The 72,089-nt window shown below is 34.8% G+C and overlaps 1 pseudogene; it reads right to left on the reverse strand.

The window, feature by feature from the left end:
* Positions 1-6,163: 6,163 nt before the first annotated feature.
* LOC113176918 (dihydrolipoyllysine-residue acetyltransferase component of pyruvate dehydrogenase complex, mitochondrial pseudogene) lies at positions 6,164-52,936 on the reverse strand (annotated as a pseudogene).
* Positions 52,937-72,089: the final 19,153 nt, after the last annotated feature.

The raw sequence follows: 72,089 nt of genomic DNA on the forward strand, positions 1-72,089 counted from the left end.
CTGGGCAGTGGTGCTTTTGAAAGGAAAAGGGAAGAGGCAAGTCTGAGCAGGATGCAGACTTGACAGCCTCTGCGAGTCTAGCAGGAGTTGGAGAAAAACTGACTCAGCCTTTATATGCTGCTTAGCTCATTTCACAGCCAGGGCCCCTGTGGAAAGAGCATGACCTCTGCTCACAAGCTGAAACAGACCCTGAAGGAACAAATGGCTGGTAGCTGTAACCCAACCCTATGCTTGCATCTTAAAGGGAGTTTTGAGTGGCATGTTGCTCTCTCAGCTTCACTCCATCCACCTCTACCCCAAAACATACACACTCACCTCAGTGGTTCCTTATAGGTTTCTTCTGCCTGAAAACCCAAGTCTTGTTTTCCTACAGCATAATTGCATAATTAAACTACAGAGTTTGGTTTCTAATTTCGATCATTTCTTAGCTCTTTAAGCTCAATCAGATTATTAAAATTCTCTGTATAGTTACGGATGATTAAGTATTCTTGACTATAAAATAGAGTAACAAATAGAATCTAACTCAGAGAGTCATCATGGGAAACATGGGAACCCGAGTCTCATGGGAAAGTTTAATTGTTGATACATTAAAAATGGCTTAAATAGAGCCTGCATATCGTAGGCACTCCGAAAATATCTGTTGCTATGAAATTTCACCACTTACTCAATGAACTGTATCATTAGAAACTTCTCAAAGTTCTTTTTTGCATATTAGGCAAAATTACTACTGTAACGCCTAAAAAGGCTATGTTCAAATTTTTGATTGGTATGTTAATATTCCACAATGTACTACAAACTGCTTGAGGAAATAATTTTTGTTTATATATAGTTTGTATCTCTAGTGGCTTTGACAATGCCTGATGTACAAGAAGAAAGGAAAGGATGAAGGAATGAATGGGCAGAGGAAGGGAGGAAAGAAGGAAAGGATAATGATTAGTTAGCTCTGGGGTCATGTCAGTCAGTTATTGCTGCAGGACCAGACTCCAAGGACTTAACTCCAATGACAATTGACACCTATTTTGTTGAAATCTGCAATATGGGGGAATATCACAAGGCTAACACTCTTCTCTGTATATGGCAGAGAACGGTTGGCTGCAACAACACAAGACAGAATATCATTGCAAGGAAGTAAGTGAATAAATGATGAAATAATTAAAGTAAAAAAAATCTGTTTTGAATATAAAAGCCCTGGGGATGTTTATAACATGTAAAAAATTCCTTCATATTCCTCTTTGATCATGTCCTACTTTGAAGTTGTGGACAGAGTCCATACCAGATGGCTGTAGAAGGAGTTTTGCTATATAATAAAACACAAAAAGAAATATGACAAAGGCCCCAGATAAGGATAATGATAATACCCATACTACTTTACAGATTCCTAGGTCTATATACATTCTTACCTAAATGTCACCTAAAATAAATGATCCTATGGAACCAAACAAAAATGAATAAATGTGGAGAAAGAGCTCTATGTATTCAGGTAAAAGACAAAGCAACTGAAATTCAAACACTAGTTAGTGAAAGAAGTGCTCAAAAATAAAATATCTTTTGATTTCTAATTTGTGTGTCTCTACCACACCACCCAAATATTTATGATCTGTTTTTGACTTTAAGCCTCACTCCAAATTCTGGAATTTTAGCTTAACTAAGTATCTGAGATAAATAAAATTTTTATGTTGTCAAATATTTCTTTTCTAATTTTTTTTCAATTTCTTTATATATGACAGTGGAATGCATTACAATTCTTATTACACATATAGAGCACAATTTTTATATCTCTGGTTGTATAAATTATATTCACACCAATTCGTGTCTTCATACATGTACTTTGGATAATAATGATCATCCCATTCCACCATTATTTATAACCCCATGCCCCCGCCTGTCCCCCCCAACCCCTCTGCCCTATCTAGTTTGTCTATTCCTCCCATGCTCCCTCTCCCTATTTCACTATGAATCAGCCTCCTTATATAAAAGAAAACATTTGGCATTTGGTTTTGGGGGATTGGCTAACTTCACTTAACATTACCTTCTCTAACTCCATCCATTTACCTACAGCGGATGCCATGATTTTATTCTCTTTTATTGCTGAGTAATATTCCATTGTGTATACATGCCACATTTTTTTATCCATTCATCTACTGAAGGGCATCTAGGTTGGCTCCACAGTCTATCTATTGTGAATTGTGGTACTATGAACATTGATGTGGCTGTGTCCCTGTAGTATGCTGTTTTTAAGTCCTTTGGGTATAGAAAGAGGAAAGGCGTAGCTAGGTCAAATGGTGGTTCCATTCTCAATTTTCCAAGAAATATCCATACTGCTTTCCATATTGGCTACACCAATTTTCAGTCCCATCAGCAGTGTATGAGTGTACCTTTTCCCCCACATCCTAGCCAACATTTATTGTTGTTTGTATGCATAATAGCTGCCATTCTGACTGGAGTGAGATGAAATCTTAGAGTGGTTTTGATTTGCATTTCTCTAATTGCTAGTGATGATGAACATTTTTTTTTCACGTATTTGTTGACTGATTGTATATCATCTTCTGCAAATATTTCTAAAAGTGACCATTACAGAATGCCTCTCTGTACATTAAATTTCATCTGATTCCTATTACACAGGAGTTATGCACTAGTATATCTTCCTCTTAGATTTTGTTGTAATTTCTTTCTTATTTTCTATCATTGTGTAATTCTCACAGTGCTAAACACAGTTATTGACACATATTTTACCAAACTGATTGTCTAGGAGCACAAGTCAAAGAAATATTATCAAATAATTTAGCTCAGAATTTTCAGAGGTTTAATTTTTTAAAACATAAGTATCTATCAGATTTATTTCTTATACAGAATAGAAGTAAAGAACACAGAACATAAAACCAAAACACCTGGGTTTTTAGACTGCTACTTTCTAGCTGTGAGAACCTTGGACAAGTTACTAAATATTTTGTTTCAGTTTTACCCCTGGTAAAGAGAAGGTGGCAATAATAGCACCTCCTCATATGTTGTGAAGATTGAATGACTTAACATTTACAAGGCTTTTAAAAAATTACGTGGCAAATGGTTCAACACTATGCCTCGCTGCTTCCAGGAGCATATCTCCACAAAAGGTCACTAATTGATGGGAAAGTATTTATGTCAGTATTTGTTCTAAAATCACCTTTTCGGCTAGAGGGTATGTTGCTCTCTCTATGGTAGAGAATTGTGACCTACATGAAACAAATAGTTACCTACATTTTCTATCTTTTGCTATTTTTGATTGCTTTCACTTTTGCTCTTTTGCAGGAGGGGTAATTTTGCAAACTATCTGGCAATGACAAAGTTTTTTTTCCCCTTGTTTAATAAAGTGTGAGTTAGAGGCTTTGGAAAAAGATAAAATCCCCACACAAACTGAAAAAAAATGGAAGGCAGGCTCTCTTTTTGCTAAGGGATATGATTAACCCATTTATGTAATTAATCTCTCAATCAAAGTGTTAATGAATATCTGCTCTTGATTTCTCTTGGATATGAATAAATTTGAATGAGGATGGCTGGATAAATAAGAATTATGAGGGCTAAGGATGCAGCTCCATAAAGTGTGTGTGTGTGCATGTGTGTGTGTGCTCATGTGTATTTTATTTACCCCTTTAAACCGAGTGTTGGCTTATCAGTGAATGAATGTGGAAATTAAAAAAAAAATAGCTTAGGCAATATTTTCCAAAGGTAAGTAAATCTAATATACATCAATATATTTTAATGGGATTAATTTTATTTTCATTAAGTATTTTTTTTTATTTTTACAAGGAAGCATTAGTCAAGTTTATTTTAAATAGTCATAAGTTATTCCAAATAATTTAAAAAATATGTCAATTCAATAGAAAGTCTAGAACTAGGATAATGTTCCCAATTCATTTTTTTTTTATCCCGGATATGTTTTCTTTCCCTCCAAAACAAAAGATAAAACATAAAAATATGGAAAAAATATATTTAAGCTGATAAGGTAGCCATAATTAACTTTTTCTTGCAAACAGGATTTTAGGTCTATCTTATTTTACATAAAACAATGCTGGGTTAGAAAGAACACTTTTAAATATACATATACATTTAACACAAACCAAAATTCCCATTTCCTATTGGGCATCACTTGTTTTGTGTTTGTTTTTTGAGATAGAGTATCAATACAGTGCCCAGGCTGGCCCCAAACTCCAGGGCTCAAAAGATCCTCTAGCCTCAGTGTCCTGAGTAGTTGAGACTACAGGGGCAGCACAGGGGCCCACATGGGCATCAATTGTTAGCTTTTTCCACACACTTCACCAGTGTATCCCTTCCCCTCTTTTTAGATAGGACTTGATGATACATAGACTTTGGCACATATTCAACTTTAATAACCATAGTTTACAAATGTATATTTATTCCATATATATTCCATATAGTTTTCTTATTTGAGTAAAAATTTCTGATACCTAAGTTAACTTGCAATTAACTATCAGTTGATCTTGGAGGGAAAATTCTACCTACTCAACTTCTTAATTTCTATTAAATTCTATAAGCATGCTCTTTTATCCAGATGTAGCTGCAGAATTCTGCTTCAAAAGTACACATTTAGTTGTTTAAATAAATACCACAATTTTTTTTCACTTATACCAAGATGCTGGTATATATATCTATATATATATCTATATATATCTATATATATCTATATATATATATATATATATATATATATATATATATATAGATATATCTTTTTTTTAAGAGGGGAAAATTATTTCTTTAGAGATTCATAGAATAGTAAAAAAAAACCATTTAGGTGAAAAGGTATAAAAAAATGTTGAATCTTAAAGTTTCAGTTATTTTCCCTGAAGTTCTCAATTCCTTCCATATATTATAAACCAAAACAGGGTCTTATAATAGCAAAATTCAAACTAGGGCTAAATTCCAAAATAAAGCTTGATTTAATTCAAACATTTCTCCTAAAAGAAGCAATTTTCCTGAGTTCTCATGTGTAAGCAATTTTAGACAAATTTCAAACTATATGATTTTATCCAGGTTACCTATCTCTAGGAAACCACATTTAGACATATTCTATACCTACCAGTGAAAATATTTATCCTCAGGTCAGGTCGCATGCCCCATATCTAGGTATATATGGGGTAAAATCTGGTGTTTAATTATTCAGTGTGCACAGTATTTGAGTATAATTGGAATTTAAAAAAATTCAGTAATGCTCATTATAAATAACTTATCTAGACAGACTCAAAAATAACTGGTTAACTTTAAAACAACCACCTGTTTAATAACATAAATATCTTGATAAGAATGAACTGATCTGCCCTGGAAGACTAGAGAAATTCTTGTGGGTAATTATAACAACATGATGATAGGTTTTTCAAGGTCCTTTCTAAAGTCAGTAAGCTCTTGGGCTCCAACTGCTCCATCCATGATTCAGTGATCACAGCTGAGTGTAACAGACATCATGCTAAGCACATAACATCCTTGTTCATTATTTGCCAGAACCAGCTTATCCGCTGAAGCACCAATTTCCAAAATGCATGCTTGAGGTGAGTTAATAACAGCAGAGAAATTCTTACTTCTACACATTCCTAAATTGTTGGTTGTAAAAGGGCTCCCCTAGAACTCTTGTGGCTGTAGCTTACTCCCTCTTCCTTTGGCTGCCAAAGAAACAATATCATTAACAATGGTTTCCAGTCATTTTATATGTGTTTACAACAGGTGAAAGAAAAGTGAGAAAGCGAGAGACAGGCGAGTGAGAAATGAAGGTCAGAGACCAGGCAGAGATCTGCACAAAGGTTAATTTGTCAAATCTGACAAATAAAGGCCACCTCTCTATAGAGAGGAGAGAGATGCCTGAGATGTTCAGGTGTTGAGCTTTTGTGGGGTAGGAGTTTGGAGTTGTAGACTTGCTCTATGGGATAGGCTCATGGATGCTTGCCTCAGAGCTAGGCGAGTGGGGAATAATGTGTGATTGGCTTAGGTTGATGGCATCATGGGGCTTTCCAGAGTCAAGTGGTTCTGTCTTTCTGGGATTGGCTTAGGATTATGGTACCATGGGGCAGGTCACTAATGGAGATGGGGGAGTTCATTAAGAGAAAGTACAGGAAAGCGAAACTTATAAGATGGCGGTTAACATTTAAGATGGCTGCTTGAATGTTGAATCAATCCCCTATAACAGGTGTGATGAATCCAGCAATGCTGACATCACAACATGACTTTGTCTTTTATAGTCATGTCCATCCAAGGAGAATTTTTCTTCAGTAGCTTTTAAACTTGCCAGAGCTGAAGTTTTTATGATGAAGTCATTGACAGAAATTTTTCATCTCCCTTCTAACATTTTATTAAGTTCTTTTAATACCAACAAAACTTCTTTTATATTTTTATCAATAGAAAGGTAATAATGAGATATGGTTTTCTTCAATTGCATTAACCACTGTGCAATAACTTGACCCATGTTGCTGACTGGAGTGTCTGTGAAGACACCTACCTGTAGGAATGGATGCCACTCCTGGACTCCAGGAGGCATATCAGGTACTAGGGCAGGAGCCACTTTAGTAGGTACCAAAGAGTCAATGACCTTCTGGATTATTCCACCATCTGATTCTGTCCCATTTTAGTGGTGTAGGGTCAATGTCTTTCTCTGCTGCCAACAATTTTTGATAAGGGGCTAACAAACACCCGTTCCTTTCGTCCAGCTGGAGCAGCTGGAAAGGCAATGGAGGATGTAGGAGCTAAAGATTGGGGAGTTGGAGGAATAGTGACCCCCAGGGCTGGGTAGATGGTGGTACTTGTGGGTTTAAATCAATTACTTCAGTTGGCCTATAGTCAGCAAAGGCTGCTCTATCTGCTTCCTTTCCTACAGTGAGACAAAATGAGAGATAAATATTATGCCTCCAGGAATCAGGATTTTGGCCTTATAACCTTCTTCCTGTGCTTCAAACTCTATAGTGGCCTTGTCACTTTCTTTTTTCTGCTTTTAAGTCTCCTTCATTTAGCTTCTCACCCACTTTTCCCCTCATCTCTGAACTGTGCCCATGGACATGGTGGGAAAGCAGGCAGGAAGAAGTACCTGCCTGGGAGTGGGATATGAGCTACCAGAGGCCTGAGCAGAAGGGACAGGTAATGGTGCTGGGGCTGCTTTTTGGGTAGGTGTTGCTGAGGAATCTAATGTATAATTTTTAAAGGCCTTAATATCCTCAGTCTTTCCAACTGTGTTAAAGATGATGGATCCAACAGGAACATTTCTAACAACAATGATCTTTGCCATTTTACATTCCTCCAGGCTCTTAAATCCAAAAGTTGCTTTATCAGTTTCAACTTCTACAATTAGATCATCCTCATTGATTTTGTCTCCTAATGGGCTATACTGCCTGTTTGCATTGTGGGGAAAAGAGAAAGTAATGGAACCTTCTGATTCCACTTCAGGGCTGAAAGGGCAGGCAGCGGTTGCCTGGAGATCCCAAGTTGCAGTGGTAAACAGTTCCATCAAATGGTGCCAGAGCTGGGGCTTCAGCAGCACAGTGCTTGGACCCTGCCATAGTCTGTGGTGGTGATTTTGCAAGGAGAGAAGTAGGTCCAGACCACGAACTCACACATGGATCACCAGCTCCCTCCCAGGAGTCCATCCACCTAGACCCAGGGCTGCATTCCAGGCAGTCACAGACAGATGCACCACCTAGTGCCACTAATGCCCCACACCCCAAACCTTCACCATCTCTGGAGTGACCTCTTCAAGCTGGATTAACTTTAAGAGCATCAACAACCTGTTTTAATTATAGTGTCTACTTTAAATTGAGAATATAAAGAGCTTTGGTGGGAAAATAGGTCAAAATAACACACTATTAACATCTCTACAAGGAAGCTATAAACTCTTAATTAGCAGTTGTTGATTACCACATGCATTCTAATAAAGATTACCAGAAGAAGGCACAGCATGTTAGATGCTCCCTGACTTTTAAAACTAGAAGGAACTGAAGCCACTGAGTGTGAATGGACTTCTACACCAAAAGTTCTTATGATCTACTTAAATAGGTTTATGTTTTTTTGATGTTTATACTGAAGAATTTCATCTGTAAAATTATCTTTGGATATTTAGAAAGAAATAGGCTAACTACTCCCAATCTTTTCAAAAGACTGACATTTTCCAAGTTAAAAATGAGTTAAAACTGTTATAGTTATGTAAATCATCTTAAAAATAGGACTTTATGAAGAGCAAATATCTTGCTTTTAATCAAGCAGTTTGTTTCCTTTGAACTATATCAGTTTAAGTCACTATTCTTTTCTATTCCAAATGCCTCTGTCATGGCTAGTGACATAACTATATGACCCAGTATATAGGGTTTCCATATTTCCCACTGTCATTTATCTAAGAGACTATTCTTATGCCATTTTGTCTTCTCAGTGCCCTTGTTATTATAAACTAATATGTGTTTGGGTTTATTTTGGGGCTCTGTTCTGTTCCATTGGTCTGTCAGTGCTCTGGTTGCTCCAACTTTGTGAGATAATTTAAAATCCGGAATTACGATGTTTTTAGCTTTGTGCTTCTTGCTTAAAATTGCATTGACTGTTCACAACCTTTTATGATTGCATACAAAATTTATGAATGTTCTATTTTGGTGAAAAATGTCATAGAAATTTTGATAGATATTTTGTCTAATTTGTATATTACTTAGGGTAGAATGAATGTTTCAAAAATTGTAATTCTTTCAGTCTGTGAACATGAGATACCATTTCAGTTTTTCTATCTTATTAATTTTATTTCATTAATGTTATGTAGTTTTTAGTGTATAATTTTTTACCTCCTTGATTAAATTTATTCCTCAGTACTATATTCTCTTTGATAAGCAAGATTGTTCTCTTGAATTATTTTTCACATAGAGTATATTATTGGTGCAAAGAAATGCAACTAACTTTTGAATGTTGATATAATATGCTGAAGCATTACTAAATTCATTTATTCTAATATGTATTATTATTATTTTTTTTTTACACAAATAACTGGAAAGGTTTTATTTAGAACTAATACATGTTGGGCTATGGAAAGAAATATTTTTAAAAATTTTGTTTGGTCTAACCCTAATAAGTTAGTTTGGATTATTATTATTTTTACTATTATTATTAGTGGTGCCAGGGATTGAACTCAGGGGCGCTTGACCACTGAGTCACATCCCCAACCCATTTTATTTTTATTTTGAGACAGGGTCTTGCTAAATTGCTTAGGACCTTGCTAAATTGCCAATGCTGGCTTTGAACTTGCTATCTTTCTGCCTCAGCCTCCCCATGCCTGGCATGACAGGCATGAACCACCATGCCTGACTCTAACAGATTTTACTTTCTGGTTTTTAGGCTTTTCTGCATATAGAACTATGTCAGCTGCAAACAGGGATAATTTCTTTTTTTCGTTCTTACTTGAATGCCTTTTCTTTCTTTTCCCTATCTGATTGCTCTTGCTAATAAGTCCTGCGTTGAATAAAAGTGATGAGAATGAACATCCTTTCCTTGTACTGGATCTCAGAGGAAAAGCTTTTATCTTCTTCTCATACTGATTATAATATTATCTGTGGAATTTTTATAAATGGATTTTATTGTCTTGAAATTTCCTTACATATCTAAATTGTTGAAATATTTTTATCAGGAAGAAATATTAAACCTTGGGCTGGGGATGTGGCTCAAGCGGTAGCGCGCTCGCCTGGCATGCGTGCGGCCCGGGTTCGATCCTCAGCACCACATACCAACAAAGATGTTGTGTCCGCCGAGAACTAAAAAAATAAATATTAAAAATTCTCTCTATCTCTCTATCTCTCTCCTCTCTCACTCTCTCTTTAAAAAAAAAAAAGAAATATTAAACCTTATCAAATGCTTTTTCTAAAGTTTTTTTGGAAGAGTTTAAGAAGAATTGGGATTAAATCTTCTTTGAAAGTTTGTTGGAAATCAGCTGTGAAGCCATTTAGTGATGAACTTTTCATTGTTGGGAGGTTTTCAATTACTACTTTAACCTCTTTAATGATTAATATCTGTTCTGACTTTCTGTTTTTTCATGATTCTGACATCACCAGTTACTGGAAGTCTTGCTTTTTCACATGTTGAAGTATAACATTAGAGAAGCATGTCAAGGCAAGCATATAAAACAGGGTTTATTTAAAAACAGGTAACACCCCCTTCTCCCAGGAGAAAGACGAGGGCTATAGCTAGTATCCTGGTATCCCCAGAAGTGAGAGTGTTCTGCCTTTTTATATGTCTTAGGCTTCTTTTGTTCTCCTGCCTCATTCCCCCTTATCTCTCTTCTTCCAGCCTATGTGCCTAGGTCCAGGAAATGCTTGTTAGGATGGCCAAAAGGTGAGAAGCAGGTGGACTGAGGAAGGGCCGGACACATTAACAACTTTTATAACTCCCTGTAGGGAGGAACAATCCATGGGAGGGACAGGTTACCCTAGCAAGAGGTTGAAGCAGGGGCAGGATATCTTGATTAGGGTGGAGGAAGGACTCTGAAGACATTAGCATTTCAACTTCTCCAACTTCCCAGACCCAAATTGTCCTCCTTGATCCTATCTGACCTGATTTACCGTATATCTATACTTATTCCCTCTTTTAATTCTGCCTTCATTTCCATTGTAGTAGACTGTGTATTTTCAGAATTTAGCTATTTCCATATTATTCAACTTTTGGCATCTTGTTATTCATAATAGTTTTTAAAGATTCTTTTCTCTTTTAAGCATCCATTACAATGCCTTTACTTTTTTGTTTTCTATTTTAGTCTTCTTTCTTCTTAGTCTAGCTAAAAGTTTGTTGAATTTTTTAAGCACCAACTCTTGGTTTGGTTGATATTTCTATAGACTTTTAAAATTTTCTGTTTGATTTATTTCTGCTCTGATCTTCATTATTTATTTCCTTCTGCTAACTTTAATTTCTTCTTCTTTTTCTAGGTCACGTAGATTCCCTGAGGTTGTGTATTTGAGATATTTCTTCTTTTTAATGTAGGCATTTGTTTCTAGAAGTATTCTTAGAACTGCTTTTGATGTGTCACATAGGATTTGGTTTATTGTTTCCATTTTTATTAGTGTCGAGATATTTTATGTCTTCTATTAAATTTCCCCTTTGAACCACTGCTTGTCCACTAGTATGTTGTTGAATTTCCACAAAATACTGTGAATTTTCTGGTATTCCTCTGGCTTTTGATTTCTCATTTCACATCACTGTGTTCATAAAAAATAAACTTGACATAATTTAAGCCATTCTAAACTTGTTATGTGCTAACCTGTCTGTCCTGGAGTGTTCTATGTGCACTGGAGAAGAATGCTATTGAACGGAATGGTTATAGAGTCTGGTAGGTCCATTTGGTTTAAATTGTAGATCATGTCCAATGTTTTCTTATTGATTTTGTGGATGATCTATTCATTGTTAAAAGTGGAGTATTGAAGTTTCTTGCTACTATTTTATTGATGTCTATTTCTATCTTCTGTTAATATTTGCTTTCTATGTTTAGGTGCTCAATATTGGGTGTATATACATTTATAGTCATTATGCCCTCTTGAATAACTGACCCCTTTATCATAATGATCTTTTTAAAAAAATTTTTAACCTAATCTCCATTTTATATAGTATAAGCATAGTTGTTCCTACTTTCTTTTGGTTTCTACTTTCATGTATTATCTTTTCCATCCCTTCACTTTCAGCACATTAGTATATATTATATATATATACTAATATGAGCTTGTAGAAGGGAAAATTTCACAGTGAATTAGTAACAATCAGGAAAACATCAATGCTAGTCCAACTTGCTGTTTCTGGGACTTCAGGGTACTAATATATCCCTAAATGTAAACTGAGTCTCTTGTAGGCAGTACATAGTCAGATCTTATCTTTCATTTATTTTTGTCTATTCAACTCCTCTGTGTCTTCTGATTAGAGAATTTAATCCCTTTATGTTGAAGGAGCCTAATTGTTCCTATAAGGTGTGTTTTAGAAAACCAAAGGAATCCTTTCTACATGCTTTGACAAATAAGCTTTTACAAACTTACCTTATGAACTCATAAAAATCTTATAACATTCACACTATAAGTGGTGAAGAGTATTAGTATCATAATCATTAATTATTGTTATTCACATATGGGAGAACTGAGCTTCTAGAAGGGAAAATTTCACAGTGAATTAGTAAGAATCAGGAAAACATCAATGCTAGTCCAACTTGTTGTTTCTGGGACTTCAGGACACTAATGGATTTGAAGGCGTCTCTGGAAAGTTGTGTCAAAGAGTTGATCATTAGCACATATTTACAAGCAAATGCTTTGGGCTTTGGGCTTTGGGCTTTGGGGTAAACTGCTTCTGGGAAAAAAAAAACATCTAGATACTAAAGATAATTTCTTAAATAAAATCTCTTCAAGATAAAATTACTGTGATATTGCAGTCTTTGCCTAAACTGTGAACAGAGGAAATAGTCACAGTAGGGTATAAAGATATTGTTAGGTGGGCTATGTGAATCATAATGCAGACACACTATGTAAGAAGTACCTAAGAAAAATCTGCAAAATAGTGGCAAGTAATTCTACAAAATAGTATTTAGCAATGATTCCAAAAGGTGTTCATCAAGAGTATCACTTTTAACTAAAATATTTTTTTTCAAATCCTAAAAAGAATAAGTTAAACTGTTCATCTTTTTTTTTTAATATACACTGGCACACTCTGCTAGGTACCATGTATGTGTTTATATGTGGATCAACCAGTGAGTGAATTCTATTTTAATATGAAAGTCTTTACTTTGGAAATTGACCAAGTGTCTGAATTATACTGGGTAACTACAAAACCAGCACAGGAAACATGGTATTAAAGGAAGCTATCAATTACACTGACACTTAATGGAGAAAGTTTTGTCATGCTTCCATTTCCTATGACTCTAACCCATTATTACTCTTGGTCTCACTTTTTTTTTTTTAATTATCATGGAACAGAGGCTTCTACAATGACAAATGCCCTACTCACAAAAAATTTAAAGACAAGAGAAACAATGTAGTTATTGAGCTTCAACTAATTCAGCTTCTATTGAATGAGGACAGGATGTCTCCCAGGCTAAATCAGTGTCATTGAGTGTTATTAAAACTCTGAAGAAATAATATAATAGCTTATGATCCAGGGAAAACACAACAGAGCAGTTTATAGAGAAACAAATCTTATGATGTTGTTTCCATAATCTAGATAAAAGAAAGAGTGAGAGAACAAATGAGAGATTGAATCAGATCTGGCTGCTGTGTGTGTGTGTGTGTGTGTGTGTGTGTGTGTGTGTGTGTGTAATTGTGTGTGCGTGCAAATACTCATACACACAGATGGTGGGGGCAGTTTGGGCACAGGTATCCTTTAGTACAAGGAGAGTAGTTGCCTTTAATATGTTAAAATACTTAAAATGCTCTATAAACTAGAGTTGCATCTGAAAAGAAACTAACTACTTAAATGATTTCCATAAATTATAAACTAAAAATTATTCCATTGGCCACTCTTGTGGATTTTGTTAATAGGAGTTGATGATATATTGATTGTGAAGTCCAAAGCAGTAACTCATGCACTTATTAATAATCTTGGAGGAGATTCTTATGTCTATCCATATTCTTGGCCCTTATGTTTTTACTTAGCTTTGAAAAAATAAACTCTAAGAATAGTAAAATTTTTTCAGAAGTCAAAAATATAGATAAAATACATTTTTCAGTGAGTTTGAAGAAATCATGTTTACAAAACATCACCTAGAATTATGATTGTTGTGCAAATAAATGTGGGTTTAAAAGGTTCCTGGATTCAGTTGTGGATCAGTCTTTCCAACTTTTACTTCTAATTATTTTAGCATATTTTTCTTTTTCCTTTAACAGGTGTTTTTTTCCCCTAGCACATTCCATTGGAAATTTATATAGAAAAGAAACATAACTGAGAACAATTCCCAATTGCCCCAACTTCCTACTAAAGAGGAAAAAGAAACGTTTGCTACTTTGTTTTACAAAATAAATTTATTCTCCAGACCCATTTATGTGGGCTGTATTTTCATTCAGACCCTCTGATATAGCCAGATTTGAAATTCCATTTCTCTGTATAACATCTTCAGGTGTTGATTATAAAATGCATCTGAACAGAGTGAGATCAAATGAATCTCAGTTCACAGCACAGACATAGAGTTTAGTGGTAATGGATAAAGCTTTTAAATAGAAAATTTTATAATGATTGATACTCTATTTAATAAAAAAGTTAAGCTTCAAACTCTTGAAAAACTTCTGCACAGAAAAGGGAAAAATCAACAGAGGGAAGAGAAAAACTACAGAATGGGAAAATATTTGACAACTCTTCATCAGACAGAGGGTTAATATCCATAAGATTTTGTCTAACAGTTAACATAAAAGACAATTAATGCCATTTAAAAATGAATATATATTTATCAAAATAAGAAATATGAATGGCAACAAATATATGAAAAAAATGCTCAATATTGTTAGCCATCAAGGAAATGCCAATTAAAATTACCATGAGACAAAATATCAATTAAAACTGTTATTATCAACAGAATAAAACAACAACAAGGAAAATTAATGCTGGGGAGAATGTGAAGAAAAACTCACACTCTATTGGTAGGAAAGTAAACTTGTATAGCCACTATAGAAAACAGTATGGAGGGTCTGCAAAAAACTAAAAACAGATGTATCATATGATCTAGTTCTCCCACTGTGGGTATATATCCAAAGAAATGACCTCAACATACTAAAAAATGTATCTGTGTGCCCATGTTTATTGTAGCACTATTCACAGTAGCTAAGATATTGAATCAAACTAGGTATCCATCAACAGATGAATGGGTAACAAGAATGGCATATATGTACATAATGGAGTATCATTTGGCCTGGTAGAAGAATGAAATCTTGTCATTTGCAGCAAAATAGATGGGACTGGAGGGCATTAAGTGAAAAGAACTTGACACAGAAACACTATTACCACATGTTCTCTCCTCTATGTGGAAGTTTAAAAAGTCATTTTGAAAGTAGAATAGTGATTACTATGAATTGGGAAAGGTTTTGGAGGGTGGAAGCAAAGTGCAAAAAGGGAGGTTGGGTTTGGTCCATTCATTCTGTATGTATGGATGGAAATATCACACTGTGGGCTGGGGTTGTGGCTCAGCGGTAGAGTGCTTGCCTTGCAGGAGCGAGACCCTGGGTTCGATACTCAGCACCACATAAGAATGAATAAATAGGATAAAGGTATTGTGTCCAACTGCAACTAAAAAATAAAATAAAATAAAGAAATATCACACTGAATTCCATTAATATATACCATTAATATATATTAATAAAAATGATAAAAGATCAAAAAAGAATCAAGATGCTACACATTTCTAAGAAACAAATGCTAAAACAGTGCTTAGCTCTAGTCCATCTCTTTTGCCAACTTCAGTGCTGCAGAAAGGCAATGGACGATTTGATGTATCTAGCAATATTGTGGATTATTCAGTGCCACAGATGGGTAACAGTAGATGCATAGGGGATAATCACTAACTGCTGCCATGTGAGGGTGAAATTTTTTTAAAAAGTATGGTAATATATTGTTGCAGTTTTTTTTCTTTATCTATACACACAGAGACACACATAGACACCACACACACACACATACACACACACACACATACATTTTTCTCTTCTTCCTTCATATTTTCATTGAAACATTTGAAAGTTATGGGATATCATAATACATTGTACCTATATAACTTTGTATGTAATACAGAAAAAATATTTGATATACATTACTGTTGTATACCTACTAAATTAAGAAAATTGACAAGCCACATGATATTGTTTAATAGGTAGTTCATACTCAGTTTTTAAAATAATGTCTTTCATGACGATTTGTTAACATTTTTGTTTCTGTTTCAGGATTCAATCTAGGATCATATTTTTCATTCTGTTGTCATGTTTCTTTAATTTACTTTAATCTGGGACATTTTCTCAGCTTTGCTCTGTTAGTTCTTCATTACCACATAACACATTATCCTAAGACTTAGCGGTTTAAATAATATTTTCACACAATTCCTGTGGGTCAGGAATCTGGATAGGCTTTAATTTAGTTGTGTGATCCAGTGTCTCTCACAGGCTGCAATCAAGGTGTCAGCTGTAGCTGGAGTCATCCCAAAGTCCAGCTTGGGAGGGAATCCTAATGTATTCATTGGCAAAATTTGTGGGCTGTTGGACCTGAAGCCTAGGCTCCTGTAGACTGTTGACCTGAGGCCTCCCTTAGGTCTTTTCCATGTGGACAGCTCACATTCATGGCAGCCAGCTTCACCAGAACAACAGAGAAGACAAGACAGGAGAGAGCAAACAGAATATAAGTTAGAGTACTTTGGACCTTAATCATGTTAATAACAATCCCACCACTTTTGAAAAGTTCTATTCATTAAAACATGTCATTAGATTCAGCTCACCCAGAGGGTATAAATATCCCGTAGGAGTCATGTTAGAAGTTATGTACCACTCTGTATTTAATTGTTTGGACAATTTTGAAAAGTATAGACTCATTTTTTTTATAGCATGTCCTCCAATTTGGAACTATCTGGTTGTTGCCTTATGATTACATTTAGGTTTTACAGTTTTGGTAGTGATAAACATAAGGATGTGTATATTTTTTCAGTGATTTTATAGGAAGATATCAGTGAGGTTCATTCATTATTGATGGCTTACATTTCATCACTATATATATATAATATATATATAATATATATTATATATATATTTATATATATTTCCCACTGTGTGTATGTGTGTGTGTGTGTGTATATATATATATATATATATATATATATATATGATTATATAGTTATTTACTGTGAAGTTACTACTTCTGTTCTTTGCAATGGTAAGTAATCAGTTGTGGATGGGGGATGCTATGCTTTGTAAATATAATACTCTCTCACCAACTTTCACCCAGGGGTTTTAGCATCTGATATGGGCCAAATTATGTGCTCCCAAAATTCACATGTCGAAGTCCCAATGCTTGGAAGTTAAAATGTGACTATATTTAGACATAGTACTTGTAAAAAGGCAATTTAATTAAAATAAGGCCATTAGGGTGACCCTCAACCAATCCAACTGATGTCCTTATAAGAAGAGAAAATTGGTACACACAATGAGATACTATGGTTACCTGTACACATGTGAAAAGTCATCTGAGGATGTGGGGAGAGAAGATGATCAGATGCAAGCCAAAGAGAAAGGTCTAGGAAAACTAAACTGCTGACTCCTTTGTCTTGAAAGTTGAGCATCCACCACTGTGAAAAAAACATATTTTCATGTGTGCTTTAAGTCACTGAATTTATAATATTTTGTTACAGCAGCCTCAGAAAAACAACATAGCCTTTCAAATGATGTCTATCATAAGAATCAATTTTAGCCTGGTGGTTACAAATTCAAGAATTAAAAATCATTAATTAGTTCAAAATTTATTAACCTTTCTTCCTTTCTCATTTCTTAATTTTTTAACAACTCCCTTTTTATTTTCTGGTCTATATATGAACTGATGGACACTGTAAAAAAAACATTTGATGTGTAAATATTTATTCCCCTTATTATTCATTTTGTCTCAATTTTTTTTTTCTGACTAGTCCAGTGGAACTCCTTCAAGCCAGATTCCATTTCCTTTAAGAGTGACTTATCATTTTTTGAGTACTCATTCACTATCTTATTCAACTAGATGTGCTAAAGTTGATTTATAATTTTTCTAAGCCATTTTGGTTTTCACACTTTATTAGAGGATCATTTAGTGTGGAATTTTATTTAGAAATCAAGATTGGGTGCCAGGGCCAGGTATGCTCGCTGCCTCTTGATCCCTTTGAAGGGGATTTTATCCATGGACAACAACATAGGAAATACTGACAGCCCCTTTTTCTTTCTATAATAAAAAATAAAGGGGGTTTGTGGGACTATTAATATAACTTTGGAAAATGTGAAAGCTTGTTTTTCAAGTTGTATGGTAAACAGACAACAAAGCATCTTCTATTGTACTGCTTGGTATGAGAAAAAAATTAGGAGCTGGTTGGTAGCTGAGTAGGTTCCAAGGCAGTTGCTTAAATGGTGACCTATTCACAGATAATTTTCTTGTGTCAGGTGGGACTTCCTTAGAAATTTAGCAGTCAGCCTCAAGTATATCCCACTGTAAAAACCAGTACTTGGTGGGTAGTCCTAAGCTGGCAGAAGATTTTGACTCCTTTCATACAGTAGGTACAGAAATGTACACACAACTTGAGTATGAATGGGCAGGGGTGGATTTTGGTGACTGCTCTGGTCAAAACTACGCAAATTATTAGAACTTTAACTTCTTCCCTTGGGAGATGATGGGGAGCAGTATGTGTCATGCTTATTAAAGGAAGAATGGCAAAAGCTGTACTTTTATGGTGTAGCTGTATTTTATTTTTCTATAAATAGGTAACCTGTGCACCCTATTAATCTACCCTAAACTCATCCAGAAATGCAATAATAGGTTTCAGAATTTCACAGTGGATCCTGGTGGCTGCAAAAGAACTTTAGCTATCTTGGGGAAAAATTTCTGAGATAGAACAACTCCCAGGGAAATCATAGAAAAGGCATTGACTAGTTTGAGCTCTGTCTTCCCTGAACTGGACTGACAATGTTGATGAAGATGACTCTTGGAGAATGAGAAGATCACCCAAAGAAATTCAGAGAGACTCTTGCAGCTAGACCCACAAATCTGGAGAAAAATCCACTAGCCCTTTCTGTTTAAATCAAATGAGAAATTAGAGGAAATTAAAGGAAGCTGTCATGACATATGCAGAAAATTCCCCCATATTAAGGCATACTCTTTTTTAAGTGGTTGCCATTGTGTGGTTCAAGTTCAAGGAAAGTGAAGGGTAAATATCCTGCAACCTCAGATGGAAGCAGTATAGCTGTGATTGCTGCATAAAGAGGTACTCAAAACTATGATTGATGGCATCAGTAATAGAGCTTTGGGTGGACAGAAGTATGGAAATTTGTTTGAGTTTAAGGTTGCTGGATGTCACAAAATGAAAAGTGAGAGAACGCATGCCTGTAGTCCCAGTGGCTTAGAAGGCTGAGGCAGGAGAATTCCAAGTTCAAAGCTAGCCTCAGCAACTTAGCAAGACCCTAAGTAACTTAGCAGAGACTCTATCTCAAAATAAAAAAAATAGGAAAGGGTAATGGATGTGGATTCATGGTTAAGTGCCTCTAGGTTCAAATGCTGGTACAAAAAAAAAAAAAAAAGAGTGAATGTAGTATAGTGAATATACTTTGCTTCTTGGTAGGTAGTAGTTTTCTTCCTTTCCACCTCTCTATTAAGATTTAGCCATTTTAAAAAGAAAAATGTTTAGGAGTAAGAAAATATTGTCTTTGTCCCCAAGGTGGACTAAGGTTAAATACAACACTTAAAATATACTGGGAACATCAGGACAAGGAGAAACTTGAACTACTATGACTTTGTTTGATGCAGGTCCCACAAATCAGTATTTTACCAGGGCCTTCTCTTTAGTGAGAGGGGGTGTTCAGAAGGCATGTCCCTTTGGACCTTTTTGCTGTTGCTTTTACATCTGAATATAGTGGTAGGAATTGATATTTAGATACTTTTATTTTTGTCATCCCGTAAGTGCCAAAGCAGACTTCCCCTATTGGACAGAGCCACATACATAGAAGTGTTATTTTTAGGACCTTTCAACTTAATAAAACTGCTTTGATTCACAAGCATTTGTGAATAATTATTTTGGCAACTTGTGGCCCAGGCAAAGGAAGCAACCTCTATTTGAAGGTATGTCTTGAGGTATTGGACTATTCAACTTTCTAACATGTCTACAGGTACATTCATTTTGAAAAGCAGATCTTAAATTGATACAAAATTCATGACCCATGGGTTCTTTGTTACTCTTCCAACCTAATAGCCCAACAGGATGTGTCAACCTTGACTATAATCAATAACTTAGTAAGAAGGGCTCAAAGAAATTTTGTTTATTACATGGAAATAGCATATCCAAGAACAGCTGGCTTGGTCCCAGAGACATCTTGGCTTGACAGTATTCTTGGGGGAAAGTATATCTCAAACTGCAACGCCTTAAGCAAAGCCACTGGCTAAATAGGGCCCTCAGTCCACAGAGGTCCCCCTAAATGTTTGGACCTGGTTCACCAATAGTTCAGTTAGGCTGATATTCGATTTTGTTTTCTGGCTGCTACAATTATTCAGCCTAAGTACCAGTCAAAAAGAACCAAAATTGGATGTGGTCGTTCCACTCTGTGGGCAGCAATTTAAGGTCATTCTCATAGTTCTGGCTAATACTTTGCTGAAGGAACCTTGTTACATTAGATTCTGTTACTAATGGTCTAGCTGCTTAGTCTTTTCACTTGAAAAGCCATGATTTGTAAATTTAAGCTGCTCCTCTATGGGGCCATGAACTGTGGAGACCATGCTGATTGAACTACCTGGGTGTCTTATGTAAATGCTCAAGATGAGGGTCCAGTTTTTGATACCATTTGCATCAGGCTGTTGAATGAGCTGTCCTTGCCCAATGTGCTGCCTAGAGTCATCACTGCATTGGACGTGGCAGCACATCCATCTTCGTAGACTGAGCATACTTTACAGGACTCAGTGTTCCTGACTTAAAGGACATTCATGCATGCCAGGTGTGTTGTTTTTGGAAACATTGACCCATTTGGTCCATGGTCAGAAAGGCCACATTTTAGGAGGAGCAGGCTCTTGCCTTCCACTGGACTACCGGCTACATTGAACCAGTGACTCTCTCAGAACTACTGGAATAGCTCACTATTGTTGCTTTTTCTAGTTGGTGTGATGCTATTACAGTTTGCTCAGCTGATTTCAGCTGAGTAAGTATGACCCTTGACACCAAATAGTGTCATGTTTTCAGATTCTTGACACTTATAGAAGTTTGACAGTGGTTAAGACTCATTGCATAGGGCACTGAAGTAATGAGCTGATAATTGAGGGGATCCAGGTACCATCCATGCTTCCTACCTTCCATTCACAACCACATGATATTGCTGGGCATTGAAATGGCCTCCTCATATTTGGCTTAAAAACATTTCTGTCTTTATCTTTCTCACCTCCATGTGGTAATTTAGCAAGGCAGTTTGGTCATTAAATATAGCTGTTTCTCAGAAAATGATAAACCTTTGGTCACTTCCTATTTTAAATATTCTGGATTCCTCCCTCTCAGTTCTTGGAAGTGATGCTTCAGTCTTTCCCCTGCCAAAGATTCTTTGACTAAATTTTACTGAACCTTCTGAACCTCCTCTAGAACTATTTTTGTGCTCCCTTATAAATTCCACTTTTAGAAAGAAACTTACTGAGTCAGTTTGGCAAAACCCATCACCCTTGATATATTATCACCCTTGATATGTGATCAGATTTCTCATTCTCCATCATCCCCCAGGTGATATCTGATCACCCTAGGGTGCCTTTTGCAAGATTCCTGTTAGGTCAGTTTAGTGTGGATCCCCCTTTTTTTCCGGTGTTTCTTCTTAGTAGTTTTCTGTCTACCAACTCTCCAACCTAATTCTTGGCTATAAATTCCCACTTTCTCATGCTATATTCAGAGTCCAGCTCAACTCTTTCTTCCACTGTAAAATCCCTCTAGAGTGTTCTCTATTATGGATGGGCCCAAATAGAGTCTGCCTTATTATCCTTCAAGGAAAGTCATGAAGTCATTTTTCTTTAATATCCTTAACAGCAGCTCAGGCCGAAGTCCCTCAGACAAAAGAGGGGCTAAGGGATCTGAACTTACGGTTCAAAGTTGCATCCTTTTTATGACCTGGGCTCAGAAGATACTGGTAATTACTACTTGGTTCCAATATGCTGCTTTCATAATGTCCCTAAGGAGCCTACAAAGACCAAAATGGGCGACAAAATGAGCTTTCATAAGTTTTATAATGATTTTGTTCTTCCATTGGAACTTGGTAGATAACAGGCCTGGATATGAGCAGGAAATTATTGAAAATAATGTTATATAGAAACAGTAAAGTGACACATAAATTTTGTGGCAATGGGCATTGTTAGGGTCTGTAAACAAGTCAAGATGGCGACAGGCATTTTGCCAGAGGGAATGGTTTGTGAAGTAACGCCAGCGAGCCATTAAAATGATAGAGATTCCTTAATGACTGACTGCTGCATCTAGATTATGTCAATTAAGTTAAGCTGTGTGTAATCATTAAGATGATGATTCCTTATTGGTTGACTGCTATATCTAGTTTATGTTAATTAAGATAAACTGTGTGTAATTAGTTGTGTATATATATCCCTACTGTCCTACAATAAACGGCTCCCACTCCTGCTGTATCAACCTTCACAAGTTCCTTGTCATCATCAGGTTAGTTTGCTGCAGCCAGACTGCGGCAGGGCATGAAGTAATAACCCAGGCATCTGTAAAAAAACATTGTAAACCCCTAGAAATTTACTTTTTCTTTAGGACTCACCCCTGATATCTTCCTCATGAAGAAAAATGTCATGATACAGGTCTTTCAAGCTGTTGCAAGCACCATAAATTCAGTTGGAAACAGTGGTGAGAAATTCAGCTATTATTTAAATGAAGTGATACTTTGGGTTCCATTACTCTGCCTAACACAGTGAATGTGAGGATTCAAAAACAATAGAGGACACATTGTGTGGTTCCATGTATGACAAGTTCATGAAAAAGCAAAAGAAATCTGTAAAGTTAGAAGCTAGAATAATAGTTTTCCCAGAGATAGAAGCCATGTGGTCTGGAAAGGTAAGTGAGGAAATTCTCTGAGATAATGGAAAATTTTGGTGTGCACATATCTGTTGTGATTAAATGCAAAATTTGAATATCTGTGTATTTTAAATTTGTGAATTTTAATATACGGAAGTTACTTCTAATTTAAAACAAACCAACAAAAAAGATTTCTGAGAGTAATCACTTTTTTATTTTTCTTTCTGCCACCTACTGCAGTAGGTAAGGAAGTAAATTTTCCTTTTTACTCTTCTTTATGCCATGTGTTTGATTTCTACTCTGTAGAGTCCTTTGGGGTCCCCATTTTACCTGAGGAATGTCAATCTGGGAATGTTCCAAACTTTATCTTCTGTCCCAGATTATATGCCATCATCAAAGTGCTTTCTTCAAGCTTTGGCACATGCTTTCAGAATAAAGGCCTGCCGTGCACCCCTGCATTTCTTAAGAGTTCCTACTTTCTTTGTTTATTTTGCTCATCACATCCCTATTTTCATGTTACTTTACAATGAGTTTTAAAATTTATGTGTATGTGAATTGTTGTACATTTCAAATAAATTTTATCTAATACTACTACAGTTTTATTGAAGAAGTTTACTCTGGCTACATAAACCACTATATACTGTTGAGAAACAGTGACTCTGCTGGTTGTAATTGCCCTTGTGAAGTCTGGACCTTTTATGCAGCTTCATTTTAAGTTGGAGGTTTCCATTTTTGCTTTTCCCTTAATTACTGCAGGTATTGCAAATGGCCTCCTGTCTTTTTCTCTAGTCCAGAAACAGATATGAGATTCACAATTGGGAGCTATTCTCCTGTGATAACATCATTCACTCAGAGAGTCCATGCAGGCATGCCTAGCTCCTGGGTGAATGACTCTTGTCTTTTTCTCATCACTTCAGATACAGAATTCACCCAAAAGGTAACCATGGCAGTGGTCACAGCTTTTTAAACTTCTCTTACAATTTGAAGAAAGCAATCCTGGCTTCTGATTTAATATAACAAACATGGCCACAATATATTCATCTATATATACCCTGCTGTCTGTGAAATCAACTGCCTCACTGTATTACTGGTACTAGTTTAGTAGTTATTGCCTGCATCTGTATGCCAGCATCTTTAACAAGACCTCTAAGGCTTCAGAAATAAAACCAAGGATCAATAAGTGGAATGGAATGAAATTAAAAACTTCTGCATGGCAAAGTAAATAATACATAGCATGAAGAGAAATTCTACAGAATGGGAGAAAATCTTTGCCAGTTACTTTCCTGATGGGATCAATACTGAGAATATATAAATAACTCAATAAATTTAACACACACACAAATAAACCCCAAATAACTCAATGAATAAAGGACAAAAAAAGGGCAAAAGCAAACAGAAATATAAATGGCCAAGAAATGTGTGATAAATTATTCAACATCCCTAGAAATCAGGGAAATGAAAATCAAAACTAGGTTGAGATTTCATCTCACTCCATTTAGAGTGGCGATCATCAAAAATAAAAATAATAAATGCTGGTAAGGATGTTAGGAAACAGGTATATTTATACACTGTTGGTGAGACTGCAAATTAGTAAAGCCACTGTGAAAAGCAGTATGGAGATTCCTCAAGAGACTAAGAATGGAACCACTGTATGACCCAACTATCCTACTTCTTAGTATTTATTCAAAAAACTAAAATCAATATATCATAGTGATACATGCATTCCAATGTTTATAGCAATGCAGTTCACAATAGCTGAGTTATAGAACTAGCCCAGATGTCTGCCAACAGACAAATGGATAAAGCAGATGTAGTCTATATGACAATGGAGTTTTATGCAGTCAAAAAGAAGAATGAAATTATGTCATTTGCTGGTAAATGGATGTAACTGGAGAACATCATGCTAAGTGAAATAAGCTAGACTCAGAAAGTTGAGCTTTAAATATTTTCTCTGACATGTGTGAGAGAGAAATAAGGAACTAAAAAAGAAGGAGGGGTCCCACATAAGTAGAAGCAAGAACAGTGGAGTAGAGGAAGGGTTCTTGACCAAGTTGTAGAAAGGAGAGAGGGGGATGGGAAGGAACTGTGGAATGAAATTTACCAAGTTGTGCTATGTGAATGTTTGAATATAACAGAATCTATTCTATTCTTATGCGTATCTACAATGCACCAATAAAAAAACAATAAATAAATAAAAAGAAGACCAGCAGAGTATAGAAAAAAGAAAAAGTGGAGGAAAGTGGGGAGGGAAAGCAGAAGTACTGGGGTTAAAATGGAGCAAATTATATTGCAAGCATGTATGAATTTCAAAATGAAACTCACTGTTATGTGTAACTGTAATTCACTAATATAAACATTTTTTAAAAAGAAGTCATTGCCTTCAGTTCACAGTTGCAATTGTTAATTTTTGTTTCTGTGAAGTTCAAATATGATTCTTCTTCAATTTTATTTTTGAATTTTTAAAACTTAACATTGCAATAGAAGAGCAAGTAAAAACTCAAAGCATTTTCTGTGCTGTCTTTGGATTCTTGTAGATCCCTCTGCAAGAAATTGAACAGTAAGGCATCACTTAATTTTCATTTTTTTTAAGAGGGAGGGAGGGAGGGAGGGAGGGAAAGAGAGAGAGAGAGAGAGAGAGAGAGAGAGAGAGAGAGAGAGAGAGAGAGAGAAAGAAAGAAAGAATGAATGAATTTTTGTAGATGGACTCAACACAATGCCTTTATTTTTATGTGGTGCTGAGAATCGAGCCTGGGTCTCACCCATGCTAGGCGAGTGCTCTACCACTGAACCACAATTCCAGCCCCATCACTTAATTTTCAACACAGACTAAGACCTGTTTTGTGAAGTGTCTTTTCTCTCCTTTCCCCCTCAAGGCCTCCTTGCTCCTTGCATTCTAAGACTATGCTACTTTTTTTTTTTTTTTTTTTGTAACAGGAATTGAACCCTTGGGCCCTTCACTACTGAACCACATCCTGGCCCATTTTATTTTTTATTTAGAGACAGAGTCTGCTAAGTTGCTTTTAGGGCCTTACTAAGTTGCTGAGCCTGACTTTGAACTTGAGATCCTCATGCCTCAGCCTCCCAAGCAGCTGGTATTACAGATATGTGCCATTGCACCTGACTACATTGTTTTCATGACTCTTTTTCCTATGAGAATTCGAGCTTCTTGAGAGCAGGTATAATATCTTGTTCAAATCTGCATATTTAAAACATAGCAGTGTGCCTGCTAAATTAAGAGCTCAGTGAAATCTTAAAATTAATTAGATAATTAAACATCTCTGATTCATTTCCAAAACTTTACAGTCTGATGCTACATAGGCTCTTATGCTTTTCTCTATTATTTTTTTTTCTTACTGTTTTTTAACAGCCACCCACTGTACCATCTAAGCTTGTTGCTTTGTTTCTACAATACTCTGTGACATGCTTATCTTTGAGCATTTTTCTCAGTTGCCTTTGAAAATTGATTGTGTATGTGTGGTATATTTAGCAACTCTTTCTCTACAGCATATTTTTAAATCATGAAATACAATGACCAATGTATATATATTTTAAAAGAGGTACAAATGAAAAGCCTCAGAGAAATTGTAGGGGAATCTAGCAGAAATGAGTCAAATGTAGGTGACATTAAACACAAGTTCATGTTTCATTCTGATTGAACTGGTCTGAATTTCACTAAGCTGTCTGATGTATGCCAGGGCTTTAATGGGCAACAGAGAAATATAATGTCTGATGTGCATCATGCTGGAGTTTGCTTTCCAAAGGACAGAGGACTAAGGAGCTCATTCGGACTTTGCAGTTGCAAAACCACATGAATATTATGCTGACGCTGGAGCCTACAATTTGACCAAAATGTGTATTTTAAAAAACCATGGATATGTTCCATCCAAGCCTGATATTAGATAAAACAAGTATCACCAGAGCAAGTTTGCATATGTTTAAAGAGGAAACCATTGTAGTGTTTGGATTTATACCACACAGTTTTTGATTCACGTCTAAAATTGTAGCAGAATAGAACCAAAAATGGACTTTTGAAAGTTGAATCTCTCACTCCCATGCATTTTTCTGAGTGAAGGCCTCATGTTTAGAAAAACAAATGCCTTCATTTTCCTCTGAATACATCATGCAGGAAATTCTAATTGATCAATCAAGCTTATTTCTTTTATTAATTTTACTATATAAATTTATAAAAGACACATAAGAAGTCAGACAATCTTTTATTTTAAACTTGTTGAAATAAAATCATGAAAAATAAATAAATTAGGTATTGGACTGGATACTTGTTAGGAATACTTTATGTATTAATTGGCCCTTAATTAATCTGACCCAAAAATCTCTACAGGTGAATTGACTATATTAGTTTAAGCTTGTAGGTTTTGGACTGGGTCTAGACTTTTAAATCCTAGCTTCACAATTCTTGGCTGAGTTATTTAAGCACTGTGTGCCTCTGGTACTTCTTATACAAAATCAGTATCCACTCATGAATGTTTGTAAGTGAATATAAAATAGAACAGAAAATTAATTTCATTCTTATGTATATGCTTACTATAACAAGGACATACAAAACACTGTATACATATAAATGCATATAAGCTTTGTTAGAGAATGGAATTGACTGATTTACATACATATAAGCAAATGCACTTATATACATTTTAATATACTAATACCTACATGCATATGTGTTCATAAATATGCATGTATACATGTGTGTATGTGCTAGTGAAGTGCTTTGAACAATAAATACCTGGTTCATGAGAAATCATATGTATTATCAATTACCATCATTGATATTACCATTGTCAGTGACTGATTACACGCTTGGCTACCTTAATTAGTGCTTTAACTCACATCTGCAGTAGCCAAGCCCAGATCATCCTTTATCCTGTCTGTTCCTCACATCATTAGTTTTCTCTTTACTGGATTTTTCTACCAACATTCAAACATTCTAAGATTTTTTTTTCCTTAAAAGAATAGGCACAATACTTTCTGTACCCAAAGTGTCATAATAGTACAGAACAATTAATTTTCTTCCCAATAAATGATACTGGGTCAGTTGATGACCTAAGACATAAATGTGAACACAAAAACAAAATAAATTCTAAAGGAAAAGAGGAGATCTTTATTACTAAAGCTAGGTAACGATTTTTAAAATGGGACACAGTAAGACTCTCACTATAAAAAAAGTTTGAAATTAAAATTTAGGATTTCTGTTCATGAAAAGATACTAATAGATTGAAAAGGAAAGCTATAGAGTTAGAAAAAAAATATTTATGAATCATGTAAAGAAAAGCTTATATTCAGACTATATGATGAATTTCTACAATTCCATAAGAAAAAGTCAAAAATCCTGGACAGGCACTTCAGAGGAGGGAAATTTAAAGAGCCAATAAAATACTCAACATCAACAGGCAATCAGATACATAGAATTTAAAATCGCAGACAAACAGCTCTCCTTGCTGACCAAAATAGATGAAAATTTAAAGATATATAATACCAACTGTGGTCAAGGATGTTGAATTGAAATTCTTATATACTGCTGACAGGAATATATAGCTACAATTAGCATCTCTTGACAGTATCAACTAAGCTGAACCTAGATAGACCCTACGTCCCAGTGATTCTAGCATATTATTTGATTTACTTATCTGAGATATTTACCTTGTTAATGTCTGTTTCCTCTGACAGAATGTAAATACCCCAAGGATAGAGGTTTTTATATCATGTTTGCTATGTTCTGAGTGCCTAAAACATAACCAGTGAAACCAGAATGAAACATGAACTTGCGTTTAATGTCACCTACATTTGACTCAAGTCCTTGAGTAACATTGCAGAGGGCTTTCAGAAGAGAAAGCTTGTTATTTGCTACCCATGGTCATTCACCTTTATGATTTTTCTGTGAGTTTTTAGGATAGAGTTTAGTTTTATCTAAAAGCAATTCAATAAACCCTCATAATAGTATAAAACAAATTACTATCACAATATGCTACCATTCTGGTTTAAATAACCTCTTAGGGTTTCAAAATAAAAGCAGCCAGAGAGTAGTTTTAATATCTCAAGTCTTTTGAAGTCATTTTGGTTCATAATTTTATTGTTATGCTGCCCAAATGATGTACAAAGAACATTGAAATGTGTTTGCTATCATTTAATTCAACTGATGCAGGTAATAGATTCTAGAGAAATATATAGCTGAGGAGGTTAAAATTTTTATAAAGTTGGTGCTGAGTAAATTTATTTATTTGTTTGTTTTGGAAGCCTCAGAGATAACAATGTTAAAACTTATAAAATAAGAGATTTAGATCAGAAATAAGAAAGTCTTAAAACAATAAGCCCTAAGATAGACGTTTGTATGGGAATGAAAAATTCCATGAGATTACATAGGAGAATATCAACAAATGTTTATACAACAGTGGCTAACATAGAGGCTTAAAATTTAAGCATCTGGGAGGAGTTTACAAAACATATTTTGGGATTTGGTTTAGAATTATATTTTATATCAGACACAGTGCACATTATTTTATATAATTTGAGTATGAAATGATTTATCTAAATTATTTTCATGTTCTAACACAAATGATAAGTACTTTGGGGGGTTTTAGAATTATCCCAACTGAAAGTATGTTTGCTATTAATTCATGATGATTTTAATATATGATTGCCTATATCTAAAGAGGTGATTGTATTCAATAATTTATTAGCCCAAATTTTAACAAAATGTTTGTCAATCTAGTAAAAGATAATAGACAAATACACGTTATACTAAGAGACATTATTTGTAGCACTATATCTCTAAACTTTAATTTCCTCATATAGAAAATGTAGAAATGACAATAACTATTGTAGAGGATAGTTCTGATCACTAAATAACAACTTGGTACAGAATTCTGTAGCAGACTAGTAAATGTGCAATAAATATTAGATATTATTATTGCAGTAATCATTTGCATTGTTATTTTAAATACTTTTTGATGACATAGTAGCACTTTATAGTGTATATAACTGGTCCTATTTTTGCAAAGGAAAATTCACAAAAGAAATAAATTAAAATATCATATTTCAATAGGTACTACTTATGGCCATGAACATACTGAGAAGACAAGTATTAACAAAGGCAGTTCCCATTCCCCAAGGAAGCTCTTTTTTCTCTTAAATATATATAAAGATTTTTGGGGGTGGAGGTACAGGGGATTGAACTCAGGGGCACTCAACCACTGAGCCCAGGCTTATTTTGTATTTTATTTAGAGGCAGGGTCTCACTGAATTGTTTAGCATCTTGCTGTTGCTGAGGCTGGCTTTGAACTCAGGATCTTCATGTCTCAGCTTGCCGAGCTGCTGAGATTACAGGCATGTGACCACACCCGGGTGATATATAGTGATTTTTTTAAGCATCTGCATAAAAATTATTGTCAAGGTACTAGATTGAAGTAAGCAGAAATTAATTTGAAGCCACACAATAGAAAAACACTTATTGTCTAGGAAAACTGATAAAATATTTTTAGGTGGATGTTTGGAAGTGACCAAAAAACCTCAAGTACATAGTGAATATAAGCATAAACTAAAACGGTTTTATCCCTAACAAAAATACCCATATCCATGGCAAAAAGATCTCATAACATTTAACAAACTAAATAACCTAAGCTTCATGGTATTATTGTCATGAATTGGTTTCTCATTAAGTATAGTCTATTTAAATATTTGAAATTAAAAAAAAGCATAGATACTACAGCCATTTGAAAATCACTTTTGACACACGTGTTTTAAAAGCAAAAGCTTCCATTAGTCTTACTTTCACTAATTTATATTAATTTAACTGGAAAAAGGATAGTTTAATAGACTGCTCTATTGCAGGCCTTCCATTTCCTAGGGGGGATAAGATATAAGTCTATCATAAATAAAACTGATGGACATAGTTGCAGCTCCTTAGCAATTAGTGGGGATGGGCATAAGGAGGAGAATTATTTGCACAGAAATCAAGTTTAGTTTTCAAACCTGTATTTATGATTTTGAAAAGAGCCAAGAAGAGGAAAAAATTTAAATAGTTATTAGGGGTTTTATGGAAACTAAATAAATGAATGGTTCCAATGGGAAGCCAAATGTAAGTATAAAAAAAGATAATTTAGCAGTGGCAGGAAATCTTTGGATCTTGAAATAATACATTTAAAAACTGGTGAAGACACCAGTTCTCGAAACAATGACAAAGCCAATCAAAGATGATTTCTCCATTTTAAGGCTTCCTCAGCACTTTTAGATTCTGCTTTTCTGTCAGTTTTTCTTTTAAAGAGGTTTTAGTTTAAGATTCAGTTTTATAAGGTTATGGAAGAAATGCTATTCTTTCTTATAGGCTTTCCTCTGCTCTACATTTTATCATTGAAATGTGGATTAAAATCTCAAATATTTAGGCAGATCTTTATCTCTATAATTTATATTCTAATAATGTATAATCTTATTGTTTTATTTATTTAAAAAAAATATGAGTTATTCCTTTTACTCTATGTGCCAGTTCTATATTGGGTGCTATGACAAAAATAGAGTAATCAGATACAATTATTGTCCTGAGAGAACACGAAGTGTGTGTCTGTGTGTGTCGGGGTGGGGGGATAATGGACATAGAGTACCCACACATAGATGTCTCAATATATATGCACACCAGTACCTGAACTTATGTGTACTCAACACAGGGGTGACAGGAAAAGAGAAAATAATGAACTTGAAAACAAAGTTATTTAAGAAAATAAATTTAAAGAGTATCCTTCAACACATACAAATAAACTGAATAAAGCAGCCAGAAGTCTTGGGAACTCTGGTAGCTTGTGGTGACAGGAGATCTTATTACTAAGCTGAAGCAATAAAAGGTGTGAGAGAACTGAAGAAATGGTCACCACGGGTGGAAAAGAATTTGAAAGATGAATGTGATTCACTGGGAAAGAGAGGAAAAGAAACTTCTGATAAATAGGATAGCATAAAAAAAGCCCATAATTAAGAAAATGAAGGCATGGAAAAATTAGAACTGTAAAATTCTTTGCATTTTAAAAACTTTACATAATTTAAGCAAACACTAAAAGAGGAATGGGAACTGAACACATTAAAAAGTTGCATGACTTTAAAAATGACCCTTTATTTTTTCACAGTGATGCCTGAAGGCTGTAATGAGGCTTTCTCTAGCATTTTCAGGGACGGGGCAAGAGCACAAATAGAACACACCAGATAGGGAAACTTCTCCCACATTTATGGGGAAGTCCAGGTTTAAGTTTAGAATAATCCATCACTAGAAAGGTGGTAATGAATAAAAAACTGCTCTTGACCCCTAAATTGCAAACATGTCCCTTCTACCTTTGTCCCTAATTCCACTAACTTGTACTGTGAGAGCCTATGTACAAATATGGATGCCAATCCACACATCCAAGCTCTGTTCATAGAGACACAAAATGATGTTAGCCCTCATATGCAGCCACATTACAGTCTAGAAGTTGAGGTGTGATTCTAGGTAAGCATGTTTCCTAGGGTCCCTCAGATTCTTCACCTGTGGGAGGGAGTTGGCTGGAGGTCCAGAGTTGTGGACCTCAAAAGCAGTGCAACTCAAAGTGTGGTCCTCCAGTTGTATCCTTGGGTTGCTTATTATTATCATTTTTTAGGGAGTACCAGGGATTGAACTCAGGGGCCCTCAACCACTGAGCCACATCCCCAGCCCTATTTTGTATCTTGCTTAGAGACAAGGTGTCACTGAGTTGCTTAGCACCTCACTTTTGCTGAGGTGGGCTTTGAACTTGTGATCCTCCTGCCTCAGCCTCTCGGATTACAGGCCTGTGCCACTGTGCCTGGCTGGGCTGCTTATTATTGACCTATGATGAGATTTACCAGGACATAAATAAAATCATACTCTTTGTTTCAGGTGATGTTTTCCCTTTCTTCTTAGGAAGTCTTGCTGATGCAAGCATATTACCTCATCACAAACCCACTAGTAAAGTGGTTTTTGCTCTAAACTATGAGGCTCAAACCAGGGCCATGCTTGATCAGGTCTAGAAGATGGAGTTACAGGAGATCAATAAAAGAAACAAACTAATATTTTCATAAATAATATATTGTCAACAGTTATATCTATCACATGATTAAATATAGCCACTGTTTATGACAGTGTTACAGGAGGCAAAGAGAAATCACGAGGGATTCCATATCACATTATTCCTAGTAACAGTTTAATCAGATTTAAAATACTCAACATGGCAAGTTGAAGTGATACATGCCTGTAGTCCCAGCTACTTGGGAAGCCAAGACAGGAGAGGCCATGAATTTGAGATGGCCGGAGCAATAAATCAAAGCAAAACAAAACAAAAAGTAAAATAAAATACAAAACATGAAGACCCTGAACATTAAATAATTGCTTTAAACCATTAGGTAATATGTGTTCTTCAAATGAGTCTTAACTTTGCCTTCTGTTTACTTACAAGACAAGTGCTACTAGTAATAAATACATATGAACATGATATTTATAATCTAATGTGGAACTATAGATGCTAAAAATTATTATGAAAGTTTACAATTCTTTCTGATTAACTTGCAGTGAATGACGAAAATGGTAAGTTGCAAGAATACTATGGACACTGCCTGAACTCTGTTACTGGAGGTTTTAAATTTCAACACCATAAAAAAGATCAGATTGCAGTTATAATAAATGCTTAGACGCTTTCCTACTTTAAAGAGATCAGAAATATTAACGTACACATTTATGAAGTTGACTGATTTGGAATTATATTCTAATAACTAAAAAGTTTTTAACTTAGGAATCTCTCTAAGGAAAAATGTTAAATATTTATCTCTGTTTTTAATAGCCATAACTATTTCTAAGAGATGGTTATCAAAGAAACTGATGTACTATATAAATGTTGGATTTAATAAAATATTAAGCAAGAAAAAACATTAAAATATTAATAACATTAAGCAAGGAAAATTTATCAGCAGAATGAGTGTAAAGAAATCATTTCAAAAGCAGTTATTCTGAGATCAATGGCTAAAGAGTTCAATTTTATTCATACATGGACTCAGATTTAGGAAGTATACAGATTTAGGAAGGAGCAATTGCAACCTCTTTAAATCCAATTTCTAGCTCCTGGCTCTAAATTTATTTGGCTTCAGGAATGATCCAGATGTTCAAGTTCATTTTAGGTTAATACTGAATGAAATCTAATAATGGAATTCAAGAATGCCCCAACTACAAGAGGTCATGAAAATTGGCTTGTTGATTACCTTCTTTTAATAGATATGGAAAATAAGGTCTGGTGAGGGCAAGCAATTTTTTCAAGACTGAAAGAAAAAGAAAAATATAATTTTATTTCCTAAACCAGGAAGCCCCTTCTACTACCACTACCTCTAAAACTGATTTTACCAATTACCTTCTTTTAGTTACTCAAGTTTTAAGAATGAAGTGATTGAGCAAGAAGCTCCTTCTGGTAAGTATGGATCATCATTCAGTCAAGTTTTATACATAGAAACATTATTTATTCATATGTAAAGTATCTTTCCACATAATGAATCATGGAGAATTAAGTAAATTGTATTCAGCACCATTACTATCATCAAAAGCCCATCATCTAGTAGGGGCAAAGAGAAATAGACATGAATAGCTGATGTGATATTTATCCTAATACAAAAAAAATGCTCTTTGAGGTGTGGTGAGCCGTTTCTGTGAACTGTGGCCACCATTACAAGATGGCGCTGGTTTCCCCTGTAGTCTGTGACAAACAACTCCTTATCAGAATGAGTTGGCACGCTGTGACTTGGCACCCTGTGAGAAAAGTCCACGTGGCAGCTTCGCATTGGGGCTTGAGGTGCTTTATTAAGGCTGGGAGGGGCATCCAGGGAAAAGAAGAAAAAGTATCAAGGACCTGAATAAACTGCTGAGAGAAGATTCCCGAGTTGCGTCTTCCTTGCGGGCAAGGGGTCGCGACATTGAGGGATCATTTTATAGGTAACAAAAGAAAGTAAAGAGCACCTTCTGTGGGGATAAATAACAAATCTTTAAATATGGAATTGAACTGGAATTCAGATAGCTTCCCTTGGGAGAAGTGGCAAAGGTGGCAAGTTAGCAGGGAAGTTGGAGGGTAAAAATTAGAGCAGAGGATTTGGAATGAAGAGGTAGCATCAGTGATCATCATAGGGACCTATATTCTGTTTTCTATCAGACAAAAGTTTCACTGTACCATACCTATTAAATGAGGCCAATAATGAATATAGACACATCTCATTTGGGACCTTCATTCAATGGAGATATTTTCGATCAGGTTCTGAAACCATTTCTTTGTACTATGATTCTGAAAATTTAGTTCTGAAGACAACAGCATTGTATTGTGTGATTTTATGTTTTCATCATAATATAGAGAATTTAGAAAAAAATAAAGAAAAGAATAAAATGATAATTATCTATAATTTAGCAATAAAATTTTGGTTTTATGAGTTAATGCATGTGTATATATTTAAAAAATAATATATATCACATATACAGGAAGTGACTAAATTGCCACTTTTAGAAAATGATATTATCTTGGTATATTCTTTGAAACCCAAGGATATAATTCTGATTTCAACCAAAGAAATACATTAAAAAAGAATGAGAAACTGTTTTTATTTAACAAATTTGAAAAGGAAAGAATTAATGACAACATCCAATGTTAACAGAGGCTTAAAGTTATGGGCATGCATTGTTGATAGAGGATAATTCTTTTAACATTTTCTAGAGCACTATGACTATTTATATCAAATGCCTTTGAGATAGTTTTTTATTCTTGATTTAGAAATGTGTAAAAAAAGGAATTGACATGATCATAAACAAAACTTTATGAGTAAGTATATTCATGAAAGTAATATTTCAAATATCAAATAATTGGAAAAAATATAATATGTAATACCATTTGAAAACATAATATAGCTAAAGGTAATAATGAGATATAGCTACAGAAAATAATGAAATAGAGTATGATTTAATTATGTAGTAAAATACTCATTAAAATGTATTGAATTTTTTTTTGGAGGGTTACCAGGGATTGGACTCTGGGGCATTCAACTACTGAGCCATATCCCCTGGCATATTTTGTATTTTATTTAGAAACTGTGTCTCACTGAATTGCTTAGTGACATGCTGTTGCTGCGGCTGGCTTTGAACCTGCAATCCTCCTGTCTCAGCATCCCAGGCTGTTGGGATTACAGGCATGTGCTACTGCACCTGGCAAATGTATTGTATTTTAAAATGAGTTTTTAAAGTTCTAAAACTGGTGGATGTGTGAGAGGTGTGGGGAAGAAGGAAAGGAGGAGGAAAATAAAAAGAGATTTATACCAAGTTTTAGGGGACATTATTTGGCTTTCATATACTTTTGTTAAAACTAGAATTGAAATTATATGTTAAAAAAATTTTGTACTTTGTAAATATGTTCCAATAACATAAGATACACTTAAGTACCCAGTAAGGATTTAAGGCAATCTTTTAAATCGCATTCAATCAGAGGTTTTGATAGATATTAAGTTGTTGATCCCGCAGCTTTTTTAAATATAGTAAACTGACAACCAAATATGAGTTTTTTCTCTGAAATTAATATATCTCAGCCTTGATAACTTGAACCCTTAGTGTAAGAATTGCCAAAATTTATGTAATTCAAGAAGTTGAAAACAGAATGAATATATAATGTGATTGCATATCTATATTCCATAAGTACATGTGGAATCTATTTAAATGAATTATTCTTAAATTCATTTAAAGGAATAATTGAATTCATAGTGGCAATTGTTATTTTATATGTTTCTATTGAGAGGTAAAGTAAAACTTTTAGTATAAATTATAACTGGATATGAAGTTAGTCTTTAAAGAGAAAACAAACTATATACCCAATAACAATACACTAGTTTTACATTTTTTGTCTATTATCTTCTTCTAGGATGTGTTTGTGTGTATTTATACCAGTTTCTACATATATGGTTGAACTGTTTTCACAACTTCTATTGAATCTGGATTGCACTTTGACTTGCATTTATCAATAAAATATGGTGAAGTTGAAATTAACCCTTTAGAACTTTGGAGCCATGGGCTTAAGAGTTGTTGAATCTGCTTTGGTTGAGGGGGACCCAGCCACAACATAGTATGCCCAGGTTACACATGTAATGAGAGAGAGGGAACCCAGAAAGTAACTGAGACCCAAACACATACAGGTGTTCTGCTGACACCATCTGAAGAGAAACAACATCATCCTAGCCATCCCAGCCAGTTAAACCATTCCGGTGGAGAAGTGTCATGTGAGCAAGACGATACTGAATATTCTAGTTGAGCCTAATACAGGGGAAGAAGGACCTGCTGCCACATGAAGAGCCAATAAGGTTACCCAAATTTCTGGTCCACAAAAGAAAAAAATGATTATTTTAAGCCAATATTTTTGTCTGCTTCCTTGAGATATAGTTGATAAATGTGTCTATATTTAAGGTATTCAACATGTTTGCATATACACCTCCATGAGATAAGATGACTATCATAGTCAAAATAGTTAATGCAGCTGTCCTCTCACATAGTTAGCTTTGTTTTGTGTGTGTTTGGTTAGAATACTTAAGATATTATGCTTAGTAAATTTCAAAGATTCAATATATTATTATTAGCTATGAGTTATTTTGATTCAGAGCAACAAACAGGACTCAAACTGCTCCCTAAGGAATTAGTGAGAGTGTAGGGTCTATACTGTAGGTCTCCAGAAATTATTCAATACATAATTGAAAGTTTGTACCCTTTGACCAGCATCTCCCTGTCCCCACCTCCAACCCCTATTCACTACCCTTCTACTCTCAGCTTCTGTAGATTCAACTTTTTAAAATTCCACATATAAGTAATATTGTGCAGTGTTTGTCTATGTCTGTTTTATTTTATTTAGCACAAGTACTCCAGGTTCAACCACTGATGATGAATTTGGCAAGATTTCCTTCTTTTTTTTAAGGCAGAATAATACTTGATTACATATATATGTATAAAATATATGTACATATAATATTAAATTATACATGTATGTAATATATATACAATATAATATTTGATTACATAAATATCACTAATTTTTGAATTGACTATACAGTCTAATTAACTAAAACAGTAGTACCTAGTAAACCAGAACTAAACTAGGTAATTAATATCTGGAAATGTAGTTCAGTATTGGAATTGGTCCGTGAAGCATCCATCCTTTTTAAGGCAGATTCTCTTGACATGGAAATGAAATGATATTTTCGATAACTGTTACTTTAATATATACTTTTCCTTATAATAGGGTTTCACTTATGAACTAATGTTTTATAAGTCATATAATATTTGGTTTATTTGATATTGCCATGCATTTAATAATGATACAATAAAATATTTTTGGCATTATATTCTTTTCTCTGTACAGGATATAAGGTAAGTCATTTAACATACTAAGGTAGAATTTGAGTCTAATTGCAATTTATGAATGGCAGGTCATAAATGGTTCAAACGAAAAAAGTTTGGAGTGAAAGAAAGCATCCTAGAGCCATTGTCATGGAAAAGAATTTGGGCAAGCCACTTACTTCTTTGAGTCTCTTGATTCCTCAACTCCAAACAGATGGAAGAGACCTGTTGATATTTAAATCCCCATTTAATCAATCATTCTGTGTCTGGATGTAGTTAAGTTACCAAGGCACACATTTCAGAGGGAACATTTATTGTGGTTTTATCTCTTACACATGTTCCAAAACACAATGAAGAAAAATAAATACAGTGATCAAATTCTAACAGCTAATTTGTGTGACAACACGTGATAGCAAACAGAGAGAAGACTTGTGACTGAGATTAGGTGATGAAGATGAATTCTTGATATTTAGAAATCAGTACTAAAACATGTATATAAGCTGGAGTTGCATAAATAAACCTACTTTACAGAATATAAGTATTCTACTTTATTTTCTAGGAATATTATAACTAGACAAATTTTTTCAATGAACGCAAATACTTATTAAGAAGAAAATTAAGCTGGGAATAGGCAGAAAAGAGTGATTAGGATGGTGAGACCATGATAGGTCAAAAAACTGGAATATCTAGTATGAAAAAGAGGTTGAGGGTGTAAGCATAGCATAGAGAATAGATCATTCTTTGTGGTTCTTAAGTGGGTAAAATTAGAATGGAAAAACTTTTGACTCTCTTATCTGGTAGAATAGGCTAAGAATTGTCTCAAAAGTAGTAACTCCAGAAGTTCTTCAAATAAATCCAAGAACTACCTTCATTTTCTGATTATTTAAGACTCTAGGTGACCAGTTTATGTACCCATAAAGTTATTTCTAATCTTCGAAAGGAGTTGGGGCATAAATTGCTTCCTGGGGCATGGAGCAGTGAAAAGGGCTCAGGCTCAAGGCTACACTCTGGGCATGGTTAGTGTTCAAATCTCTTTAGGAGCAGTAACCAGCTCCCAGGCAAACAGTCCCATTACAGGTCTGAAGCATTCCAAAGGTTAGCCAACCTTCAAAGACAAACATACATTTCTGTAAAGGCTCCTGCACCAAAATTACATCAATGTGTTCTTTAATTCTTGTATTTTAAAACCCATGATTTTCTTGTGGCCAGAGCCTCAGAGCCATTGGAGGCCTAGAGGGTAAGGGGTTGCCAAAGCCAATTGTGGTCCAGGAACATGGTGCCAGCTGGATGATCAGACTTCACTTGGGGTTTTTAATTTTCCTTCTTGCAGTTTTGAGTAAAGGACTGTTTCTTGGCTCTCTTTGGTTCACAGATATTGGACTCTGAAACAAAGTCATCTTCACAACTAGGCCATCAGAGGGTATCCCTGAGGGAAAGTAAGAACTGTTTTCCTTTCTAAAGGATTTGACCACAACCACTTTCTACCTCAGCGCCTCTACTAAGAATTAGGAATAACTTTCTGGTTCTTTATAGTTCTAAAAGGGAATTAAAGAATTCTTTTCTCATTTCATATGTTGATTATATATCCATATTAATGCTGTAGACTTTTACTCTATCCATAGTGCTTCCATGTTACTTGACAAAATCTGAGGCACTGAAATAGAAGCTGCACATAAGAAATGACCAGCACCAACCATTATTAATTCTGATTTTTCAGACTGGAATTTTATACCTATTGGTTTCCCTGTATTCTCTACCAATCAGTGTCGGGTATAGAAACTCAAAGTTTTCCCCACTTCACTTAGAATCACAGAATCAAAGACAAGAAGGACAAAACTTTGATGTCATATGATATAAATCCCACAATTTATAAATAAGTTGATAGTTTTACTAAGGTTTTGAATGATTAAACCTAGAAAGCACACACATTTAGTCCTTGCCTGGGCTCTTCCTACCACACCCATGCTTCCTACCCCACCAATTACTTCTTTCATTAATGACACAGGTTCTCAGCCTCCAGGAGGCTCCTGAGGCTCTCAGTGTGCAGATGCTACAGCAAGGGAAAGAGAATATCAGAGCTGTTAGGTTGATTCATTTACCAGACCTATATTAAATATATAAATGTATTAAATATTCAAATGTTAGCCTATTTCCCTTCTGAATTCCAAATGGAAATAATACCAAGAGAACAATATTTTGGCATATCCACAGAATTCAAAGAAAGAAGATTATTGTTTACTGACTCCTTTAGATGAAGGAAAAATACAGGAAAATCTTGTGATATTAGGCATGAGGATAGCACGATCACTGTGAATATAAAACATCAGGTTCATTTTTAGGTGTGGATTTTAGAAATTAAATTTTTATACAAGCCTATTGACCATGATATTCAGTTCTTTTTTTCTGAACATATGTATATGCCACAAGTCACTTTCTAGTACTCATTTTTAATTTTTTTCTTAGCTTTCTTTTGATAGAGACTCACACATTGTTTGGATTCACTTTGATGGCAAAGATTGAATTGTCTTTATCTTAGGACACCAATGTGTGAATTTAAGGAAAGTTTTATTTCTTATGGAGGACCAGTTCAACTCAAAACACATATATTTAGGGCCACTTAATAGTGTTCTAGCTATCCCCAGGAGCTAATCAGGGTTACAAAGAAAAAACAACGAGGTGGTAAAGTATAGGCAGAACAACAGAACCATTTGAATATAGGCTGGGAAATGCAGAAGGGCAGCAAGTTGTAAGTGGCACCTATATCCTATGCAATGTCAATGTTAGGCAATATGGTAGAGATAAATCTGGACATGTGAGTGAAAGGCTTGGATTTTTTTTTACTTTATAAATTTTACTGGGGCTGGGGATGTGGCTCAAGTGGTAGCGCGCTCGCCTGGCATGCATGCGGCCCGGGTTCGATCCTCAGCACCACATACAAACAAAGATGTTGTGTTGGCCGAAAACTAAAAAATAAATATTAAAAAAAATTCTCTCTCTCTCTCTCTCTCTCTCTCTCAAAAAATTTCCTGCCCATCTTGTCACTGTTTTAAATTTAGATTACAAATAGTATTGATAAGTTAAAGTAGTATTAGGAAAAATTAGCTCTGAAGTTAGGTAGCCTGATTCAAACCTTGACTTCTTTGCCTTCTGTGTTACTTTGGACAAATATTTTACCTCTCTATGCCTCACATAGGTGTTGGTCAGTTGGGGATAATAATTTCAATAGACATCCTTAAGTTCTTATGAGGATAGATGAATTAATAAGAGCAAAGAATTTGCTTAGGAGCTCGATACTTCTTGACTATTATTGTCATGTTTACTTTTATTACTATTTCACCCATTATTATATACCATTTTAAAATTCATAATTTATATCTTATTTCAGTGAATTTTTGTTTTATTTGTAGAAACACAGTCCTAAATTTGAAAAGTTTCTTTGATTTTAATAGTATATAGTACTAATAGCTTATATATTATTTTAAGTAAATTTGGAACCGTAGAGACAAATTGTTTTCTGGAAAAGGATAGAAACTGACTCCACTAGGTCAGAATCTTTATTCTACTAAGCGTGAAGCATTTGACAATGAGAAATTAATTTACATTCTCAGAGAATTGATTTCTTAGCTGTAAATGGTTATAAAAATTCTTATACACCTTTACTATTTTATACACACACACACACACACGTATATGTGTTTGTGTGTGTGTGTGTGTGTGTGTGTGTGTGTGTGTGTGAGAGAGAGAGAGAGAGAGAGAGAGAGAGAGAGAGAGAGAGAGATTGTAGATGACCAGCATGTCTTTATTTTATTTGTATGTGGTGCTGAGAATCAAACCCAGTGTCTCACACATGCTAGGCAATTACTCTACCACTGAGCTACCACCCCAGCCCCCACAATTATAATTTTATAGGGGCAACTTTCATCAAATGAAACTAAAATAGTAAACAGGAAGCAGACCATGGAGATTTGGCAGGTTATCTTGAATTTTGGCCTTTGTCCCTCAGGTAATGGAAAGCTATCTGAATATTTTTAGTGAGAGAGAAATGATCAAGTAGTTTTTAAAGGATCATGTTGGCAAAGTTATGGTGAATAGATTGGGAAAAATTCAGAATATATGAAGGAAGCCAAATAGTAGTCTACTACAGGTAAAAGTAACAGCAACCTAGTTTAAGGTTTTGGTACTGGAAATGAAGAGATGTTTGGATTGAGAGTCATCGAGGTGATAACATTAACTGACCAGTCTACAGATTGAGTTAGGGCAGGAAAAGAGTGCCATGCATCCCTGGTGATTTATATAGCTGGATATAAGGTGGTGCTATTGACTCATTATACAGCATTTAGAATGAAGACGAAATTCTGCTGAGGTGATATGTGGATAAGGTGAAGAGTTTGTTTGAAATTTCTATTGATTTGAGGTGCCTGCCAAACTCCAAGCATAGATGTGAAGTAGAAAGACAGATAAATGACCTGTATTTTAAAGAGAGGTATGGATTGACAGTATACATTTGAAATTCATTGGACTATAAGTGGTCAAATAACTAAAAGAATAAATTCAAAGAATCAAAATGTAATATTTCAGATTTTGGTACATCTTCCATTTTAAGAAGTGTGCAGAAGTTTTTCTATTATAAAAATTACATATTGTCACCAGGTGTGATGGTTCACCTCTATAATTCCAGTGTTTTGGGAGGATGAGGCAGGAGGATCTCGAGTTCAAAGCCAGCCTCAGCAACAGAGAGGTGCTAAGCAACTTGATGAGACCCTGTCTCTAAATAAAATACAAAATAGGGTAGGGGATGTGGCTCAGTGATTGATTTCAATCCCTTGAACCCCATCCCCTCAAATTACATAATGTCTATATTAGAAATATAAAGGAAGATAAACCAAAAAAAGAAAATAAAAACAACACATAATCCCATCATAAAATACTGTTATTATTTGACATATATCTCTTGGCCCTTTTTTTAGGGTATATGCATTTGTCCAATTTTAATAGAAATAGGTTCATATTGCATATATTGTTTTATAATATTTTCATCATTTACATATTAGCATTTTTCTTGGAAGTGAATATCAATCTACAACATAATTTTTAGCTGTTCCCAAAGCAACATATATAACAATAACATATATAACAATAAAACATTCAAGGTACACTCTAATCTATAATTCCAAGTTAAAAAAAAAAAGAGATGCTTTAAGAGTATTAACTCAATGTGTGATGTGGCATATGTCCTCACTGTCTAAGACATAGCGTTGAAAGGATTTGATTAGTAGATCTGTAAAATCTCTTAGAGCTCTGTAATTTCTGTTCTGTTCCATTTCACTCTCTTCTATTTTAATACACAAACTGGTGACATCCGAGTAAATTTGGTATGTGGTAAATGTATTCATCTGATTATATTTAGAAGAAAATGGGGATAGAGAATACTAAGTGGCTAGCTGATTTCTTGGGAGAGTGAGAGCCAGGACTGGGAACAGAACCCCAAATATCTTGCTCCAACATGCTGAGTTCTCGGCTACTCAGCAGAACCATGCTGGTCACCCCACCCTGCCACTCTGAAATACTGACTTACCCAATTTGAACCTCTGAGGTTTCTGAGGTTTCAACATCACTAACCTTTATGTGCAAAAGCCTGCTTTCCAATCCCAGTGTGGCTTCCTGCTGGACATCCCTTCTTTCCAGGCCAGGATTCCAGCTCAGCATTGGCAATCCCCTCTGCACTCTGGGTCCAGGAGTCGTATCTTGCCTTGTTGTCAGATCCCATTTTAATCTTTAGTGACTATTCTGTTGGATCGCTCTACCAAAGCCGATTCCAATAGTCTATTCATTTTGACTTTTCTTTTGCAGACAGTTTTTGTCACAGTGTAATTTGTTTGGGGGCAGATTGGAGTCTGTGATTATAGACTACCATTACATTAGTCAGTGCAAATCTTGGCTTTTACCAGCTGTTTCTCTTTTGTGGTAAATTTTAAAAGTTAAGTTTTATTAAATTTTCATGAATATAGAATATTCTTATGTGGTCAACAATAAAGATAGGGAAACTATTTTACAGAATTCATAATCAATATATGAAATAAAATTAGGAAGTCCAGTCTTGATTTTCCTAGCAGTTTATATCAATTATAAGAATGGAAGGATATCAGAATCTGGTATCCTCATTAACCTTATCAACTAGGTTAATTCTTATTAACCTAGTTGAGAAGATTGAGAAGATATTTTAAAACATAAGTACTACTAAAATGCTAACCAGTCTTTGTTTCATCAACTATTTTGAGGTTTATTATGGAGGAAATACAAATACACATAAAAAGAGGCACAACTATTGGTTATGTTTTCTCATTTTACATATTGTCATAAATAAGCTAGAAGTTTTCTACAGTTATTAATGAAATTTTAATGACTTCCTTAAAATTTGGTGACCAACATATCCTCAATAAGCAATTGCCCTTACAATGTTGATGATAGATAGTTTCAAAGCCTTTTAGAAATGGTAAACATTTTCTTTTTAAAATTTTTTTTAATATTTATTTTGTTAGTTATAGGTGGACACAAATATCTTTATTTTATCTTTATGTGGTGCTGAGGATCGAACCCAGTGCCTCACACATGCGAGGTAAGCATTCTCCCTCTAAGCCACCATCTCAGCCCCTGTAAACATTAAATTTTAAAGAATTTGAGAAAAATCATAACAAATAAGTATTTATTTTCCAAATAAAAATTTTACTGTAAATTTTTTTAAATAATGAAAAAGCTCTTCAAATGCCCTAACCCCTAAATAGACCCCAATCTAATTTTCAAGCACATTCTTTTATTAGCTATCTTGATTTGGAGTTCCATAGTTACTTTTCATTAAGTGGATCTGAACCAAATTCCCAAGCCAGCCTCTCTTAATTTTCAAATATTGATGCATTTTATAATAATATTTATAACATGATATATTTTGCTATTATCTTTTCAGAACTTTTAACCTACTTATCATTATCCTGAAATGTTTATGCCATACTTTTTTTCTGTGTGAAAAAAAAAAACTTTTGTAAAACTCTTTTAAGGCTAACACTCTATTAAAAAGAATACAAGAAGATTCTATAATATTGTTTTCAACTAATATTCTTTACATTTCAGGACCAGTGTTATGCTAACTCATAAAAAGTGGGAATAACCCCTCTTTCTTTGTTTTCAAAGAGTTTGTGTACTTTTTAGAGTTTTTTTTCCAATAAATATTTGATAGAATTCACTAAAATGAAGGCATCTGGGCCTTAAGTTTTCTTGTGAGAAATTTTACAACTATAAGTTTAGTTTATTGACTACATATAGAATTATTCAGACTCATCTTGTGTTAGTTTTTTATAATTTGTGTAACAAATGTAGCACACCTTGAACAGATGAGGGAAAGGGAAAGAGAATAAAATTTAAAACGTGGTCACACCTGTGACCAATGGGAGGTGGGGGACTGGGGTGAGATGTAATAAGGAGGCCTGGAAGCATACATTTACTATCAAGTTAGTAGTGCATGTGTGGCCGATATTCCTGTATACTGAAAAAAGAAAGGAAAAATGCCTTGATATAAAATGCACTAAGTACTCCCATTGTCTTAGGAGTTCAATAATTTCTGCAATTCTGATTTCTGGGATTGAATTAAAAAAAACTCTCCCTAATTTTTCAGATAAAATTTAGTGAGGATTCTTAGTATAAATATTATTTGCTGCAAAGCATGCATCTAAAAGCCATCTGTTTCAGTAAACTTTTAGAAAAAATAATTACTGTACAGTGTTCAGCTTTATTAAATAAAGTTGTATTTAAAATATTTATCTGTGCTTCATAAGTATAAAAAATTATTTTTATTTAGTGACACAGCTTTCTTAATAATATTCAATTGAATCTTGCTAAGTATTATGGTATAAAGTGGGAGAGAACAGAGGTTTAGAAACTTAAATGACAAAATTGAAAAGAATATACTAAATTATATGTTACTCCTGGAATTTAGATATAAGCCAATGCAAAAGAGAAAGAATAAATATCCTTTTTTAGTTTTTAAAAAATTATCCACTGCTCTTCAGTAAGAATCATAGATATTTTTACAATTAAAAAAGAATATCAAACAAATGGAAAATATAAGCTTGGTTCAATCCACAAAATTAATGGTAGTCATAAAGTTTTAGAAATAACAATTATGGCAACATAATGTCACAGTCTACTTCAGCAAAATTGCATTTTCTCCCATAGAATAATACTTGGAAGACCAACAAGATTCCTAGCTCAAAAATAAAAACACTTATTTAAATGAAAATTTAACAATTTTGAATTCATCAAGAGACATTGTGAAAGAATAGCTTTGTATGTTTTCATACAATGAGCATTTATTGATCTTCACTAATGTGTGAATTACCAAATCAGAGTGGAGTAAGGTGTTGTTCAGATTTTATGCTGAATATAAATTCCCACCACTTTCTGTTTCTGGCCATTGCTGTGACAACCAGTTGTATTCAGATATAAATTTGCAGTGCCTGATTTTAGCAACACAATTGTCTCTTGCTTTCTGCCCTAAGAATTCTCTGGTGTCTCAATATAGGACACTATGGGAACAGACAGTCTTTTTGGACTAGCTAGAAAGATACCATACTGCCTGACCTGTGGGGGACAGGAATAAGGTGATGGTTACAGTTTGGATATGAAGTATTCCCCAAAGACTCATGTGTTGAAATCTTGGTCTCCAGTGCAGCAATGTTTAGAGGTGAAGTTTTTGGGATTTGATGAATCTTGAGGGCTCTGCCCTCATCAGTGGATCATCCATGACAGTTGAATGGACTATTGGGAGGCAGTAAAAACTGAAAGAGTTTGAAGGAAATCACAGGGGTAATGCCCTGGAAGGGTACCTCTGTTCCCAGCCCTTTCTTTCTCTTCTCTCTCTTTGTTAGTTGACTAACAGAGACAAAAATTTCTCTCAAGTGTCTTGAACTGACAGTTCTTTGTGTTAGAAACCCTGCAGGGATATTTAGTCCAAGTTATTCACAGAAGAGTCAGCTCAGTAATGCATCCTTGCATTAATCTCTCTCTTTTTTTTTTAATTTTATTTTTGTAATTCTACCACCCTGGTTTCCTAAGGTCTCTTCCTAAAATAAACTTTCTGCAAGTAAGTCATTGTGTCAAGTTCTGCTCTTGGGGAAACCTATAGTCAAATATGATTTAAGGATGTACAAGTAACTCTTCCTACTGCCAGAAACTCATTTACTTCAAATATTCTTAATTTATCTCAAGCACAAGAAACAGTGTAAGAATTGTACCACGCACAATAATTTTGTGCAAAATAACCATTATTTATGTCATAAAACTTCTCCTTTAGATAAGTAAATTAGACTTAAAATCAGACTCATTTACATCATCATTTATTTCTCAATATTAACAACAGGGTCTGCTTAAATGAGGTAATTGAAGGGGGTTTAATAATTAAAGTATTTACCAAGTTGTGTATAGAATAGGGTAGATAATCCCAAGAGGGATGGTAAATGAATACAGTATTATCAATAGTAGGAGCTATTTCTACTCCTGAACTGAAAAGCAGGAGAGTTATTAGCAGAATTTGGAGACAGCAGCTATACAGAGAGGGCTAATATTACAGGTTGGATCTTGAATGTCCTCCAGAGGCTCATGTAGTGAAGGCTTGGTCTTTAATGCAGCAATATTCAAATGAGGGGATTTTGGAAAGTAATTGAGTCATGCATGAAGGCTATAACTTCCATCAGTGGATTAATAATTTGATGGCATTTTTGAAATGTGGTAGAAACTGTAGTAGATGGAACCTAGTTGAAGTGGGTCCTTAGGGATATGCCTTTGGGGATTATATTTTGTCCCTGGCCCTTTCCCCCTCTCCTCTCACCTTGCTTCCTAGCTGCCATGAGTTGAGAAGTTCTACATCACCACACAATCTCCACCATGATGCTCTGCTCTTCATTGTTATGGATTGTCCATAGGCCCATGGCAATGGAACCAGCTGGGACCATGTATTGTCTCTTCTGAAATATGAGCCAAAATAAATCTTTCCTCCTAATTTGTTTTTCTCAGTTATTTGCCATAATAATTAAAAGCTAACTAACAAAAAAATAAGTACCAAGAAGTGGGATCATTGCTGTGACTATATCTGACCATGTGGTTTAGAAACTTTTGGATCTGCATTGAAGGAGGACTTAGAAAAATTTGGAGATGCAAGCTAGAGAAGTCTTAAAATTTTGTAGGTGGAACTTAATGGGCAATTCTTGCATGACTTCAGGAGACCAGAGCAGAAAGATTTTAAAAACATGCAGTTGGCCAGAAAAGTGAGTGTAAATGAGTCTTGAGGGAGTGCAGTTTCCAAAGAGACTGCCATTATTAAGAACAAATCAAATATTTCACATAAAGACAATAGTAAAGATGCCTTAATGTCATCTCAGGAAACAGCAGGACCCAATTCAACTCAGAGTCAAGGGTTTAGAGTGAAAATTTGTTTGAGACTTTACTGCATGCACAGGGCCACCTGGGAAGCTGTTTTTTTTTTTGTCATAATTTCATCATGCTCAGACTAAGGTTTAGATATAAAATGTTTCACAAAGACTCACTTCTTGAATATTTTTACCCAATTCAGGAATATTCAGAGGTAGGAATTTTGGGAAGGGATTGGATCATGAGGGCTTTGATTTCATCAGTGGCTAAGTAATTTAAAGGCATTGGGAGCTGTATAAAGTGGAACCTATTGAAGGAATGGTTTTTCAGGAGCAAACCATTCGGGATTCTATCTGAGCACTGACCCTGTTTTCTCTCTCTCTCTCTCTCTTTCTCTCTCTCTCTCTCTCTCTCTCTCTCTCTCTCTCTTTCCTTCCAAACTGCCATAAGCTGAGTAGCTTTCCTTTACTGTGCCTTTCTGCCATGATGTTCTGCTTTGCCTAAGAACCAAAGTGATAGAGCCAGCCACCCATGGACTGAAACCTCTGAAACCAGGAGCCAAAATAAATACTTCCTCAAGTTGTTTTCTTCAGGTTTTGTTTTAGTGATGAGAAAACACAGGCATCAGGTACACAGAGTCCTCGGCAGCTGTTGTCTGAGGGGCCTGACATTGCTCCCACTAGCAACAGACCTTGGTATTGCTGTTGTGATGCTGAATTTTTCAGAATTCAAGAATAGTGGAGTCAAGGAAGGCTTGCAAGGCCAGAAAGTATATGACAGAGTCAGAATCCCTGAAGTCAGTCGCTGTGAGAGTGAGGCATAAAGTTGTGAGAGTGAATCTGTAGTTGCAGTATAGACCTTGGGAATTTCGAGATGCCACTAGTGTAGACTGTCTGCCAAGGAAAACTTCAGGCATTAAACAGAGCCCGCCTAAAGAGAAGGCATGTAGACTGCAACCAGCAAGACTGTAGAGATGGGACTGACCAAGCCATTTAGAGCCCACATCTCAAAGCCACTATATGCTCCAGTTATCAGACAAGGAGCTACATCATTTAATGTTTACCTCTGGGTTTCCATTTTTCTTTGGTACTAATCCTCCTTTTTATGAACCTATTTCTTCTTGGAATGGGAATTTTATTCTGTACTATTGTATGCTGGGAATATGTAACTTGTATTCATTCATTCATTACAGGGGCTCACAGGTAAGTTTCCCTTAAATCTCAAAGGAGACATTGAATTTAGACTTTTGAGCAATGTTAAGATTTTTAAGACTTGAGGGACTCTTGGAGATGGACTAAATGCATTTTGTATTATGGGATGGGCACAGGCCTTTAGGGATCAGAGGTGGAATAATGTTTGGATCTGGAATCATGTTGAAGTCTTGGTCCCTAATGAAGCAGTGTTCAGAGGTGGGATTTAGGGGGAAGTGGTTGGATTATAAGGGCTCTTACCTTATCAGTGGATTTGATGGCATTATTGGGAGGTTGTGGAAATTAAAGGGGTAGATTCTTATCAGAAATAGTGGGTCCTTGGGGGATTATATCCTGTCCTGACCCCTACCTCTCTCTACTTCCTGGCTACTCCTCTACATATTCTCCACCATGATGCTCTGGTAACCACAGGTCCACGGTAATGGAGCCAGCTCACCATGGATTAAAACCTCTGTAACCATAAACAAAAGTAAATGTTTTTTCCTTTATTTTTTTCCTCAGGCTTTTGTTATAGTGAGAAAATCTGACTAATTTAACTATTTTTCAAGATTCATTGCCTTTAGGACAGGAACACATCCAAGTTACTGCAATCTCGAAAGGAAGATGAAAAGAGAGTAAGTACCATACCACCCACCACTCATAGGAGGAAGTCCACTGGGGGAATAAGTAAAAGAATATCCTAACCCTAATTTAGAATTCCATTGGGATAAAATACTGTGGCCAAGAAAGACTGGTTGGTAGAAGGCTAATTCAGATAATGCTTGACTTGTTAACCTGATAGGAGAGATAGGATTTCAAAATACAGAAGCATTTTGGAGGGCAGCAGCAGTTAACAAGGTCAAAGACGACTTTGCTACCATATACAGGGAGAGACTGATGAAACGCAAATGAAAATGTAATTTATCATGGACAAATACATTAGCCTGGTGTCCCAAAGAATAGTGGACAGAAGAGTTTTCATCAGAGTAGAATAAAAGTTTAATTGTTGCAAAAAGTTTAAGAAAGTTAAAAAAACTTCTCCAGGTTGGGCATGGGATAGCAATTTACACATTACATCTGCCCAGATGAATACAAGTACACAATAACAGGAAATTATTGAAGCAATATTTATCGTGAGTGATAAGAGTATTGGAGACAACAAAGACACTCATTCTTGGGAGAGTGGGTCAATAATATAGTAGAAGAACACAGGTATCATTATGAAGCAATTGGAAGCAATGCATAAATATAAATTAGAAAAATTCTTGGAATGTAACTAATACATTGATGAAATAGAAATTTATGATTTTAACATACATATATTAAAAATCAATAGGAAACTGAAACCTAAATATAAGTAATAGAAATAAAATAATGAAGGTTTGAGTTGAAATCAGTGAAATAGAAAGTACATTATATATTTAAAAACACATTATATATTTTAAAAATTATCAATATGGAAAATAAATTTTTGTTCAATATTAGAACAAAAGAGGGGACAAAAATCATTATAGATCCTACAAACATTAAATGATAAAGAAATATTGTAGGCTACCACCTCATTTTAATTTATAAATGCAGATGAGGGGTAATTATTTTGAGTCACTGGATCCTTCATCTGAGGGCATCATAGTCTATTGTTATAATATAAAAAGAACCAGTAGCAAACATATCATTTCAATAACATACCATATAGAAAGATTCAACATGTTTTAGGATGGGAGCCAATCAATTTACAAAGTATTCAATCAGCTAGAAATGCAGGGCCCATGAGATTGGACCTGCTTTCTTAAGTATTCTGGGTGCTGTGATGTTTCCCCACTAGTTTGAAGCCATTATTATTGTCAAACATCCATCAGATGATTTCTAATTTTTAAAAATTTTACTGGGAAGCATGAAATTTGGCTGCAGTAATACAGGCATATTTGTATTTAGCATGGAATTTAAGCCTTTGTTTGATTTTGAGAGCAGAAAGCTTATTATTGATATCTGTAATAAAAGCTTTTAGAATACATGATTTAGTTGTAAACTCTTATCAATACTTACCTGATTGTATAGGACTTTAGAAATTTTTTGAGCAAAATTATTAAGAAAATGAGCTTAAATTGCATTTCTTGCAATTTATATCTATCATCCATTTCTCCTTATTTCTATATCTCCAACAATTAAAACACAAGAAGATTACAGGCCACAGCAGGAACCCTCCTTTTGGTTCTTGCCCATAAAGTTAGATATGGGGCCATTTGTAAGATAGAGAAAATGAGGCAACAATTAAACGCCAGAGATATTTTTGAATATCATCCTCCCTGAAAGTTTGAATATTACCAATGAAACTTTTCAGGGGAAATAGCATCTCTAGAGAATAAATCCATAAACATGGTTAATATGGAGACAGATATAAGCCTGAAAGAATACATTAAGAATATAAAACTCAAATTATCATTAAATGAGAAATGACTGTTATAAATCAAAATGTGAATTATTGATTTTTCTAGTATAACATCAATCAATTTGCCAGGCTTTAATTTGGACTTCATTATATGGCTGTAAATAATACCCAAACAACAAGGACTAATCTAAATCATATGGATTTTTAAAGAGTCAAAATGATAGTATACCTAATATTATTTTTATATTCAGAAAATAGTTTTAGATAACTCAATTATATTTCTACCTTTTTAGATCTTTTACTAAATTAAAAATCCAAATTAAATATGCTTGTTTGCAAATTTCTTTTAAGAAGTAGAAGTGAGATTGAATCAAAGATGGTGGGCCAGAGGGAGGCAGCATTCTGTATTGCTCTGTGACCTGGGTCTCAACTAGTGGGAATACTGCTTTGCTGAGAGTGATAGAGGACCCCTCCACAGCTGATCCTGTGCAGGAATCACAGCTGCTATGTTACTTGCCCATGCAGGTCTCCCACGTGTGTTAGTGGGACCACCTATATCAGCACCTGTGCAGAATTCCCAGCCGCCACTCCTACAAAGGATATACAGCTGCTACCCACAGTCAGAAACTCCGGCCACCACTCCTGTGTGGACCTCCATCTACTAACATGAGGCTTCCCTGGTCGCCTCCATCTTGGGACTCAGCAGCTACTGCTATCATCATCAGGATGATGGCAGTAGCTGCTACCATAGCCTGCCATAGCCTGCCTGCACCTGGGGACATCAGAGGCTCTGAAGAAAGCTGACAGCCCCAACACTGCACGCCACAGAGCTCATCTCTGAATGCATTGCACAGTGCCATCGCCTGGCCACCGGACTCGACACCCCATCACTGAAAGCAGAAGCCTCCATCTTGGGTCACCTCCATTACCATCTTTACTTGGGGCAACTACCTGTTTGGAACACTGGATAGCCAGGTACCCATAGTTTTCTAACCCTCCCCCCCCAATCCCCAGCAGCTAACTCAGCAGAGTGACTGACCAAATCAAAACAGCCCTCCACGACAGGTGCACACTCACAAGAGTGCAACACACAAGACCTCTGGAGAGAAAAGTTTCTGATTAGAAAATAGAAAGGGAGAGAGTAAAAGAGATACACCTTAGAGACTAATTTAGAGGGCAGGAATTGTGAGGTCTACAGGTGAGATGAGGAGATAAGACCTGGCACCCACATCACAAGAGCAAACCCCAATGGAGATCCTTGAGGTGCAGTCTCCCAAGGGAACCTGCAGGTTCCATACCCCACCTCCAAGTGCCCTGCACCCAAGACCAACCCTCACACCCAGGTAATCCCTACCATCCTGAGGGCAGAGATACAAACTAAGGACAACCCCACCTATTGGATGACAAGAGAAGCAGGGAAGATACTGATCTCCAACCAAACAATCCTTGGTTCTTCCTTCGAGATTTTTTTTTTCTTATCCCTCTTTATTCTCCTGTCCTTACATCCCCAACATATGTGAAAATAAGTACTTTGCATGAGTCAGGATTTTGAGGACTGAAATGACTGAATTGTATATTACAGTTGTCTTATATATTCTTTTTTTTTTTGGTTGTTTTTTTCTCTCCAATTTTTGCTATTTTAACATTTTCATTTTTCTTAATATATGTGTGTTTGTCTTATGAACTGTACTGTCTTCCCTCTTACTTATCTACCCAAATTACTACCACTCTATTCTCCTGCTATTAACCTTCATCTTTAGATGTCTCTTTCACACTTTCTAATGTAGAATAACTCTATATTCTCATCTCATACTTCCTCATCATATCTTCCTTCACCTCACCCTTGGTCCTTTGTCCACCCTCAGAAACTGTAAACCCTTTTACAAACCTACTAATTATATTGTAGATAATAATTTAATTCACCATTTCTGTACATTGTGACCAAATGTAAACATCTTAATAACAACTATGTTATTAGGTGGTATTTTGTTTATATTGGGATCTGTTAACTTGTCCTTCCCCTCGAAGATGAGGTATTGTAACCCTTCTGAGACACTATAAGCCTGTAAGGTAAAAACAGTAACACCTCGGATCCACAGAGGTAGAAAGGAAGACACATGAGCAACATGAAAAGACAAGGCAAGAAAATGCCCCAAACAAATTAAGATAGCACATTATTAGAATCCATGGCCAGCATCGCAGAAGAAATGACAGGGGAGGAGTTCAGGATGTACATAATTAAAATATTCTGTGAATTAAAGGATGATATGACACCAAATACAGGCAGAAAAGATCATTTTGACAAAGAGCTATATAAACAAATACAGAAAGCTAAAGATTACATCAATAAGGAAGTAGAGGTTCTAAAGAAAAACCAAACAGAAATCCTTGAAATTAAAGAAATAATAAACCAAATTAAAAGCTCAATTGAAAGCATCACCAACAGATTAGACCATTTGAAAGGCAGGACTTCAGACAATGAAGACAAAATATACAATCTTGAAAAGAATGTGTACCACACAGTAAAGATGGTAAGAAATCATGAGTAGAACATGCAAGAAAATGGAATAGCATGAAAAGACCAAAGAATTTGGAGGGAAATGGATGGCATTAGAGCAGATTATGCTAAGTGAAGCTAGTCAATCTTTAAAAAACAAATTCCAAATGACTCCTTTGATATAAGGAGAGTAAACAAGGACAGGGTAGGGACGAAGAGCTTGAGAAGAAGATTTACATTAAACAGGGATGAGAGGTGGGAGGGAAAGGGAGTGAGAAGGGAAATTGCATGGAAATGGAAGGCGATCCTCAGGGTTATACAAAATGTCATATAAGAGGAAAGGAGGGGTAAGACAAGATAATACAAATGGAAGAAATGATTTACAGTAGAAGGGGTAGAGAGAGAAAAGGGGAGGGGAGGGGAGGGGAGGGGAGGGGAGGGGGGATAGTAGAGAATAGGACAGACAGCAGAATACATCAGACACTAGAAAGGCAATATGTCAATCAATGGAAGGGAAACTGATGTGATACAGCAATTTGTATACGGGGTAAAAGCGGGAGTTCATAATCCACTTGAATCAAACCGTGTAATATGATGTATTAAGAACTATGTAATGTTATGAACGACCAATAAAAAAATAAATTAAAAAAAAAAAAAGAGTTATTGGGATAGAGGAAGGCATAGAGTTCTAAACCAAAGGAATGAACAGTCTATTCAACAAAATAATATCAGAAAATTTTCCAAACATGTAGAATGAATTGGAAAACCAAATTCAAGAGGCTTACAGGACACCAAATGTACAAAATCACAATAGATCTACACCAAGGCACATTATAGTGAAAATGCCTAACATACAGAATAAGGAGAGAATACTAAAAGCCAGGAGAGAATGGAATCAAATTACACATAGTGGAAAACCACTTAGGTGATGTGCAGATTTTTCAACCCAAACTCTGAAAGCTAGAAGATCCTGGAACAACATATATCAAACTCTGAAAGAGAATTTTGTATCCAGCAAAATTAAGCTTTAGATTTGATGATTAAATAAAAACCTCCCATGATAAACAAAAGTTAAAGGAATTTAAAGCTAGAAAACCTACACTACAGAACATCCTTGGCAAAATATTTCATGAAGAGGAAATGAAAAACAACAATAAAAATCAGCAGAGGGAGGTATTACCCTAAAGGAAAAGCTAATCAAAGGAAAAAACAACTCAATTTAAATAACAAAAATAAACAAAATGGCTGAGAATACAAATCATGTCTCAGTAACAACCCTGAATGTTAATGGCCTAAATTCACCAATCAAAACACATAAGCTAGTAGATTGGATTAAAAAAAAAAAAGACCCAACAATATGCTGTTTCCAAGAGACTCATCTCATAGGAAAAGACATAAACATACTGATGGTGAAAGGTTGGGAAAAATTATGCCAATCTCCTAGACTGAGGATGAAAGCAGGGGTTTCCATCCTCATATCAAATAAAGTAGAATTTAAGCTAACGTTAATCAAAATGGACAAAGAAGGACATTTCATACTGCTCAAGGGAAACATACACTAAGAAGACATAACAATTATAAATATATATGCCACAAACAATTGAGCATCTATGTTCATCAAACATTTCTCAATTTCAAGTGTCTAATTGACAATAATTCTGGGTTACTTTAACACACCTCTTTCACCACTGGATAGATCTTCCAAAAAGAAGCTGAACAAAGAAAATCTAGAATTCAATAATACAATAAAAATTAAGTCTAACTTATATGTATAGAATTTTCATTCTTCAACAGCAAATACATTCTCTTCTCAGCAGCACATGGATCCTTCTCTAAAATAGATCATATATTATGCCACAAATCAAAGCTTAAAAAATACAAAATAATAGAGATATTACCCAGTATTCTGTCAGAGCACAGTGGAATGAAATTAGAAATCTATGATAAAATAGAAAAAAAAATCTTAGAGGTAAATGAGAACACTAATACAACATACCGAATTCTCTGGGACATTATGAAGGCAGTACTAAGAAGAAAGTACATTGCATGGTCCATTCCTTAAAATAAGAAAAAGTCAACAAATAAATGACCTAACACTACATCTCAAGGACCTAGAAAAAGAAGAACAAATCAACACCAAAAGCAGTAAAGACAGGAAATAATTAAAATCAAAGATGAAATGAATGAAATTAAAACAAAATAAACAATTGAAAAAATTGACAAAACAAAAAGTTGGTTCTTTAAAAAAATAAATAAAATTGACAAACCCTTAGCATGCTAACAAAAAGGAGAGCGAGAACTTAAATCACTGACATACATGATGAAAAAGGAAATATCCAATAGACACTACAAAAATACAGAAGACAATTAGAAATTATTTTGAAAACTTGTACTCTAATAAAATAGAGACTCTCAAAGGCATTGAAAAATTTCTAGAGGAATATGAGTTACCCCAATTAAGTCAGAATGATATACACAATTTAAACAGACCTATTTCAAGAAAGGAAATAAAGAATGCCATCAGAAGCCTATCAACCAAGAGAAGCCCAAGACCAGATGGATACACAGCTGAGTTCTACACAAAACCTATAAAGAACTAATACCTGTACTCTACAAATTATTTTGTGAAATAGAAATAGAGCACTTCCAAACTCATTCTATGAGGCCAATATTACCCTGATTCCAAAACTAGGCAAAGACACATCACAGAAAGAAATCTTCAGGTCAATATCACTAATGAATATACATGCAAAGATTCTCAATAAAATTCTGGCAAATTGAATACAAAAACATATCAAAAAGATAGTGCATCACAATCAAGTGGGCTTCATCCCAGGGATGCAAGGTTTGTTCAACATATGGAAATCAATAAATGTAATTCATCACATCAAGAGACTTAAAGATAAGAACCATATGATCATCTCCATAGATGCATAAAAAGCATTTGACAAAATAACAACATTCCTTCATGTTCAAAACACTAGAAAAACTAGGGATAACAGGAACATATCTCAACACCATAAAAACTATCTATGCTAAGCCCCAGGCAAACATCACTGTAAATGAAAAAAAAAATTGAAAGCATTCCCTCTAAAAACTGGAAAAGGGATGCCCTCTTTTACCATTTCTGATGAATATAGTTCTTGAAACACTGGTCAGAGCAATTAGACAGACAAAAGAAATTAAAAGGATAGGGATAGAAAAAGAAGAATTAGTACTATTTGCCAATGATTTGAATCAATACCTAGAAGACCAACAAATTCCACCAGAAAACTTCTAGAACTAGTAAGTGAATTCAGCAAAGTAACAGAATACAAAATCAACACCCATAAATCAAAGGCACTTCTGTATATCACTGACAAATTCTCTGAAAGGGAAATGAGGAAAACTACCCCATTTACAATAGCCTCAAAAAATAATAAAATACTTAGTAATCAACCTATTGAAAGAGGTGAAAGACCTCTACAATGAAAATTACAGAACGCTGAAGAAAGAAATTAAAGAAGAACTTAGAAGATGGAAAAATCTATCTTGTTCTTGGCTAGGCAGAATTAATATTGTCAAAATGACCATACTAGAAAATCATATACATATTTAATGCAATTCCAATCAAAATCCCAATCACATTCCTCATAGACATAGAAAAGGCTGTCATGAAATTCATCTGGAAAAATAAGAGAGCTAGAATAACTAAAGCAATTCTTAGCAAGAGTGAAGCAGGTGGCATCACTATACCTAGACCTCAAACTATATTACAGAGCAATAGTAACAAAAACAGCAAGATATTGGCACCAAAATAGACTGATAGATCAATGGTACAGAATAGAGGACACGGAGACTAATCCATATAATCACAGTTATCTTATATCAGACAAAGGTTCCAAAAACATACATTGGGGAAAAGACAGTCTCTTCAACAAATGGTGCTGGGAAAACTGGAAATCCATATGCAACAAAATGAAATTAAACCCCTATCTTTTAGCATGCACAAAATTCAACTCAAAGTGGATCAAAGACACAAGAATTAAACCAGAGACACTGTGCCTATTAGAATAAAAAGTAGGCCCAAATTTCCATTATGTCTGATTAGGCCCCCAATTCCTTAATAAGACTCCTATAGCATAAGAATTAAAATTAAAGACTCAATAAATGAGATGGATTTAAACTACAAAACTTCTTCTCAGCAAAAGTAACAATCAGTGAGATGAATACAGAGCCTACTAATTGGGAACAAATTCTTACCACAGGGTCCTGTGCCAGATCTCCAGTGGATGTCTGCTGGTAGTGGGATGGACTCTGGCCTACTGTGAGTCTGGGTCCCATTCAGGTCCTCTAAATTTGACGTCATGCAATGTAGTTAAAATAGAATTTTTGTGCATATACAAAAATTTATTGTGTTTATTTAATAATTGTGTTTATATATTTAGAAAGTAGAATAAAATCTTGACAATTATGACAATGTTGTGAAATTAAATGTTTCAGATTGCTAGCATTTGTTCTCATAATGGTCAAATTTATCTTTATATCCCTAAAAACAATAGTGTGTGAGAAAACATAAGTAGAATATCTTTTGTCAATGCAATAATTTTTATAACCCTTTCTTAGTATTGCGGCTGTAGAAATTAAGTTTCTTGGAGAGAACTGTAGATAGAATTACAAATTAGTTTATGTAACTTAACATGGGAAAAATTTGTTGCCAAAGACAAAACAGCTCACTGATTCAGATTTTGCCTATAAAGAAATTTAATATTTATTCAGAATCGTGAAAGAAAGGTTTTGCTGCCCGGTGTTTGCCTATGAGAGACATCAGGGCTGTGTGATGCAGGCTCTGCAAAGCTGGAGAGCAGGGTTGGAAGGCCTGCCCAAGCAATGATGGTGGGAGGGACTGAAAGGAAGTGAGAAAGGGGGCTTTGTTTAGAAAGGCCAAGCCTGGAGGCTGGGCTTGGAAAAAGCCCAAAGGGAATAAATCCACCATGTTGCTGCTGCCACATGGTCAGAGCCATTTCCCCATGTTTTCCATATGACCCAAAATTCTGCCTGTGGCCCTGGGGTCTCCACCCTGTGCACTGTCCTGCCTTAATTGTTTCCCACCTTCAGGCATCTGAAGTTAGAATACCAGCAGCTTTTGTGGGATTCTGCCAGGCTGGGCTCTGCTGTTCCATCCACAACAAATAATTTCCCACCCAAAGGCAGGCTTTAGCTAGCAAGGGACCAATCATGGGTCAGGATAAGTCACACTAGGTTGCATTTGGTGGCTAAGTTAATTAGAATTGCCATCTTCCCACCCCCCCCAGCATTCCTAATAGACAATAACACCTTGTATAGGTTAGAAACCTTGCCTGAATTTGCAGTAAGAGCCATTTGTCTGTCCCAGCATTTTAAATTTGTGTGATTAGGCTTCAGCTGGGCTATGCTTTTAAGTTAGATTTCTCTACTGTAGTGGGCGGTGACTGCAGCAGGGAATTTGCCCTCTCAGTTTAAATTGCTCAAGCAGTCCTGAAAGCAGTAGAAGATGTGTCCTTCTCCCCTATTTTCTATTTTAATAAGGATTATAAGTGGATGGACTTTTTTTCCTGGAAGATTTTTTGCTCTGATTTTATATATCAGGGTATCAAAATGAACTTCTCCACTTCACTATTCTCTCTCTAGATTCTGGTGCACCATCTAGTACTTTGAGGTGGGTGTGGCTTAACTTAATTTCTATCTCCTGAATGTGGGGATGTTCTCTGTAACTTTGAATTTACTCCTGGATCAGGCCCATGTTGGGTGCTATCATATAGGAAACGATGGCCCCTGTCTCATTGGGGGTTCTACCTCCTGGTGAGGAGGGTGTAAGCCACCTGAAAACTTAAAACCTAAAATAATTAGTGAAGAACAAGAGACAAAACGTCAGAAATGTATTTACAAAAGTGTAGCCCCTGCTAGATCCAGTCTACACAAGAGCTGGAACTAGACAAAGAAAAGATGTCTCCAGTAGTTTTTTTAAGGGGGTACATCAAATGAAGGGATAAGGTTTTGAGGGCGGAGTCTTGCTTCCTGATACTTGGCAGTCAGCAGGTTGATTGGCATCTTGGCAGGTCATACCCATCTCAGGTGCTGTGTGGGACATGGCAGAGTGGGATAGAAATTCACAATGTGTCAGGGCAATTGACCAGAGGTCATTCCCAGACACCAGATGTTTCAACCCACTATGCTTAATGTCCCGTGGTCCACACACAACCCATGGATGGCTTGCGACAGACTACTCTGTACTAATAAATTTGACAATTCAGATTAATGAAAGACATAATCAATGCACACAAAGAAATATAAAATCATTATAATTATATGTCATTATAATTTATTAGTATGAAACCATCTACCATGAATACTATTGGTTCAGATAGCTTCATTGATGACTAATAACAACTACTTAGGATAGAAGGAATTGTTTTATTTCTCAAACTCCATCAGAAGACAAAAGGAGCAACTTTTGAAACCATCATATGAAATCAGAATAACTCCCAAAGCAAATTAAGACAAAGCCATAGGGTTTGTATATAGTAATATCATTCATAAGTTTTATGGTTTCATCATTCAGGTCTTTAATTCATTTTGAGGTAAATTTTGTGAATATTGTAAAATAGAGGTTCAATATCATTTTTCTTTGTATGGGCTATTTAGTTTTCTTCTGACCATTTATTTAAAACATTATCCTTTCCCTATGGTGTATTCTTGGCACTCTTGTCAAAGATTAGTTGATTGTATCGCTGAGTTTATTTCTGGGTCCTTAACACAATTTGACCAGGTAGAATCCAGTAATAGCTGGGGAAAGTGTCACAAACCTGTAATCCCAACAACTCAGGAGTCTGTGGCAGGAGAATCATAATTTTAAGGTCAGCTTGGATCTCTTAGCAATACCCTCAGCAACTTAGCAAGACCCTGTCTCAAAATAAAAAGTAAAAAATGCTGTGGATGTGGCTCAATGGTAAAGCAAGCACCTTGGGGTTTGATTCTCCCATGTCAAAAAAATAAAAATTAAAAAAAAATCCAGCAACCTATAAATAGAATAATAAATAATGAGAATTGAGGTACATCCTAAGAATGCTAATTGGTTTGACAGGTGAAAATTGAAATCCATATACTTTGATTCACTGACAGAATAAAAGCTAAAAGTCAGATAATTTTTTTAAATAAATAAGAGTTTGTCAAATTTCAACATTCACTTGAGAGAAAAACTCTTGAGAAGGGAAGATTTAAACTTTTATAAAGGGTACCTATGAAAAATATACAATTAGCATCTTTTTAATAATAGTGTATTGAGACATAATGAACATAAAAAGCAATATGTACTTAATATATTCACAGTAATGAGATTATGAATAAACTTTACAAACATTTGGGAAATCATCGCCACTCTCTACACCATAAACGTATTTTTTGCCTCTAAAATTTTCCTTTCATTTATTTAATTTACTAGAATTATTGTGATAAGAATACTTAATAGAACATATGTTCTCAGCAAATCTATGACATATAATATTGACTATAGACTCTATAATGTTCCCTAGAACTTACTCATAACACTGAAACATTTTACCCTTTAACCAATACATCTCTATATTGCACTTCCATCCCCACCCTTGATTACAACCAGGCTCTGCTCTGCTTTTATGAGTTGGACTATTTTAGAACCTTCACATAAAGGGTGTTATGCAGTGCTTGTCTCTTTTTGTCTGGCTATTTTACTTAAGATAATCTCCTCAAGGTTCATTCATGTTGCCACAAATGAAAGGTTGTCTTCTTTTAAAAAGCTGAATAATCCTCTAGTGTATTTGTAGACTGTAGTTTTAAATTCAATAATTCATTAATGAGTGGTTGACTATTATAAGTAATGCTGTAATGAATGCAAGAACATGAGTGTGGACATCTCTTTGAGATATCCATTTCAATTCTTTAGGATATATATACCCAGATATGGGTTTGCTGATTCATGTGGTAATTATATTTTTATTATTTTGAGGGGTCTCCATATTGTTTTCTATAGTGTCTGTATAATTTATATCCCGATAATGGTATCAGAGGACCCTTTAGTCCATATTCTAACTGACATTTATAATCTTTAATTTTTTTTAATGCTAGCCATCTTAACAGATATGAAATAATTCTTATTATGGTTTTGGTTTATATTTCCCTCATAATTGGTGATACTGAGCACTTCTTCAAATGCCTTTTAGTGATGCCTTCTTTGGACATATATCTGTGCAGCTCCTTTGTCCATTTGAAAATCAGATTATTATTTTTTATTTATTGTTTTGCTACTGAGTTGTAGAAAATTCTTACATATTTTGGATATTAATCCTTAGTCAGATATATGGTTTCCAAATATTTTCTTCAATTTTGCCAAAAATATTCTGTAATGCGGGCTTTCTTGCTGTAAATTCTTTTGAGTTTTGTTTATCATGGAAGGTTTTAATTTTGTCATCTACTCTAAAGCTTAATTTTGCCAGCTATAAGATTCTTGGTTGGCATCCATTTTCCTTCAATGCTTAATTTATGTTGTTCCAAGATCTCCTGGCCTTGAAGGTCTTGTTGAAAAATCTGCTGAGATCTAAATTGGTCTCCCCATATACATAATCTGATTTTTCTCTCTTATGGTTTTAAAAATTCTATCCTTATTCTATCTCTTCTTGGCATGGGGCCTACCAAGGAAAGGCATTGTTTCCAAGAAATCATTCCTGCACTCTCTAATATATATAGGGGAAGTGTTCTTTTCTTTCTCTAAATCTGTTACAATTTTGACTCAAAAATTAATTAAGTTAATTAATTGATAGGGAGGGCAGCAGAATACAACTGACACTAAGATTGCTTTATGTATACACATGGATGTATAAACAATGTGATCCTGCAATTTGTACACGTGGAAAAATGAGAATTCATACCCTATTTGCATCAAATGTATGATATGTCAAGATCATTGTATTGTCTTGAGCAACTAATAAAATAAATAAATAAATAAGGAAAGAAAAAAAATTAAGTTAATCAGTCCCTTTAGCATGCAGACACTTTTTAATTTGATGCAATCACATTTGCCTATTTTCACTTTATTTGTATTTTGGGGATCATTTTCAAGACATTACTGCTAAAGCCAATATTAAGATTTTCTCTATATATCTTTTAGTTTTAATATTTCATCTCCTAAATTCAGGTTTTTATTCCATTTTGAATTGAATTTTGTGTACATTGTAAAGTGAGAATTTGGTCTCACTTTTTTTTTTATATACATGTGGACTTTAAGTTTCTGAAGACCATTTATTGAAAAGATTGTCTTTTCCATGTATTGTTTTTTGGGCACCCTTGCCAAAGATTAGTTGACTGTATGTGGTGTATTTATTCCTGGATCTTCCAATGTGTTCCTTTTGTCTCTACACTGGTTTTTATGTCACTACCATACTACATTTCTGTAGCTTTGTGATATATGTTAAAATCAGGAAGTATGACACCTCCAGCTTTGTTCTTCTCACACAAGACTACTTTCTCAAATGTTAAAGAGTTGTAAACAAAATGTAAAAAAAAAAAAAGTTAAAATAGTTGTCAGTATACAAGTCTTTCATGCCTTTAGTTAAGTTCATTCATAAGCACATTATAAGTTTCAATGTTAATGAAAATAAGGTTATTTTGTTTACTTTTTTGATAGTTCATTGTCAGTGCAATTTATTTTGTCCATTATTTTTTTTATCTTATTATATTCCTGAATTTACTTACTAGTCTAATAGGTAGTGTGTGTGAGAGAGAGTGTGTGTGCATGCACATGCACACATATCAAGTGTTTAGGGTTACTATATATACAATATGTCTTCTACAAACAGAAATTTATGTCTTCTTTTCTATCCAGAATGACATTTATTTCTTTTTCTTCTCTAATTTCTCTAGCTAAGAATTTTGTACGATATTGAATAGAAGTGGAGACAGTGGGCATCTTTGCTTGTTCAAGGCTTTGAAAGAAAAGTTACCAGTTTTTGAACATTGAGTATGAGAACTGTGGGATTTAACTATATAGTCCTTTATTTTGTTGAGATAAGTTCCTTCTAAACTTAATTTGTTGAGAGTTTTTATCATGAAAGGGCATTAGATTTTGTTAAATGCATTTTCTCATCTATTGAGATGATCATGTGTAGTTTCCTTCAGTCTGTTACTATAGTATGTGATGACATTAAATATCATATATTAACTATCATTGCATCTCAGGAAGAAATCACTTGATCATGATGCATCATACTTTTAGTGAGCTCTTAAATTAAGTTGCTATTTTTTGAGAGTTTTTCCATTTATATTCATCAGAGTTGTTTGCCTATAATTTAATTTTCCCATTTCCTTTTGGTGTTTTATCTGGTTTTGGTATTAGGGTGAGAATGTTTGGCAGTGTTCCTTCTTTTTGTGAGGGGGAATTTGACTAAGGTTCTTTAAATATGTGGTAGAACTTGGTTAAAATCAGACAAAATTAAATTGAAAAACACTTTGCAAAATATCTGCTTTGAGCCCATAAAAAATGCCAAGTTCATAAAATACAAGGAAAATATTGAGAAATGAAGGACAAGTAACAGACTGGAGAAGAAGAAGAGGATACAACCAGATGTGATATAAGATACTAGATTAGATCTTGGAAAAGAAAAAGACCACTAGGGTAAAAACCAGTTAATTTGTAAAAGGTTAATAGTATCACAACTATTATTCTAGTTTTGACCATTTACTTTGCCTATTAAAAATGTTATCAAGGGATGTTGTTTAAAACATACATGAATTCTGTACTATTATGGAAACTTTTCAGAGAGCTTATAATCATTCAAAAGAAAAAATTAAAAAGAAAGATAAAGAAAAGAAAAGAAATAAAAAAAAAAATTGAAAATAAGGCCCAGACCACAACCCCTGCATCCACAAAGACAGGAACACTACACCTGTGTGGAGAGGAACACCATGTGCTGTGGTTCCTTATCCACCAAGGTGGATATCCACAAACAACCACACCACCTCTATCTTGGGAAACTGCAGCCATCTCCATAGACTGCCCCATGCTGTAATCTCCACCATGGGACAATGGACAGGGCCGAGGCGCAGCTGCCCATTGCAGCACTGCACACCACAGTGCACCATCACTGAACAGGCTGCCCAATGCCATTGCACAACCTATCCTTCCAACCCCATCTCCAAAAGCAGTTGCCTCCATCTTGGGACACCTCCATGACATCTTGATTCACCTCTGCTGCAACCACTGCCACCTTTAGTTGGGGAAGATTTCATCTTGGGACACCAACTGAGGCCTGGAAGCCAACAGCAAGGTGCTTACAGGGTTGATGCTACTGCTGCTAGAAACTAAGAACATGGCTGCTTCCATCTAGGGACAACAACCAGGATATGAAAGACTATCACCAAGATCCCCGTGGGCCCAGCTGCAACAGAGGTATCCCTAGTAAGTGTAATAAGAGTCACCATCTTGTTGTAGAGGCAACAGGGAGCCTTGTATGGGGTCATCCCTCTCTCTCTCTCTCTCTCTCTTTTCTCCTAATAGTCAACTTCTTTTGATTCCCCTTTCACTCATCCTATAATCCAATACCTCTGTATTTTCACATCCTACCCACCCCCCTCTGTTCACCACTAGAAACTGTAAACCCTTATGTAAATCTACTGGCTACATGGTAGAAGATAACCATACACTGGCTACATGGTAGAAGATAACCATACACTGGCTACATGGTAGAAGATAACCATACACGTAATTTCTGCTTATAGCGGTAAAACTCTAAATAGAAGCTAATTAACATATGACTGCATATTAGTTGCATTGGGTGCTATAAACATTGATCTCCCACTTAAAGATGAGATATTCATAACCTACAGGGACACTACAAGATTAAAGGGTAGAAATTGCAATACTTCATATCCACATTACCAGAGAGGAAGACACAGACAACATTAGAAATAAGGGAAGAAAATGCCCCAAACAAACCAAGATACTATAATAATAGAATCCATTGACAGCATGGTAAATAAAATACAGAGAAAGATTTGAGAATGTACATAATAAAAATGATCTGTGAATTAAAGATTGACCTAAGAGAGCAAATACAAACAACTATTGATCACACCAACAAAGAGATTAGAGAGAAAATACAGGTAGCAAAAAATTACTATAAGAAAGAGATTTTGAAAAAATAAATCAGTAAGTAAATAAATAAATAAACAAACAAACAGAAATCCTTGAAATAAAAGAAACTCAATAGAAAGCATCACCAACAGACTAGATCATTTGGAAGTTAGAACCTCAGACAATGAAGACAAAATATACAATCTGGAAAATAAAGTTGACCACACAGTGAAGATGGTAAGAAACCATGAACAGAACATAAAAGAATTACGGAATAACATTAAAAAACCAAATCTAAGATTTATTGTAATAGAGGAAGGCACACAGTTTCAAATCAAAGTATGTACAATCTCTTCAATAAAATAATATCAGAAAATTTCCCAAACTTGAAGAATTAATTGGAAAACCAAATATAAGAGGTTTATAGGACATCAAATGTACAAATTTATAACAGATCTACACCAAGTCACATTATAATAAAAATGACTAGCATACAGAATTAAGATAGAATTTTAAGGCCTTAGGAGAGAAGAATCAGATTACATATAGGGGGAGACCAACTTGGATCTCAGCAGATTTTTTTCAACCTAGACCTTCAAGGCCAGGAGATCTTGGAACAACATAAACCAAACTCTGAAAGAAAATGGGTGTCAATCAAGAATCTTATATCTAGCAAAATTAAATTAAGCTTTAGAGTTGATGACAAAATTAAAACTTTCCATGATAAACAAAACTTAAAAGAATTTACAGTGAGAAAGCCTGCATTACAGAACATTTTTGGCAAAATATTTCATGAGGAGAAAATGAAAAACAACAATGAAAATCTGCAAAGTGAGGAACTACACTAAAGGAAAGACCTATCAATTGAGAAGCCAAGTCAAGGTAAATAAAAAAGGAGGGAACCCTTCCAAACACATTCTATGAGGCTAGTATCATCCTGATACCAAAATCAGACAGAGACACATCAAGGAAAAAAATTTCAGACCAATATCTCTCATGAACATAGATGCAAAAATTCTTAATAAAATTCTGGAAAATTGCACATAAAAACATATTTTAAAAATTGTGCATCATGATCAAGTGGGGTTCATTTCAAGGAAGCATGGTTGGCTCGACATACAGAAATCAATAAATGTGATTCATCACATCAGCAGACTTAAAGATAAGAATCATGATTATATCAAGTGATATAGAGAAAACATTTGACAAAATAAAGCAAACTTTCATGTTCAAAACACTAGAAAAACTAGGGATAGTAGGAATATACCTCAACATTGTAAAAGCTATCTATACTATACCCAAGGTCAACATCATTCTAAATGGAGAAAAATTGGAAACATTCCCTCTAATACCTGGAACGAGACAGGGATTCCCTCTTTCACTACTTCTATTCAACACAGTCCTTGAAATTTTAGCCAGAATAATTAGATGAAAGAAATTAAAGGGATGTGAATAGGAAAAGAATAACTCAAACTATCATTTTTTGCTGATAACATGATTCTGTACTTGGAGGAACCAAAAATTTCCACCAGAAACCCTTTAGAATTAATAAATTTATTCAGGAAAGTAGCAGGATATAAAATAAATACTGATAAGTCAAATGCAATTCTATACACAAGTGATATATACTCTGAAAGAGAAACTAGGAAAACTACCCCATTCACAATTGCCTCAAAAAAAAAAATAGTTTAAGGTCTGCTATTTTGGGATGTCAGAATCAAGTTAACAAAAGAGGTGAAAGACCTCTACAATAAAAATTACAGAACCCTAAAGAAAGAAATTGAAGAAGACCTTAGAAGATGGAAAGATCTCCTATGCTCCTGGATAGGCACAATTAATATTGTCAAAATGGTCATACTATCCCAAGAACTATAGAGATTCAATGTGATTCCAATTAAAATCCCAATATCATTCTTGTAGATATAGAAAAAGTAATCATGAAATTCATTTGAAAAAAATAAGAGACCCAGAATAGCTAAAGCAATCCTTAGCAAGAAGAGTGAAGTAGGAAGCATCACAATACCAGACCTGAAACTATACTACAAAGCTATAGTAACAAAAACATCATGGTGTTGGCACTACAATAGACGTGTAGACTAATGGGTACAGAATAGAAGACACAGAGACAAACCTACATAAAGACAGTTACTACATACATACATAAACCTACATAAAGACATACATACATACATACATACATACATACATACATAAACCTACATAAAGACAGTTACTAGACAAAGGCTCCAAAAACAAACATTGGATAAAAGATAGCTTCTTCAACATTTGGTGCTGGAAAAACTAGAAATCCATGCACAGCAAAATCAAACTAAACCCCTCTCTTATTATGCACAAAACTCAATTCAAAGTGGCTCAAGGACCTAGGAATTAGATCAGAGAACCTATGCCTAATAGAAGAAAAAGTAGGCCCAAATCTTTTATCATGTCAAATTAGGGCCTGACTTCCTTAACAAGATTCCTAAAGCACAGGAATAAAATCAAGGCTCAATAAATGGGATAGATTCAAACTAAAAAGCCTCTTCTCAGCAAAAGAATAATCAATGAGGTGAACAGACAGCCTACATTTTGGAAGTGAATTTTTGCCACATACACATCAGATAGAGCACTAATTTCCAGGATTTAAAGAACTTAAAAAACACCAAAAAGACCAAACAATCCAATCAACAATTGGGCTAAGGAGCTGAAGAAGATACACAATTGATCAATAAGTATATGAAAAAAATGTTCGACATCTCTAGTAAATAGAAGCGTAAATCGGGCTGGGGATGTGGCTCAAGTGGTAGCGCGCTCGCCTGGCGTTCGTGCGGCCCGGGTTCGATCCTCAGCACCACATACAAACAAAGATGTTGTGTCTGCCGAGAACTAAAAAATAAATATTAAAAATTCTCTCTCTCTCTCTCTTAAAAAAAAAAAAGAAGCGTAAATCAAAACTACTCTAACATTTCACCTCATGCCAGTTTAAATGGCAGTTATCAAGAATACAAGCAACTATAAGTTTTGGCAAGGATGTGGGGGAAATGTACACTCCTACATTGCTGGTGGAACTGCAAATTGTTGTAGCCAATCTGCAAAGCCCTATGGAGATTCCTTAGAAAACTTGGAATGGAACTACCATTTGACCCAGCTATCCCATTCCTCGGTTTATATCCAAAGGACTTAAAAACAGCATGCTACAGTGACACAGCCACATCAATGTTTATAGCAGCACAATTCACAATAACCAAATTATGAAACCAACCTGGATAGATGCCTTTCAATGGATGAATGCATAATGAAACTGTTTTATATATACACACAATGAAGTATTATCAGCAATAAAAGAGAATAAAATTATGACAATTGCAGGCAAATGAATGGAGTTAGAGAATATCATGCTAAGCAAAGTAAACTAATCCCAAAAAACCAAAGGCTGAATGTTTTCTTTGATAAGTGGATACTAATCCAAAATGGGGTTGGGGAGTTGCGTGGGGTGAGTGGAGAAAATTTTGATTGAGAAAAGGGGAGGGGAGGGGCAGCATGGAAGTTGAAAAGATGGGGGAATGAGATGGTCATCATTACCCTAGGTATATGAATGATTGCATGAATGGTGTGATCCTACTATGGATATAACCAGAAAAATGAAAAATTCTGCTTCATGTGTCTACAATGAATCAAAGAGCATTCTGCTGTCATGTATAACGGATTAGAACAATTAAATGATTTTTTAAAAAAGAAACAAAAATGAATTTACACTAAAATTTTATTATAATTCTGTGAAAAGGATGAAAAAACATATAAGGAAAATGCAAAAATGTAAGATAGATACAAGAATAAGGGAGAAAATGATAAATGTAAACAGTGTAATTTGAGATCATTAGGGAAAAGTAGAAGTATTTTATAAATAGTTTTTCATCAATTAATTGTTAGTACAGAAAAGTAAGTTGATCTCTATTTTCAAAAATTCAATTCCAATTGCATTAAAAATTCAATTCCCATTGTATTAAAAATCTAATGTGTTTGGGGTAACTATACAAATATTAAAATTATGATTCAACTAACAAGATTCAAAATACACAAAAAAGAAAGAAAATAATTGACATATTAGAATATATGATAATGTTTCCTGTATGTGAATATATTTAATAAACATTTTTAAAATAAACAACAGTGAGACAAGATATTTTCCACACTTAGATTAGCACAGGATTAATGTTCTGATTATATAAATTCTCCTATAGATCACTAAGAAAAGGAAATGACCTGGAAAAGCAGAACAAATATTAACTATTAGCTGCATATAAAATGAACTGGGATGGCCAACATGCATGTTATATGATGCTGAAACGAAACAGGAATTAAATGCATTTTTATTCAGCAAACTGGTATGCTGAATGAACAATGGGGCAAAACAACGTGTTCTTGAGAATGTGGAACAGTGTATACTCATACACTACAATTCAGATATAACTTTATTGAAAATTTTGGCATGCTTAAAAAGTTGAATATATTTAGAGTTTATGGTGTAGCAATTTCTCTCTAGAGAGACTTGAGCATATACATATAAACATGTATAGAACTCCAAATAAAATTAATGCAACAGCCTAACGTGATAATGAAAATAAATGCTATTAAGAAGAGAGATGATAAATAACTTGAGGTATAGATATATGAGATACTATAAAGTTTATGAAGTGAGGGAATGAAGTAAAAATGAGGATGAATATCACAAACATAAACTGAGCCAAAAAAGCAACATAATGAAAAGAATGCAGTAAAATGACATTTCCACATATTGTTAAGAACACACAAAATATTATTATATTTGGTTGAAGGATATGCAAGGCAAAAATAAATAAATTACGAAGATTGAATGCAATTCATAAGTTTTCACTTAGAGAAAGGTAAAAGGCAATGTGCACAAGTAGGGAAAAAAGTAATGCTTTTTTCTCCAAATAGATATTTAGTAAGATATTTAGTAACTGCATGTTCTTTCTATTATACTTTGTCCCTTTTCAAAGGTTTGAAATACTTTAACACATTTTAACTGTTATGTCCTTACGTATTAATCATGCATTTTATATTTATCTGTCAAAAAAGTTAAATGAAGTCCAAGATAGTCATGAAGACTTTTTTTTTAGGAATAAAGTACAAGAACAAAATGGTTTGAGTTCCAAAAATTGAGAACTTTTTCCTTTCCTAAGAATGGGAATAAATGAATTTTTCAAGGGCTTGAGCGACATAAATACAGTTCATTGAATGAGGGTAGAATCAATACAGGAACTTAAAAAGGGAAAGAGAATGAAAAGGAGAGAGATAACAGAGCCACAGCAAGGATATAAGGTAACTACAACTGTTTTCGAAAAATTATTATAGAGAGCTGGGATTCTACATTCGA

This window comes from Urocitellus parryii, chromosome 2 (genome assembly GCF_045843805.1).
Source record: "Urocitellus parryii isolate mUroPar1 chromosome 2, mUroPar1.hap1, whole genome shotgun sequence".
NCBI classification, from domain to species: domain Eukaryota; kingdom Metazoa; phylum Chordata; class Mammalia; order Rodentia; family Sciuridae; genus Urocitellus; species Urocitellus parryii.